Here is a 72,089-nt window from a genome sequence, read left to right as displayed (position 1 = left end):
TCTGCCTTTGAGTGCTTGAAATTCCAATCCAGAAGGGTGTTCTTGAGTTGGTCGAACCATGCTCTAGGAGCTTGCTTTAGACCATAGAGTGACTTATTTAACTTACACACATAATCTTCTTTTCCTTTCTCTTCAAATCCCTGAGGTTGCACCATATACACATCTTCCTCAAGCACACCATTTAGAAAAGCATTGTTTATGTCTAACTGCCTGATTTCCCAACTTCTAGACGCTGTAATAGTTAGAATGATTCTCACTGTTGAGGGTTTGATTACAGGACTAAAAGTTTCACCAAAGTCAATGCCAGGTCTTTGGTGGAACCCCTTGCAACTAGCCTTGCTTTTAGTCTTTGAACAGAGCCATCAGCATTATATTTAACTCTATACACCCACTTGTTGCCTATGAGATTATAGAGATGAGATCTAGGAACTAACACCCAAGTTTTGTTTGCTTTTAGAGCAGTGATCTTAGATTGCATAGCTGCATTCCAGCCTTTATGATTCAGAGCAGCTTCAAGATTAATAGGTTCAGCAAGATTCAAGGCAGTGGCATGAGATAGAAAGGTTTTGGGTTTGAAAATACCTGCTTTGGCCCTGGTTACCATGGGGTGTATGGGTTGGTGAGGAGTTGGTTCATGCGGTAAAGGTGCAGGGTCAATATCTGGTTCAGGAGCTAAGGGTGGTGCATGGTTAGTTTCTGGGTCAGGATCAAGCTGAAACGATGGGAAGGATGGTGGTGTGCCCCCTACTGAAACAGAAACTGAACTGTGAGAGTGAGGAGAACCAGGAGGAGTTACCTGAGAGGGAGATGAACCAGGAGATGATGGTGCTACTGCAAGAGGTGCTTGAGGAGAAGAGCCTGCAGAAGTTGAGAAACTTGGAGTAGGTAATGCTGTCCAGGAAGAGCTATGTATGATAACAGGCTGCTCTTGTTGATAATTATTGAGAAAACCAGTGGAAAAGGGAAATTCAAGCTCATTGAAGACAACATTCCAAGAGAGATAAATTCTACCAGTAGGACTTAGACATTTATAGCCTTTATAGGAATCACTATAGCCAAGATTGACACATTTGACAGAGTGAAATTGGAATTTGTGAGTGTGGTAAGGTCTGAGACAAGGGAAACATTCTGAACCAAAAGTTTTAAGGAAGGTGTAATCTGGTTTTTGTGAGAATAAGACTTCAAAGGGAGATTTGTTGGATAGGACAGGTGTGGGCAACCTGTTGATCAAGTAAACAGAGGTAGAAAAAGCATCACTCCAATATTTCAATGGCATGTGTGCAAGGAGTGTAAGACCTATTTCTACAATATGGCGATGTTTTCTTTCAGCTCGACCATTTTGAGCTGAAGTGTGTGGACAAGGATGCTGAAATTCAATACCATGTGTGTGAACAAGGTCAGTGAAAGCACGAAATTCCCCTCCCCAATCAGTTCTGAGGCACTTAATTTTCTTTTCAAATTTTGTTTCAGCTAGAGCCTTGAACTTTAGAAAAGCATCTCAAGCATCAGATTTAAATTTGAGTGGATAAAACCAGGTGTACCTGCTGTAGTCGTCCACAAAGTGTATGTAAAATCTATGATTAATATTGGAAGTAATGGGAGCAGGTCCCCACACATCAGTATGAATTAAATCTAAAACACCTTTTGCACGATTTTGAGAATGTTTAAAGGGTAGAGCATGAGCTTTTCCATATTGACAGGTATCACAAAAAGATTTCATTTCATGTTTGGTAAAGTTTACATCAGTTGACTCAAGAACTCGACTCAGAACTTTAGAAGAGGGGTGACCCAACCTCCTATGCTAGACATCCAATTTAGAGCTTAGACATTGGTCAGCTCCAGATTGGGTTACATTGACACTCTTAGCTACTTTAAGACCAGAAAACAACGCAACTGGCTTGGTATTATTGAAATTAAAAAGAGAGAGAGACTTGTGACTTGGTAGAAGTTGGTAGAGTCCATCTTTAAGCACCAATTTGAGCAGCACCCTCCTTGTTGTTTTGTCCTTAATCAAACAAAAAGATGGATAAAATTCGATTAGTATGGGGTTGTCAGCTGTGAGTTTAGACACACTGATCAGGTTTTTAGCTATATTAGGCACATGTAAAACTTCATTTAGCACTAATGGTTTATCACAGTAAGTATTCAAGTAACTGCTACCTATATGAGCAATAGGGAGTTTCTCACCATTACCAACCGTGACAGTTTCTTTACCTCCATATTCTTGCTTCTGATTCAGTGTTGATGCTTCAGCAGTGATGTGGTTGCTTGCACCACTATCAGCAAACCAAGCATCACTGTCAACAATCTCAGGGGTTGCAACAAAAGCATTTGGGTTATTTTTAAACTGACCTTGGTTAGCTCCTTGCTCAGACCCCATATAAGTTTCATCGTACCTGTTGTAACACACTGCTACAGAGTGGCCATATTTGTTACAAACTTGGCATGTGGGTCTAGCACCACCACTTGTCCTTCCTCTGCCTCTGGTTCTACCATAACCACCACGATTTGAGCTGAATCTTCCACCACCATTACTAGAAGGATAATTGTTGTTGAAGGAGCCTCTTCCTCGACCACCTGATGTGGGAGTTTTTCCTGCCATGTTGGCTTGTGGAGCAGCAGTAGTAGCACTAAGGGCCTTGCTGGTGTTAGTTAAGGTTTGAAGCCTTTCGATTTTGCTGTCAAAGCTTAACAAAGTGTCTTGCACTTCTTGCCATGTCGTCTTGGTTCTAGCTTCAATCTGAACAATGATTGAGAGATACTCAGTATCAAGTCCTGACAGCACATTTGCCACAAGATGTGCTTTAGGATAGGGGTCTCTAGCAAGGGCCAGAATATCTGCCCAATTCTTTTTCTACCTTAGGTATTCAGCCATGGTTGCTGATCCTTTTCTTGTGGTTTGAATCAATGTCCTGTACTCGTCCATCTTGGCACGAGAATAAGCACCATATAGACCTTCCAAAGCTTGCCATAAACCAGCAGCTGTTGTTGCACCCATAACCTCAGTGGCTATTGATTCAGACATAGAGCTGTATAGCCAACCCATTAACAACTGATCATTGATAATCCATTGCTCAAACTCAGGATTAGTTTGAGTCCCAGTTTCAGGACCTGTTTCACCAGTAGCATCACCTACAGCGATGAACTCATTTGGACACACTCTTGTGCCATTGAGAAAACCATCTAATCTATGGCCTCTCACAATGGTAGAAACCATTGTCTTCCACAGGGTGTAATTATTTCGATCTAATTTTAGAGAAAATGGGTGATTTAGGGTGCTAAAGTGTTGTGGGTAAGAACTTGGGAGCTGAAAAGAAAAGCCATCATTTCTGCTTGCAGCATGTCCCATAACAGCAGAGCTATTTGCTGGTGAGCTAGCTGTTTGGGAAGTAGCATTGTCATTTCCTGATTGTTGAGTAGCCATGGCGAAGGCCAAAGGTTTGCTCTGATACCAAGTAAAAATAGAGAAGATAATAGTGATAATAATTCTCAACTCAAAAAATAAAAGGAGCTGGAGAGATTTCATTTATAGGCAGAGGAATACAGAGGAAAAATATGACCGTTTGGTCATTGTACAACTAGCAAATCTTACACAAAAAAGTTAGGGAATATTCTCCCAAATAATTGCCAATCATTACAGTATATTCGTGGGACCACATTACAAAATATTTGTAAAAGACTCTACACCAGAAATGCAATTCTTTCTGTGCCAATCTTCTAGGAGGACAACAGAGCAATCCTTTGGTGAGCTGACTTGGATTGCTGGTGTGGATCAGTGACTAGGCAGATTTGGCTGATTCTCAACAGACATTAATGGTAGTTACGAGAGGATGTGGATGTTCCGTTTGTACATTAGATAAAGAGGTTGTTAGAAGATTATAATCACCCTTGGAAACAGATGGTGCGCCGCCTAGCACTAACATTACTACCTTGATCGTGGTTGTACATACATGGACTTGGAAGTCTTTAAGGAGCTACTTGCAAGGTGGTTTTTACTTGGTGGACAAGTCTGGACCTCCTCATAGGCCACCTTAGATACACTTTGCACCATTTTTCTACTGTAATTCAGGATTAACCCAGTAACTATATTTCCCATGTACCCAATTAAAGGCTCCTCAAGCTGCCTATTAATAGAGTTGGAGCTCATTATAAAAGCAAACCAACTTGTGCATGTAAAAATGCTGCCAAATTGCGAATCGAAAAAGAAATTCAATCTTTGTAAGTTTTTAAGTCAATACAACTAACTTGTGGACTAGGCTTAATTAACAAGTTGAACCATATAAAACCTAGTCGTTTATTTCTAGTTCTTTAGTTTCTTCTCGTTGATGCAAACCCACGTCAATAGTGTCAAATAGCAATATTCATGTGGTAAGTGTATTTCTATTGTAAGCTTTTCTTTCCTTATTAGTGGAGAGGGGAAATGAAAAGTTACTCCTGTATTCGACAAAAGGTAATTGTTGGGTGTGCAATCAAAGTCTCACCTTGACTGGAAATGAGGAGGATCATGGGTATATAAGGATGGAAAAATATCTTTATTGGTATAAGGTCTTTTAGGTATAACTCAAGAACAAATCCACAAGGGCTTAGACTTAAAGTGGACAACACTACACCAATGTGGAGATATGTGGTGTCCAAGGTCACTTACATTGACCTCCCTTTCCATTCTTATCTCTTTTTTGTGTTAAATCCTTTGCTCGTCTTATTTAGAGGACGAAGGAAGTTAGGAAAGTTCATGGTTTGAACTTTATGGGAAATGAGGTTAGTTAAAGCTATCATTCAAGCCATTTTGATGTATTATATGAGTTGTTTTAGATTGTCTACAAAATTAATTCAAAATCTATGTAGTATCTATGTCTGCCCAATTTTCGCATGGGTCGTCAAAAAAGAAAGAAAACAAATGCATTGGTGCAAATGAATTGTGTTGCTAATTAGTACCAAAAAAATACACATTTATTGATTTTAATAGTCAAAATAAATAAGTTTTAATTAATATTTTTATGGAATTAATATAATTTATGATGCAGTAAATTTGGATTGTTGAGCAAAGCTCATGCCAAATCCATGGCAAACATGGAGAATACCCCTAATATGAGAGACTCTCAAAATTCTATTTCAAAATATTAATTCCAAAAGTTCCTATTACACTAAATGAATAAGAGTATTTATAGAACTTCACAAAGATGACAACATAAAGTAAATAAACAAAATGACAAATTAATAAATCCAATACATCATAGAATAAGAACACCTCATAATATTCTAGATTATTCTTACTACACCAATTTAATTTATAAATGAAAATATTTAATTTTAATTTAATTTGCTTTGTAGGATTTAATTGACATTTTTGGCACTTGGAAACAAAGAAAAAAAAAGAAGAAAGAAGAAAAAATGTGGCATTTTTGAAATAAGAAAGCCCAACCAAAAGCCCAGGCCCGTGCCTCCTCCTCATCCTCCTCTTTCCAGTCCACTTTGTGTGCACTTTGGGTCTTGGACCCTTCCATTTTGAGCTTTAAAGCACACATTTTGTGTTGAATTAGAAAAATGGCATAGTGATCATTCACTAAAATAACTAGGTTAATATTAATAATAATAGTTGATTTTTCAAAACCATATTTTATTATTAATGTTTCAAATTTATTGTAACGCCCTGGTTACCCCAGAACAGTTACGGTGAACCGGAAATTTGACCCGCTACCCGAGTCCTTTAGTTAAAAACGTGATCTAAGTGTTAATATCAGGTTAAGGTGAAAAACCAGCAAAAAGGAAAGGGTGCATTTTATTAAGTAAACAAACTGCTCATGAGCCTTTCAAAATGTGTACAAGTAGTTCGTAATACAAAAGAGTCGCTACAGTTCCAAATTTACAATCCCCGCCGGCCTAAGCGGCAAAAATAGGGTAAACCCCTAGTCCCTCTGAGAACTTCTCGATCGTGGCGGTCAAGCGGCCCTGTATGTACATCACATCGCCCAAGCTCTCCGCTCAAGGCTGGCCAAGCTTTTCCTTTCCTTTACCTGCACCACATAGCACCCATGAGCCAAGGCCCAGCAAGAAAACATAATAAAACATGATATAATATCAACAACGATCATAATAACCATTCAGGACTATCAGTCCAACAAATAGGTGACATTAGCCAAAAGTCACATTAATGAGCATCGCTCCCTCTAGCCATGTGATGATAGGGTCACCAGGGCTTAACTGATAGGTGATTTCTTTCATAATCATGTTCAGGACAGGTGCATGGTGATTGGTCACCAACATAACCTTCCTCACGACTCTAGGGTCGAAACTATGGACAACGTCCCTTAGCCACGTGACAAACGGTCACCGGGGTCATATACCTTGGCTATAGTCATCTGGTCGTAGACCAGGCAAGCGCTTATAAGTTCATCGACCTTAGGGCCGGTCCCGCATTAATGCCATAGAGCCATTCAATGCGTGATCATCGACTTTAGAGTCGGTCCCTGACTAGTCAGTGTCTCAAACAGGTAATCAGTATTCATTAGCATTTAATATGCAATCCACGTTCACATATATCAACCAACATGCCTCAATATCAAACCATGCATGTCATATACCGGTACAGGGTGCAACTGTATTCATACACTGCTTTCTTACCTCAAGTTCGAGCGAGAAATACGATAAAGACGACCCCTGAGAACGATCGACCTTTTAGTTCCTTAGCAGTTACCTAATCACAACCAATTATAACCTCCATTAATGAGAATCCACAATAATAGGGTCTTAACCTAAGCACCACCCTCGGGACCCCGAAACATGCCCACACGGTGAGTAGATTCGATCCCGGGCCTTAAGGATTGAAACCCCAAGTCAAAAACCCTTAAAAACACTCAAAACGGGACTTAGAAGGAACAGGGTAGCGCTACAGCGCTCAACCCCTAGCGCCACAGCGCTATACTCAGAACCGCCCAAGCACCAGAAAGCCTCCTGAGTAGCGCTATAGCGCCCTAGGGTGGGCGCTGTAGCGCTACCTCCAGACCCAAACACCCCTGAACCGACCTTCTTCATCTCCTTCGATTCTAACTCGATTTCCAAGCTTCCAAAGCCTATTCTTGATGCCAAATAAACCCAAAAACCATCCTAACACACCCCAAACATCATAAGCATGGGAACCCTAGCCAAAACTCCCAACAAAAACCATGAATTCATCCTAGAAAACTCAGCTGCAAAACAAAACCAAAACAGAGCAAACCAGAGAAACCATGGTTAGAAACTTACCCAAAGCTTGGCTTATGATGGCCTTCAATGGTGGAACACACCCCCAAACTCCCAAGGCTTGCTTCCTAAGCTTGAATCCTCAAAATTGGTTCAAAAACCACAAAGAACAGTGAGGAGAAGAAGGTACGGGAGAACTCTAAAGTGTACTTTGTTTTTCCATCACTTTTCTCAGTCATCAAGGGTTATATCTATCCTAGGGGTGAAATGTCCATTTTACCCCTAGGTCATTTAATACTTTCTAAAGGCTCCTAAGGGCATTTTTGGTACTTTCCTCCTAACTCGTTAATCATAATTAACGCTCTCCAATTCCCGCTATTCTCAATAATCTCAAACACCAATAATTCACACCCCGTTACCCTTTATCTCTCGGTAACGCTCTAATCATCAAAACCACCCCGAGACTCAACCCAAGTCCCGACGCTTAATCCCGTTGTGACTAAACCGCTAATCAATAATCTACGATCGTCTCATGTCGAATAGCTCGAGCAAACCCACATCATAATGTGGTCTCAACACATAACATCGATATGCATACAAGTAACATTATATTATAATATAATTCTCATAAACATGCATAAACACATTTAATGGCGTAATTAAGCAATTATGGCCCTCCCGGCCTACAAATCCAGCCGCTAAACCACATTAGGGAATCCGGGGCATTACATTTATTTTGTAAACCCCATTTGTACGTAGTATAATTTATTTTTAGTCATTTTCTTTTTCTATAAATAGAGACTCTTCTTTCACATTTTTTGGATGCAATTTTGAAAGTAAAGAAACTAATGCAAAATTTATACTCACTTTCTTCTCATGCTTTCTTCTTAGAATTTTGTGAGAATGATGAGCATAATGACATAATCTTCCTAAGAAGGTTAGAGATGATTCTATATGTTAGTGATGCTATTTTGCTACTTTGATTTACTATGTTCTTAATATAATGCATTTGAGTTGTTTATGTTCTTTCAACATAATCTTTATTTTGTCATCTTTATTTACTTGTGCTAATAATATATAGGATTAGTCATACTCTTTCTATGTGATTCTAATTAGTAAAAGTATTATTGATACATAATTTTATGTCTAATCTTCCATTGCATTATTGCCCTTGTGTATTTTGTCATTTTTAGATTTTTCGTAAGATTAATATTGTGCTCCTAAAGGAAAGAACTTTATAACTTAAATAGACTTTTGTTAGAAAAAAATATAGACTTTAATGTTAGATTTTCCAAGTAAATGTTGGAATGTGAACTATTTACTTGTGTAATTTTGTAAATCAAGTAACAAAGTAACTAAACAAGTATATGGATGATTATTGAAACCTTTCTAATTTCCAACTCTCGATTACATCTTATTTTTATTTCACTTGTTTCATTTTATCATTTAATAAAAAAGACAACAAAAAAATTTCAAATTTATTTTCATTTCCATTTCTATTTATTTCATGTTACTAACTTTTTTGTGTTATTTTTCTACTAATTTTTTGGTTTTAGGTTACTTCCCTGTGGATCGACCACCCGAATTTTACTACAACTACCACTTAGTGGTTTTCACAATTTGCACTTTTAGGTTTTAAAAACTCTAAAAGCATAAATGAAGTTAGTTTTAGTGGTTTCTTAAGGAAGATCTTTTTAAGAAGCCAAAAGCTAAAGTGGAAGCCTAACCAAACAACCTTGTTATTCCTTATCTGTCAAGAATGGCTTAAGACTTTAATACTAAGAAGTTTGAGTTGTTTTTGTTAGACTTTTATTTGAGCTTACATTATTTATTTTCATATTTTATAAAATATGAGTTGATAAATAGTTCTTTGTTGATCTAGCCCATTTAATTTTAGTGGTCTCTTGTTTATGGGCTTAGTATCTATAGTAGTTTAGTTGAGGCAGAAGTGTGAGCTTTCTAGTTAACCGAAGCCTTTGATGAGGAGGCCTAGTCCAACTAGTTTAATATAAACTAAGTCGCCTTCCTAACTCTATATATATAAATAGTCTCGTCGCTATTCTTTAAACTGATAATCTGCTTCAGAAATGGAGATCATAGGGAGGAAGACTTAGTTGGTTAGTATTGCATTAACAATTCACGTTTTCTTCACGACTGAATCATATATATTTACTATTATTTAATTGTTTATCGTGTTCTAAGTTGTATGCAAAATTATTGATAAGATATTATATGGATATCTAACAGTTTTTTGTTATCACACGGCAAACCTAGTTCATTAGAAATAGGTATTTTGAAGATCAATGTTGATGCTGGTCTTGGAGAGAATGATGGCACTTGTGGTTTGGGTGCAGTTGTGTGTGTGAATGTAATGGCAGGTCAAGGCTGCTTGTTCTGAATTTGTTGAAAGCTCATTTGAGCATCAAAGATGGGTTGCAACTTGCGAAGAAGAAAATGAATTATTATAGGTTTTGACTGTCTAATGGTTGTGAGCATGTCGAACGAACATAATAAGTTAACTCATGGTCTCTTCTTGTCCAAGATGTAGTCTTGCATTTCCTATCAAAATAATGGTGAACAAATGAATCATTCAAGCCTAAAAATAATAAATCAAAATTACATTAAAAATCGATCACAGTCTCTTTAATTTGGCACTTATCAACAATTGAAAGAAGATATATATATATATTTATATATATATATATGAATATTATGTGTACTAGAAGATTCCTATCAATGAAAAAGGGTGGTCTTTCCGATTAAAAAATATATATGTTTTAGTTTCTCAAATAACAATAATGAAAAATTGTATCAAGAACATGCCATGCCATTCAAAAAAAAAAAACATGCCATGTAACTAGCCTTGTGCCTAATTTTCAATCATATCCGAAGATTCCAAACACATATATAAACAAAGGAGATCAATACAAGAAAATGAAAACCATAAATAAGGAATCCTATATTGATATTATAATTATTTTGTTTTATTTAGGTATATTTGTGGTGAAAATACTCGAATTATTATGTTTGTAATACTTAAGTACTCAAGTTATTTTTTTGTCAGTGAAAGTACCTTCCGTCCATATTTTGTTGCAGCTGTTTATTTTACTGCTAAGTTCGACATGTGATGTCAAATTTGTTTATAATCTGGGTACTTTTGCCACAAATATCTCATAACTTGGATATTTTTGCCATACATATTTATTAAATTAGGTACTTTCACCACAAATATTCATTTAATTTGATACTTTCACCAACATATTACAAACATATTTAATGGTTGAAACTGACGACTGCAACAAAATATATACAGAATATATTTTCACTGGCAAAAGAATAACTTAAATACTTAAGTACTGTAAATATAATAATTTATGTACTTTTACTATCCTTTTATTTATATTTATCAAATTTTGTTTTTAACAATCTAATTGAGTACGGTATATTAAAAAAATAAAACATGTCATAATTAGGTTTGCATAATTTTCAAAGAAATAACAAGTAATTTTTTTATTTGCATTTTTTTTCTTCTTGAAATTAGTAATAAACGGAAATTGTGTTATTATACAAATTAAAATTTCAACATTAGTTTTTACTAATTTTTTTTATAAAATATATTTATACATTATTACATAAGTTCATCTCTTATTTGTCTTATCAATCTCACTATGTTAAAAAAAAAAAAAACGCAGCACACTATTTAATTGTTGAATAGGATGACTATTTTAAACCGATTTTAATACTTAATGAGTCAATTATAAATCACTAACCCACTTAATTAATTTAATCAAAAGCTACAAAAAGTAAAAGTAATTCCATATTAGTCAACCACTAAGCGCTGAAAAGCAAAAAAATGTGATTTTTAAATTTAAAATTATAAAGATAGATAATTTGTATTTATTTATTTACTTTTCTTTTCCAATAAAAGATTTGTCAATACAACATTATTTTTATTTTTAAAAGCAGAAATACAATAATATACAATTCTGTGTTTTAATTGATTATTGGTTAATCTAGTATCTATTGACATAGATTTCAAAATAAAATAGTATGATAACCTGTGGATGTTTTTTTTTGAGTGGATCAACAACTTGTTTGGTTAGTAGAATTCTCTCATTTTTATTTATTACAATTATTTTTTAATGAATTTATTTAATAGCTGCAAAATAAAATTGTATGTAAGATTTTTAATCACTTTAGATATAAATTAATGAACAAAATTAGACTAAAACCTCATATGATTACAAAATCGTATTAAGAGAGGGGTATTTTCGTAATTTAAGAATGAGGAGTTCCCACTTTGACTCTCCGTTAGCACCTTCCGAGATCACTCGTGCACCCAGACAGACAGACTGGAATGAAAGAACCAAACACGACTTAACAGACCAAAATCATTAAAAAAAAAAAAGAAGACGAAGAAGAAGAAAGAAGGGAAGAAAAGGAAAGTTTTGGTTTCAGTTTTGTAATTCGATTTTTCGGAAACGAATCCAGATCTAAAATATTCTGTTTGGGAAAATTAAGACAGGGATTGATTTCTAATTTTGGCAAGAAAATAAGAACAAAGAAAAAAAAAGTGTTTTCGAAAATTCTAAAACCCTAGATAGAGATGTTTCGTCTCGAGCAAGAAAAGATCCGAAAACGGCTTTGATTTTTCCTGGTCATTCTCAATCTAAATCTCAATCTCTTTCTCTTTGCCTCCCTTCTACTTGGAGAAAATTCAGTTCTGACTGAGTCCTCCTAGGGTTTCACATGGCTGACGCTCTATCTGTGGTTCCCGCCTTCGTTCTTCGAAATCTCGCGGATAAGCTCTACGAGAAACGCAAGAATGCCGCTCTTGAGGTTTGATTTTTGTTTACTAGGTTTTTCAGTTGGTTTTTTTGTGGATCTTCTGATTGGATTCTGTACGTGGTATTTATTTTATGTATGTTCTGTTTGTATAGGTTGAGGGGATTGTGAAGAACTTAGCTTCGAGTGGGGATCACGATAAGATTGCAGCGGTTATCAATCTTCTGACTAATGAATTTACTTATTCGCCTCAAGCGAATCACAGGAAGGTATGTGAATGAGAGGTGATTTGGAATTGGGCATGGTTTTGATGAATTCCTGGTGCATTTGGATCTTCTCGTGGTGTGGTTTTGGTCTCACATGGCTTTTAAGCGTGTGCTGTTTGGGTATTAAGTGATTCGTTTTTCCAATTTGTGCAGGGAGGATTGATAGGATTGGCTGCTGCGACAGTTGGGTTGAGTACTGACGCGGCACAACATCTAGAGGTAAGGATTGAATGCAATTTTGTTTTTCATTCCATCTTTTCTTTGTTAATAGTCGGATCTTAATTTTGTTTTCGGATGTTTGCTTATAATGATTTCGAGTTTGGGTAGAAACAAAAATGACTAAGTTTACTATGCCAGTGAGTTTTAGAGGCTATAACAACCAAGCTAGGCTGCAAGGTAATTTATATTATTGTGTATATTCAACATCATCAGTACGATGAAGTATGATTCACATCAAATTCAAGTTTACAGACGATTGATTTTATGTTTCCCAACAGTCAGATACAAGGAAACTTTCTTTTTGCCGTGATTAATTTGAAGGGATATAGTGTCTAGATGTATAAGGAGCTTGTAGGAGTAAGTGCTGTTATTTGGTCAAACTGTTTGCACCTGGTCAGGTTGTTAAGTATGAGATAGACGAAGGAGAATTATTGATTTGTAAAATGAGTGATTAGGGAATTGGAAAATGCCCCCCTTTTTTTTTTTAAATATTTATGATCAAGAAATTGGTACAGATTGTTAGCTTGGATTTCTATACTATTTGTAATGGTAATTGTGCTCTGTAATGTCTCTTCAAAAAAAGAAAATTGTGCTCTGTAGTGGATTGTTTTTCAGTTTTTTGTGATTGCACTATTGCAATCTCAAAATTGATGTAGATATATGGTCTTTACCACGTGGATGTACTGCAAAAAATTCTATCTCAATGTTAGTAGCATTTTATAATCTTTTAGGTGCTGTTTCGTTGAAAATCAGTTGTTAGCATTTTTAGTCGATATAATTAATTATAAATTTCACATCCATTTGACATTTATATTTACTGAAGTTTGGACCTTCTTGGACTGGATTTTCTTTTCTTCTTTCCCGAGTTTAGTGATGAAGAAAACATCGATTGGTCTCTCAAAACATCAAGCGTTTTATAATTGGATATAAAGACTATTAGGTTTTGAACTAAAGAATTTCTTTATGTCCTAAATCGAATAGATCTACACGCTGCTTATTTAAAATTTAGAATTTAAGGTGATCTCTTAGGTTCTCGTGTCTTCTGAAATATACGTGTAGCACTTGTCTGTCTGAAATTATGTATCTTTATGTTAATGCGTTATGCTAAATGTAAAACTATTCAGCCGGTCATGTAATTGATCCAACTACTCAAGGGAATGCAGCTTTATTTGCTTCTGTTCAGTTAGTGGACTCACATTTTACTTGGAATCTAATCATGTACATAAAGCCTCCTCGTGAGGCTGTTGAATCTGATGATCTGGATTTCTGAGCGTTTTATATTTATTAGGTACTATCAATTTATGCAGGATTTTAGCTTCCACCACAACCTTTTTATTTTTTTTCTTTTACTTTTGGTTTATTTGTCAGCAAATTGTGCCTCCCGTGCTTAATTCTTTTTCTGACCAAGACAGCAGAGTTCGATATTATGCTTGTGAAGCTCTATACAATATTGCGAAGGTGAGTGATTAGCTTACATTATTATGATAGGCTTATCATGTTAACTCCCCATGCTGATCCTGTGCGTGATATGTATTCTTGCTTTTTGAACAGGTTGTAAGAGGGGATTTTATCATATTCTTTAATCAGATTTTTGATGCTTTATGTAAGCTTTCAGCCGACTCAGATGCTAACGTACAAAGTGCCGCTCATCTTCTAGATCGGCTTGTGAAGGTGGGATAATTATCTGAATCCTTCTCACCTATTGCATTTTCAATTTCAAATTTTAGCTTGTTTCCTCTAGTTGTCTTCCTGCTTGGTATTTCTTTCTTATGCCAATCCTTTCTTATTGTGGCGCAGGATATTGTTACTGAAAGTGATCAATTCAGGTGTGTTATCTTTTTTGTCATACTTTTCCAAATTTCACATCAAGAGTTGAAGATCATTTCTTTAAACAATTTTTGTAATTAAGTTTCCTTTTGTGGTGTCATACTTTTCCAAATTTCACATCAAGAGTTGAAGATCATTTCTTTAAACAATTTTTGTAATTAAGTTTCCTTTTGTGGTGTTATTCTTCTTCAGTATTGAAGAATTTATACCATTGCTGAGGGAGCGCATGAATGTCCTAAATCCCTATGTTCGTCAGTTTTTGGTAGGATGGATAACTGTATTAGACAGTGTCCCCGACATTGATATGCTGGGATTTCTACCTGATTTTCTAGACGGTAATACATCTCAGTAATAATTATCTTTTAATTATTTTTCTTCTATGTGCATTTGGGTGCTCAGTTTTCCGTTGTTTTCAGGTTTGTTTAATATGTTAAGTGATTCTAGCCATGAAATACGCCAACAAGCTGATTCGGCTCTCACAGAATTTCTTCAAGAGATCAAGAGCTCCCCAGTAAGAACTAATTCTATATCGAGTTACTTGGCTATGTTGCGTGTGCTGTCGCCCTTTCATTTTTCCCAAAACATGTTGCTGGCAATATGCTTCCTCCCATCTGCAAGTGGCTCTCTATACGTGCATACTACGTATCATTTTTAATCAAAAAAGGATTAATGCCTTCAAGAAAATTATCTGCTAAAATTTAAATATATGGCTGTGATGGCTTTGTTAACTCCCTTCACTTTTCTAAAACTTTATGCCTTGCATTTCCTCTCTCACCCTTTGCTTGCTCTTTCTATTTATGTCTGCTTTTGCTTAGTGATCAGGTTTCTTTCTTTCTTAATATTGATCAAATTCATGTCTGCTTTTGCATGGTGACCAGGTTTCTTACTTTCTTAATATTTAAGCAAATCCATCTTATGCCAGCAAGATAAATAATCTAACTAAGAGTAGCTTTCCAGTGTGCATGTTGTCAAGTACTTTTTACTGGAAACAAATTATCTTTTTCATTTGTGATTTCTGACTCGAGCAGTGCTACTCTTGAAGTCTGTAGATTATGGTCGCATGGCTGAGATTCTGGTGCAGAGGGCTGCTTCTCCAGATGAATTTACTCGGTTAACAGCTGTCACATGGGTAGGTTGCTTTATGTTATTTCTCATATAATTTATTAATCAGTGCTTCATCAAATAAAATCTTTGTTTTTAAGATCATCAAATTTATATGCTGCTTGACTGTGCAGATAAATGAATTTGTAAAACTTGGTGGGGAACAGCTTGTCCCTTACTATGCTGATATTCTGGGTGCGATATTGCCTTGCATATCTGATAAAGAAGAGAAAATTAGAGTGGTAAGTTTGTTAATGGTTTTTCCTTATTTTATTGGGTCAGTGAGTTATTCTCCCTCTTACACTGTTTTTTAGAAAAAATTTCATTGATTTTATTTACCTTTTTTTTTAAAGAAAACTCAACAAATTATTTATTTGTAAAGGTTGCTCGTGAAACCAATGAAGAACTTCGTGCAATCAAAGCTCATCCATCTGACGATTTTAATGTGGGATCCATACTCTCTATTGCAAAGAGGTATAATTTTTTTAATGGGAAACAACACTTTTGTTTGTTACTAGAAAGCTGCACTTTTATGGGAATAGAGTACTTGTGCTCCATTAAGATCTTTGGGAAATGTTAACGATACATTTATTTACTTTCAAGTTGCCAAGCTTCCTTTTTAAAGCTAGTTAAAGTGAGTGGTAACTTATCTCAAAACAATTGCTGCGCTACCATAGGTGGTAATTCATGGATATTTTGACTGTTCAGGCAATTATCTAGTGAATGGGAGGCTACTAAAATTGAAGCATTGCACTGGATATCGACACTTTTAAACAGATATCGTGCTGAGGTTAGCAGGAACTTGCATGCTCTATGACTTCTTTCTTACTTTCTTAGCCTATATAAAACAGAAGTGTCAGTACCTGTCCCAAAATTGTGATATATCTCTTTCTTGCCTGTATTGTGTACATGTTGTGTACCCTGCATTTTTTTACTCGGTAGATTTTTCTAGTGGACCTTTCTTAAATTTTGCTTATGGTCTATTCAACATATCAGAGGGTCTGATTGGACTTAAGTAATATCAGCTTTTAAGATTTATGCTATCATGCTTGTCTTTCTCTGAACTTCCTTTTTGCGAAAAATCTTCTAATGCATTTGATCCATTATTATTGAATGATTGTAGTTCTTCTTACCAGAAAATCAGGGGAATTTCTCTTGCAGACGAACTGTCTGGGTTCTAGTTTGGTTAATTTACCTTGAGACATTTTATTGACAGATGAATGCTTAGTTTTATAATAGAATGAAAATAGAAAGGAGTTTGTGCTTTTATAACAATTCTGTGGGTACCATTGTGAAATGATTCAAATGAAATAGGAAAATTTTTGATTCCATGATGCATAGTAATAATAGTTTACAGTTCCTTGTGTGCATTTATTTTCTGATTGTTTGGTCCTTATAGTGGCTCAACAAGTTAAAGTGGAAATTTTCATACTGAACAGGTCTTGACTTCTTTGAGAGACATATTTGATACGCTTTTGAATCCACTTTCAGATCCTTCTGATGAGGTAACCTTATCTTATACATTTATACTTTTTCATGGGTAATTTCTTGCCATCTCCATCTTGCTTAATGAGTACCATTTACACTTAGGTTTCATCACTCATTAATGTGTACAACATGGTTTCATCACTCCTTAGTGTGAATATATTTGAGGCAGTATTTGGTGTCTTCACTGATATTTGTTTACATTAAGTGGTAAGGTGGTGAGTCCATCATCAATATAATTTTAAACCTGAAATTTTGCTTTTAATTATTGGATTATGAACTTATAAAAATAAAGGTATGATTTTTAAATTTTCATGTATATTTTTCTGAGGAGATACAGTGGTTTTATTGTATATTAATCTCTGTGATGCTCTTTCTTTTTGGCTTTTGACATTGAGTTTCCTTAATCTGTTCTAGCTCTGGAAGTTTAGAAGGGGATATAGTTTTTTTTCTTGTCTAAATATGTTATGACTTTTTTTTCAGGTCGTACTTCTGGTTCTTGAGGTTCATGCATGCATAGCTAAAGATCCCCAACACTTCCGTCAGCTTGTTGTTTTCCTAGTACATCATTTTAGGAATGACAATTCTCTTTTGGAGAAGTGAGCTTTTTTCTTTCTCTGCTCTCTCTTACTCACAGTTTGGTTGTCATGTTTTTTTTAACCACTAGTGGTTGATATGTGTTGTTTCTTATAATCTCAGGCGTGGTGCTTTGATAATCCGTCGACTTTGTGTACTTTTAGATGCTGAAAGGGTTTACCGGGAGTTCTCTACAATATTAGAAGGAGAATCTGATCTGAACTTTGCATCTGTTATGGTTCAGGTTGTCATTTTTCTGAGAGCTTAAACCAGTAAATGCATGAGTAACCATATGATTGATGATGAGGTTGGGTTGGAATTTTTGTATTTTCTGAAACTGAAATGAAGCAAGCCCATATCTACTTATAACAAAAGATTATGATGTAACCGAAAAATGTGGAATTTTAGCTCCATGTTATATGTTCTGATCATTATCTTTTTATTTATCATCATCTTTGATTATTTTTATTAATTTCATGGTTTCGTATGTTTCAGGCTTTGAATTTGATTTTACTTACATCCTCTGAACTATATGAACTTCGAGATCTTTTGAAAAAATCACTGGTTAACCCTGCCGGGAAGGATTTATTTGTTTCATTGTATGCTTCATGGTGCCACTCGCCCATGGCGATCATAAGTCTGTGCTTGTTAGCTCAGGCAAGTTTTCATAATTTCCTGGCCACTCCATAGCCTTTTTATTCATCTTTTACAGCATTGTCTTATCATTTCTTATTTAACGTTACAGACATATCAACATGCAAGTGCTGTAATCCAGTCTCTGGTGGAGGAGGATATTAATGTAAAGTTTTTGGTCCAGTTGGATAAATTGATTCGCTTGCTGGAGACTCCAATTTTTGCATATCTTAGATTACAGGTCACTGTCGTAACCTCTTAAACTGCCTTTGTATTTGTATTAGAATATGGTGTGGGGCATACGATGGGGGGGTTTGGCTCTCATTTGATTTGGGAGATACAGATTTCATGTCTTTGTGGCATTTTTTTGTTTATGTTTTATTCATTAGTTTTTTAGAGATGCTTTTTTCATTTTCTTTCATGACATTCGTCATTTATGATTTATTTATTCTTTTCGAGAGATGCTTTTTCACATGCTATTATGATATCATTATTTTTCTATAAACTTACTAGCATCCTGTGTTCCTTGCAGCTTCTTGAACCTGGCAGATACATATGGTTGTTAAAAGCCTTGTATGGTCTTTTGATGTTGCTTCCTCAGGTAGATCTTTAGAACTTTTACTCTTTCATTCAAGCACTTCAATTCACTGCTTGTTTGATATTTTTGTTTTTTTGGGTTTGGGAGAGGGAAAAGGGAATGCATAACTTCTCTCATTATTGTGACGTGGACCAAAACATATTTTTTTTTGCTTCCTGATTGACAAGTCAAAATTAAAATTCATTTGCGTTTGATTATGACTTGCAAATGAGCTCTGAAAGAAGTCTTTTCAAGAAATGAGACCAAGCAAGGGAGTAAAACCAATAAAAGAATTGACCAGCAATTTTGAATAAGATAATTAAAGCCAAAAAAGTTCACTAAGAGAAGGTAATGATTTTAAAAGCCTGGGCTCAATACAAGCATGTGCAACCGCAGGTTAGCAGTAGTAGCGAATTGTTGACCTTACACGGGCACACAGAATCCAGTTAAGCCAAAGGAGATTTTAATTAGATAGTTGTCAAAATCTTGTAAACTATTTAAAGCCACAGAATTCTTCAATTATTTTCTGGTCGTGATTATAAGAATAGAAATGCAAATTTGTGTGCCTGTGAAAAATAAGAATCGAAGAGAGGATTTCTGTTTTGAAGCTTGAAATTAGTAGCCTGACATTTGATGGGCACAATTGTTATTTTTGTTGCTTTATGACCCTAGTAATTACTAATAGTTAATTATAATACCATTGTTCGAGTATTAGTCACTATTTTGGCCTACAGACTTCAAGGAGCTTTTTTTATTATTACTCAATATTTAAGAGGGATTACTGTTTTGGGTTATTTTTGCTGCTCCCTGCTTTGCGTCTAATTTTTTATTTGTACTGTTATTCTTGTTTGCAGCAAAGTGCAGCCTTCAAGATACTACGAACACGTCTAAAAACTGTGCCCTCCTACTCTTTTAGCAGTGATCAACTCAAGCGAACTCCTTCTGGGAACCCCTATCAGATTTTTCAGCACATTTCAGGTGGATCACATATAACTGATGATGGAGATGCAAACGAGGATGATAGGAATTTGCATAATGGAATCAAATTTAATTTAAGACTACAACAGTTTGAGCAAATGCAGCATCAACATCGTCTGCATGCTAAAGAGCAGGCACAAATTCGAAGCACTTTTGCACCTTCAGCATCATCAAAGGTTTGTGAATACTTAATAGATGTATAGAAGTTAAAACTAGTAATATTATAGTTAGTAACAATATTCTTACTGATGTGTGAATATTCAAGGACCAATGATAATGTTTATAGGCGCCTTTTAAGTTGCTTCAAGATCCATTAGGTAGTTGCCTCAAATGATAATGTTGTGTTATTCAGTCTGTACATTTAGCTGACTGAGGCTTGGAAACTGGATAGGCACTTAGGCAGCCTACACTCGACTAGGAAAGTAGAAATTAACCTTGAAATATAGATGATTCCTCTAATTATTCTTGTAAAAAAAAATAATTTTCTTTAATTAGAGTCCAGGATCAAAAAAATATACATCATAATAATCAATTCCGGATAACAAAAATGTGTACTTGTAGATTTTAAGATCTTCATATGCATGCAGGAGGTGAGAAGACCTGAAGAACCCGCAAGCAATCCTCCATCCGAAATTAATCGGCCTCCTTCAAGAACGTCAAGGAGAGGTCCGGGACAGTTGCAACTATGACAATAATACACTGCTTCTGGAGTTCTTGTTGAAATTATAATTATGGATGATCTCAGCATATGGAAGCCATGAATTGGGATCTCTAGTATAATCTGTAAAATTGTATATCATAGTAGTTTGTTCTATGGAACTTGTGGAGGTTGGGATGTTGAAAATTGGGTTGTTTTTGGAAATTGAGATGGAAGTTCAGTTTATGGCTGAGCTTATATTCTTTTGACTTTGTAAACGAGATACAAAACCCCATGTGGTTCTGTTATTTTTTATTGAAAAACCATGTGGGTTAGAGGGATATATATATAATATTTAATTTAGAAGATGCAATTTGTTCTTTCTATGTCTTATCTGGTATAGCCGTTGTTATAAATTATAACAATAAACAAATCAGTTAATTTATGTTTACATTATCTTGGGAAAGAAGAAACCAAAATAGCTTGTTTGTTTGTAATTTAAAAGGAGTTATATATTAGGAGTTTACTAATATGATCATGCATAAGCAAACTGACTTATATTAGGCCGTTCTAACTTCTAATCAGAGCTTCAATTTCGGGGATTTCATCTAAGTTTGACCTCTATTATTGGTGCTGAAAATGATTAGATATATATTGGCTAGGTAGAAAGTTGCAAAGTTTAAACAATTTTTTATTTTGGGAGAGAGAGAGAGATTGGATGTGGAGATGTGATATCCCAAAGTTGAAGTTGGATTGGTTTTTCACATTTTGGATGGTTATGCAATAGCAGCCCGACAAACAATTTTTTTTTTAAAAGTGTCGAAATAAAAGTAGGTGATATTTTAGAGGAGAAGTAATAGTTGTGGTCCTACAATATTAGCTCACAATAATGACAACGGTGAACAAAGAGAAAAATGTAAAAATACTTTATTTTTTAATTTATTTACACGGTACGATTCCAAGTAATAGAAATGCTAGTGGTAGTATTGTTGCATTGAACAAGTACTAAATTACTTACCAAAATTTATTAAATATACATTAATCTACATTCCCTTACTTTTACTTGGTATAATCTCAACATTTTGATGGCTGCAACGCAACACCTACATCTGAACTCTAGTTTCCAATTACTATTTTACAGATCAACATTCAATATGAATGAAAAACATCTAGTAAAGTTTACAAAGCATAGATTTTCTCAAGGTCAGAGTTATAGTCCTCAGGATCTGATACATTTGCAGAGTAGACCGACCATGAGAAGGACTTGCTTCCACTCGCCCTTTTGATGCGCCTCTGAGAGTCACGGTGGAAGCCAAAATGTTGCCGGAGAACAAAGTAACACATGAATGCAAGAGTACCAATGAGAATTGGTGTTCCCACAACGGTTATGACAATCGCCATCCATGAATCTCCTTTCCCGACCACCTTGTAAGCTATGGAGAGAAAAGCCCCACAAGTGCAAGCACAGGCTGCCCACATCAGTTTGTTAACCACTGATACAACCTGCTTCTGAGCCCTCGTATCCCAAGCCACCAAAGTAATCTGAACCACAACAACTGATAAAGAAATGAAGAGAGATATGGCATTCAAAAGGTAGAATACATGGAAACCAACATGTTCAGCAATGTTGGCCTTTCCTACATCCTTTCCTTTCATTAGATATTGACCAGGCAAGTTAAATATTGCCAAGAAGGCTATCGACGCAAAAAGAACAGCAACAACAGTCACGGAATTGGTAGTGTTTTGAACAGCTTCTCTGTGCAGCTTTTTCAGTTCTTTTGCAATACCAGAAACCCGTCGTCGTGTTGTTTCATTTTGTATGAGTTGTGATTGAACCTCATGCTTAATGTCACTTACAGTTCTCTTGAGTTCCATAGCTTCGTCCATTTGGCCAACAAATCTGGCATGCTTGGCACCAGCTTCTGCTAGAGCTTCCTTAATTTCCAGCGCAGATTCTCCATATGGTAAGTTATCAGCCAAATCCATAGCAGTCTCTTGATGATTATTTATGGCGTTGACATCAACAGATGGATAGCTAAGCAAAACGCTGACTATCTGAACCTGAGGACAAGCAAGAAAATATCAGTGAAAAGCAGATAATATACTTAAATTCAGGAGATCAACACAAGGAATCCAAAAAAAATTCAGTTTTATTCTAATGACCTCTCCCAATAAAAGGTTTTATAAGTAAATAATCAAAAAGTGATTGCAAGTGTATTCATTCTGAAGCACAGTGTTAAGACATTCAAAAACAACAAGGAAAACTTGCCATCCATCTTAACCAAAGACCAATTAAGTAGTGAGAAAAAAGAAGAAGAATAGGCACGACAGTCACAGAATTTTTTATCATGTGATGATCTCGTACAAAATGTCTTTTTTCCAATGTTATAAACAGTTCCTAATTTCCAGTTTATAAGTTAGATATTTTTAATGCATATCATACTAATACAATCAAAAGAAAGCTCTGGAAGCACAAGGAAAATTAGATAGACTAGTTAAGCGAGGATTTTGAGCTCACATATGCATGTTTGAATTTCATCTTATATATAATTTAAATGGAAATATACCTGTGAACGACATTTCCTTGTAGCTAAATGCAAAGCAGTGTTACCCTTCTTGTCACGCTCGTTAAGTATAGAGTGGTCAGCGAGCAGTATCTCCTCCACTACCAAAGGACAGTCACCTTTCACTGCCATATGAAGAGCAGTTTGACCCTTCTTATCTTTGATACGTACTATTTCTGGATCACGGTCTATAAGGGCCTTTACAATACGGAGTTGGCCATACCTAGCAGTGTTATGTAATGCGGTTTTTCCATTTTTTCTCACTATCATCATTGAGGTAACATCAGCATCCAGGATTGCATTGACTACCTCCAAATGGTCCTGAGAGGCAGCTGAATAAAGGGGGCTGGTGTTACTGGCGTTACAACATTTACAAAGCTCTGGCCAAAGTCCCACAAGCTTCTTCACGATACCTAGAGAAATATAATAATAATCAATTACAATATGCCACTAGAGAAAGCCTTTTTTGCAGGCCATAAAGTTTTAAACTTCTATAAGGTAACTTAAGAATTAGACTGTTATAAATAATCACTGCCCTTTTATACCAGAATTTCATCAGTGCCCATGATTTCCTCAAGAAATATCACCTATGACTTGGGGTGATTCGAATAAACCATTATGGATTGTAGATGAAAAACATTCAAATTACTGGGGAAACCTTTATGAGATGAGATAGATTACTGGCATTCTTATGCAAAGTAATCATTTGTTTTCACTAATCTTAATTTAAGAATATGTGCTATTTTTATAGTTCTAAATGGTTATTCAATAATAAGAGAATCAATTAATCGACAAACTACTACTAGATGATGATCTCTTCCAACAGAGTTTTCAAACTACACAAGAAAATGAGTTTTGTTTATGACAGGTAAGTTATCTCGAATAATAAATATGAGAAAACCAAGTTCTCAAGAATGACCAAAACCCATTTTAGAAATAAGAAAACTCGAGCAAAAAATCAAAGACTCAATATTGACGAAAACCCATGTCAGAAATCAGAAAACTCGGGCAGAAGTCGAATTTTAGAAAATAATGATAAAAAAGAAGAGCAGGTTTAGAGATAAAGAGGCATACCCAAGTGGCCACGCTTAGCAGCGATATGGAAGGCGTTCATATCGGACTTGGACCTGATCTTCACCGTCTGAACATCACAGTGCTTAAGCAAGAACTCAAACAAGTCCTCGATGTTCTTATCTGCAGCGACGTATAGGGCAGTCTCCCCGGCGTCGTTCTGGAGGGCCATCAGATCAGACATGGACGAGTGATCGGACGGTTCCTCATGAGTCAGCTTATCCAGTAACTGTTTAAAGTTTTCGATGTCACCCGATTGGACGGCGGAGAAGAACAGTTGGTGGTTGATGAAGCGCATAGACTTAGACTCCATCATCTCTGGAATTGTTCCCAAAAAAAGAAAAAGAATAAAAACAAAACTCCAAATTCAATCAATATCTGTAATTTCTCTGTGTTTTCTCCTTCATCAATGCTAATGAACAAAACCCTTTTCTCCAATTATAATCTTCTTCTTCCCAAAATCCAAGATGGGAAGGAATCGAAAACGCGTAAGCGTAAGCTAAGGGAAAGAAGGTGTGAGAATCTTTATCGAAGACCGACTGTAATAACAAGTACTACTGGTTATGAAAAAAATAGTGATCTTTTCTGTTGGCAACAGCCAAATGGTCGATTAATATTAATTTTTTCTTTTGAAAGAAAAAAAAAAAAAACTTAAACCAAAAGAAAAGAAAAAGAGAAAAATTGAAGTTTTTGGCTTGTTGTTTCATGGAGGATGAGAGAGAAAGTGGGGTCCTCGTGAATGGAGACCATGTGAAGATGATGAAGGAGTTGACCCTTTTCTCCAATCTCTTTTTTCTTCTTAATTTAACTCTAAAAGCCAAAGCTTTAAGTCAGATTAGATGAATTAATGAATTATCTTCAGTTTTTTTCACACCCAATTCCTATTCCTTTCTTTTTCTTCTGTTCTTTCCTTGGTTGAAAATTTCAGTTGGATGAACAGTGCGGCTGCTCTACAAAACCTCAAAAATGGATAATTTATATTTAGTTAAATAAAACGTTTCTCATTCGTTATTCTTAATAAATTCTAAACCTAATTTTTGTAATTATCACAACTAAACATACATAATTATTACTATAAATAATTATCATATTGTATTTCTTCTTTCCCGCCCTTATTTCTCTTTCCTCCTTTTTTTTTTTTCTTCGACTCTTATGACATCCATAACCAAATTTAGATCTAGAAACTTTAACAATATTGGCAAATTCTTTGTGCACTCCATTAAAAGGGTATACTGGTACACTCTCTTGTAATTTTAGTTTGTTAAGTAATTTGGACAATTTTTTTTTTTTTTTTTCTGTGATTATGTATATTGGAGTTATTTAGATTACTACGCAACAAATTATTTTCAACAATAATTAGGTTGAAAATAAAAGTACAATTAACTAGGTGCTCATAATTTTTTTTTAGCATTGTGAAGAGATTGTATATGATGAATTAAAAAAAGTATATTAAAATTAGCTGGAAAACTTAGATTTGGTGTTGTTAAGAATATGGTTGTATGATTAACATTAAAATAAATAATCTAAAATATTATATTATTTGACCAAATAAGTTTCTTTTTACAGTCATTTTGCATATTTTTTTTTTTAAAGAATGATAAACATTCTTGACAATCCCGTAAAAAAATATTGACGCATTGTGTGGAATTTAAAATATTATTTTGTAAAAAGAAAATATCATTTTGTTATAAGTTTATATTTTTTTTTGGATTATCTGCTTTGTCTTATTATTTGTTTTGACAAATTATTTTTTGGACCCTATATTTTGTAAAATAGTTAAAATTGAACTCTAAACCCGATTTTAGTCAATGTTTTCTCAACTAAAATCACAAATAATTTACCAAACTAACAATTCAGAACAAAAATAAAATTATTCTGCTTAAAAACTGTATTATTATATTCAATTTTTTTTTCATCAAAATTGAGTTTAGGATTCTATTTTAACTATTTTACAAAATATAGGGTCCAAAAAATAATTTGTCAAAACACAGAGTCCAAACAAGTAATGAGACAAAACACAGGATCCAATTATATACTCTTTTGTTATCTACTTTTATAAATTCAATTACTCATTGATAATACCTTAATTGTTACTTATTATATATAAAAATTAATTTTTAACAAGATCAATGATATGTGTACACATAAAGATAAGTTATTTTAAGGGCGTTTTTTCCCATTACCTGTTTGGACCCTGTGTTTTGATAAATTACTTTTTGGACTCTATATTTTGTAAAATTGTTAAAATAGAACCCTAAACTCAATTTTGATGAAGAAAAAATTGAATATAACAATACAGTTTTTAAGCAGAATGATTTTATTTTTGTTCTGAATTGTTAGTTTGGTAAATTATTTGTGATTTTAGTTAAGAAAATATTGACCAAAATCGGGTTTAGGGTTCTATTTTAACTATTTTACAAAACACAGGGTCCAAAAAATAATTTATCAAAACACAAAGTTCAAACAGATAATGAAAAAAAACACAAATTCCAAACAGATAATAAGAAAAAACACAAAGTCCAAATATATATAAACCCTTGTTTTAACTTAAACCCTTCTCAAATAAATGTGAATGGAGGATATTTATCACATAAATATGTAATATTTTTGTATGAATTATGTTCACAAAGTCTTAGTTGGAGGGTAATTGTATTATTATTATTATTATTATTATTTTCTTTCTTATTTTTGGAAGATTTTATTTTAGTGGACTACAAAAGAGACCTCATTATTCCACTTCCCACCTCACTTAATGCCAAATGAGAATTTTTTTTCTCTTCCCATCCCACTCAGCTCTCTCCACTCCACACTCTAATCCTCTCTATTCATTTTCGAAAGCAATCTGAGATTACAGAAAACGACATGACATGTAAATAATATGAGAATAGTCTAAATTTTCAAAAATTCATTAAAAGTTGTCAAAATACTATTTCTCTCTAATAGTTAAACAAGATCTTATGAAACTAATGAATAGTATTACAAAATTTTAATTGAAATAACAAAGTAGTACTAGTATAATATGACACCTAAATAGAATAATGATATGTGCACCAAAATTATGCATCAAAACATTATATCAACTGACGTAATAATTTCACTTAATTAATTAAATTTATTTCTGATGGAACTTACTTTTTTAAAAAATAGTATCATATCAGTTATTATAATGTTTTAGTACACATATCATTATTCTATCTACATATACCAAAATACCCCCATTCTAACCATTTTTGGTCAACAATCCATTATGTAACCAATTTTTTTAGTGGGATGATTTGATTGAATGGGTTTTGAATACCACATATGTAATTATGTAATTGTAGACCAATTCTAACGCATTCCTATTTTATATTTAGTATATTCAAGCACTCTTCACTTATATAGTTTAAAAACAAAACGTAAACACTCCATGTAACCTTGAGTTGACAACTTCTTATCGAATAATTTAACAATTAGACGTTTTACTTGTTCACTTGTCCTAGTCCAATCTAAATATGAGTTCTACTCTAATTTTGGAATTTAAGGACCTTAAGTATTGTAAATGAATTTTAAGGTACAAACAAACACCAAACTAATTAGAATTAGTCAACTATAAAAGTGAAAAGTGATATTCCCAGTGTGAAAGTGTTGGTTTGGTTGAAAATTAACCTTGGATCACTAGTCTTTTTTTTTATCAATGAAAGTAAGCAATGATATATACTTGATAGTTTTTTCAATCAATCATAATTATTTAAGATAAATGATTTTATATTAAAAACACCTACTACATCACTATATTATGTTTAGGTACATTTTATGTGCATGTATTATTATTTGTATCTTTCACACCTCATCTCAGCCTAATTCTCGTTTTTTCCAATCATAATCATAAGTTATAATTTAGATTTTTTTTAGATATCTATACTTTTATGTTTATTTTAATTGTGTATTTATTTGACTTATTTATTAGACAAAATTGTATTTAGTTACCTTTTAAGTTTTATTAGTGTTATTTAATTTAAGATTTATATAATTTTATATTTTTATCGGTAAACTAATATAAATGTGACACTTATTATCTAATTTAATACCCAGATACTAATAATCACACTAATGAATGCGAAAAAAGACCTGTTGTCGCAAAATACTTGTCTCCTCAATGTCGTACTAATTAAATACAGACATCTATTTATTTCTTTTATTGCATGTTAGCTTCAAATCTCCGGTAATTTAGTTGGTGTAAAATATATATTGTCTGGAATAGAAATATTTTATATTATTTTAAAAAAAAGTTAAGCCATATTTATTTTAAAAAAATTATTCACGTTTTTATATATTTATTTAAATAGTATTCTATTGCTTCAGTACAAAAACCATTAATTTTATTTATATATGTTGCAACGTATAATATTTTTATTTTTATTTTTTTGGCTTTACTTCAAGCTTTACCGGTAGGGCTCTTTAGTATTCTCGACTCATAAACAGTTTTCGACGCGATTTTTTTATGATCATGTATATTGTAGTTATTTAGAGTATCATGCAAATTTTCAGAAAATTTCAAATAGTTTATAGTATCGAAAATTAAGTTCAAACATGTTTTCCACGTGCATAAAAAAAATTAGTCACGCATACAATAACATGTTTAAACCTAGTTTTCGGTACTGTAAACTATTCGGAATTTTCTGAAAATCGCACTAATGTTCTAAATAACTATAATATATACGGTCATAAAAAAATTATTTAAATATATTGTTTTATTAAAATTATATTACTATAACTTTTGTTTGTTTTTTTATTTGCAAAGAGTACAAAATAATATTAACTTTGTTTCATAATTTTATAAAAGCTTTTATTTAATTTTATATTTCTTCCAATAATTTGTATGCTCTATTGTAGTATTTTAGTTTTATTTTTTAAAGTATTTTTTTATTAAAATTAAAGAAAATTTAAACACGTGCTTTCTTTTAATTATTGGTATAATAAATGGAAGAAAAAAATCTTGGATAACAAATTATATGGCATAAAATTAACATCTTTTATTAAAAAAAGGCAAATTATTCAAAAGATATGAGTATTTTATCGTAGGAGCTTCAAAAAGAGCCACATTGATAGGGCTCTTCTGTATTTCTGACTTGTGAACAATTTTTGGTGATATTTTTTTATGATTGTGTATATTGTAATTATTTAGAGCATCCTGCAAATTTTCAAAAAATTCCGGATAATTTACAGTGCTGAAAACTAGGTTCAAACATGTTATTTTCCACCCGCATAAAAAAATTAGTCACGCGTGAAACAATCTGTTTTTAAAAGTGATTAGAAGTGATATGGGCGTTGAATACTTTTCTAATGAATTCAATGTGTTTTGTGAGATGCATGGTATAATACATGAATGTACAACCCCTTATACACCCCAACAAAATGCTATAGCGGAAAGAAAGAATAGAACATATGTTTAAATGATAAATGTTATGCTATTACATGCAAAATTGAGTTTTGCATTATAAGGAGAAGCCTTGCTTACCGCTTGTTATATTCTAAACCAGATTCCTCTAAAGAAGAATCAAATTTCACCATATGAGATATTGAAAGGAAAGAGGCCCAACCTAGGGTATCTCAAAGTGTGGGGTGTCTTGCTTATTACAAGAGCACGAAGCCTAAAAGGACCAAGTTGGGTTCAAGGGCCATCAAATGTGTATTTGTAGGCTATTCCTCAAATAACAAGGACTATAGGCTATTAGACTTGGAGTCTAATGTGATAATTGAATCAAGAGAAGTTGAGTTCTTTGAGAATTTGTTGTATAGGTTGTCAGAATGTTCTCAGGGTGGTGTTTTTCATCTAATAATGCATGGCATAAGGGTGGTAGAATAATAATCAGTTGGAATCCGTCTATGTTTCAGGTTGATATCAGATTTTGTACGAGTCAATTGATGCATTTGGAAGTTGGATCGAATAATGGGCAGGAAAAGTTCTTAGTTACTTTTGTCTATGCATTCAATGATGTAAATGGTCGTGAGATTTTATGGAGAGACTTGAAATGTATGGCAGGTGAACATAAGCAACCATGGGTGGTCTTAGGTGATTTTAATGACATTTTGAATGCAGATGAGAGGGTTGGCAAGAGAGTGCAGGGAGGTATCTCTACAGCCTTTAAAGATTGTGTAGAAGAATGTCACTTAGAAGATGTGAAATATTTGGGATGCTTTTTCACATGGAATAATAAACAAGATAAAGAAAGCAGGATTTATTCGAAGATTGATCGGGTTATGGAAAATCAAGAGTGGATTTCTCAATATGAATTCGCAGAAGTTGTATTTTTATCTGAAGGTACTTTTGACCACTCTCCAGCCATCCTTTCAGTATATCCAAAACTTAGTGGGGGGGAAATTCCTTTCAAATACTTTAGAATGTGGAAACAGGCGCTAGAATTTAAGACAAAAGTACAAGCAACTTGGGAACTACCTTGTCGTGGTACGCAAATGTATATACTAGTACAGAAACTGAAACGTCTTAAAGGAGTTCTAAAGGATATTAACAAGCAAGGCTTCAACAACATACAAGCTGCTGATAATAATGCTTATTAGGATATGAAAAGCAAACAGGATTGTCTGAATAAGAATCCTTTGAATGAACAATTGATAGAACAAGAAATAGCAGCAAGGAAGAAATACATTGCAGTTCACAAGAGTTTTATCTCCTTTTTGTTTCAAAAATCAAAACTGGATTGGATTAAAGAATGAGATGAGAATACACAGTTATTTCACTCAAGCATTCGAGCAAGGAGAATAAGAAATATAATTTATTCTATTCAAGATATGGCTGGTAATTGGATGGATAATCCTGAAGCAGTAACTGTAGCCTTTCTAAATTACTATCAGGAGTTGTTGGGAACTCAGATGGAAAACAGAAGGAAGGTTCAGCTCAATATTGTAGAAGTTGGAACTGTTTTATCTGAAGAGAAGGCTAGATTTTTATTGTCAGCTCATACAAATGATGCAGTCAAAAAAGCTATCTTTATCATTCCGAGTGTTAAAGCCCCTGGATCGGATGGATATCCAAGTTACTTTTTTCAAGATAATTGGGAGCTGGTTGGAAAGGATGTTTGTTCAGCTGTTCTGGACTTTCTTCACACTGGGAATCTTTTAAAGGAGCTGAATACAACAATCTTGATCTTGATTCCGAAAATCAAATGCCCAATTGGGGTAGGTGACTTTCGTCCTATTGCTTGTTGTAATGTTGTTTACAAAGTGGCCACTAAGCTGATTTGTTCCCGTTTGAGGAGTATTTTGCCTTGTCTGATAGCGGAAAATCATGGTGGTTTCATAAAAGGGAGGTACATTGGCCATAAGACAATGTTATGCCAAGATTTGGTAAGACATTATGGTAGGAAGAGTTCAAAGCCTAGTTGTATGATAAAATTAGATCTGAGGAAAGCTTATGATACGGTAGAATGAGATTTCATTAAGGAGATGTTGAGAGCGTTTAGATTTCCGGAAAAGTTTATTCAACTTATTATGATTTGTTTACGCACTCCTAGGTACTCTATTATGCTGAATGGTGCAATGCATGGATATTTTACAGCTAAAAGGGGCCTTAGGCAAGGAGATCCCATGTCCCCCCTGTTATTTTTTTTGGGCATGGAATATCTTACTCATATTCTGAGGAAAATAGGGCAGAAACCAGATTTTCGTTATCATGACAGATGTGCATTGTTTGAATTAAACCATCTTTGTTTTGTTGATGATGTACTGTTATTTTTTCATGGAGATTTCAAATCAATTTATTTGTTATTGCAAGGCCTCAAACTGTTTTCTCAATCTTCAGGATTGCATCCAAATGAAGCAAAATCGGCTATATACTGTAATGGCATGGATTCCAAGGAAGTTCAAAGGGTCTTGGCTGTTTCAGGATTTGTCCATAGTAAGCTGCCTTTCAGGTATCTTGGTATCCCTATAAATTCTAAGAAACTCTCAGCTGCTGAGTGTGAGATATTATTGGATAAAATGGTGCTTAGAATCAAAATTTGGAGTTCTAGGAACTTATCCTTTGCAGGTAGAGTTACCTTGATTAACTCAGTTTTGATAACAATCTATTCCTATTGGTCTCAGTTTATGATTTTGCCTAAGAGAATACTTTAGAAGGTAACCTCCATCTGTAGGGCACTCTTGTGGAAAGGTGCATCTGAGTATATGGGTCCAGGTTATGTGGCTTGGAATTCACTTTGTAAACCAAAAAAAGGGGGTGGTTTGGGTTTTTGAAATGTGATAGAATGGAATCAAGCAGCTATAGGGAAATATGTTTGGGTTGTTGCAGCAAAACAGGATAACCTCTGGATTAAATGGGTTCATCATGTGTATTTGGGAGGAGTTGATTGGTGGAGTTATGAAGCCCCACCATCGAGCAGTTGGTACTGGAAGCAAATCGTGGCAGTGAAAAACAAGTTTAAACAATGCTTTGATTTTCAAATGTTCTCCACTGGGACATATCAGATCATGAAAGGATATCAGAAGCTTTGTCCTGTATTTGAAATAATGAATTGGCAGCAGGTGGTATGGGACAGAATTAGTGTGCCAAAGCATAAATTTCTTTTCTGGTTGATTATGATGGGAAGACTGCCTGTTCGAGAGAGTCTAAGTAGGTTCCATATTTGTCAAGAAACTGAATGTGTAGTCTATGGAGCTGGTTTGGACAGCATACAACATTTATATTTTGAGTGTGTGTATAACTGTAGGGTGTTAAATGACTTAAAGGCATGGCTACACTGGAAGACTAAAGCTGTCTCTTTGCAAAATCTAATCAGTAACATTAGGCACAGCAGACACAGTCGATTTAAGAAAGGAGTTTTTACTGCTACAGTTGTTGCTATGGTTTATCTGATATGGTTAAATAGGAATGAAACTCTGTGGCAGTTCAGATGTAGACAAATAGATTCATTTGTACAGAATATAAAGTCAATGGTTAAACATAGAATTACAGGGGTTTGGTCTAGGAAATTAACTCATAGTGAAAAGCAATGGTTTGATCAATTGTAATGTAATTAATTGTATAGAATTTTAGGCCTATTGGTGCTGTAGGTTGTAGCAACTGTTGGTGTTAATATACTTTTCTGATTTACCAAAAAAAATGAGTCTCAAGAACCGATCTCATTAGAATGAGTTACCTTCAAAGGTTGTAGAGCAATCGATATTGCCTAAAAGAAGCCAAAGGATTAAAAAGATTGGATCACAAAATAAAACCTCTTAAGTGGAGACTCTTTACCTAGTAGAGGGAAACCACAAGGGAGACACTTGGAAGTATCCCATGGTACTTCAAGTGGAGAATGATCCTAAAACTTTCCAAGAAGTTATGTCTTCAAGGGACTCTAACTTTTGGAAAGAGACAATAAATGATGAGATGGATTCAATTATGTCTAACCACACTTGGGATATTGTTGATCTACCATAAGGATCAAATCTAATAGGTTGCGAGTGTGTATTTTGAAGAAAATACAACACTAATGGGACCATTTAAGCTTGTAAGGCAAGATTGGTGGCCAAATGGTTTAGCCAAAAGGAGGGCATAAATTATTTTGATACCTAAGCACCGGTAGCAATGACAACATCTATACGATTTTTGTTTGTCTTATCATCAATACACAACCTATATGTTCTTCAAATGGATGTCAAAATGACATTCCTAAATGGTAACCTCGATGAGGAGTTGTGCATGGAATAACCAGAAGAGTTTGTTCTAAGGGAAAATGAACATAAGGTGTATAAGCTTATTAAATCATTATATGGTTTAAAACAAGCACCAAAACAATGGCATGAGAACTTTGATGAGGCCATTGTTTTGGATGGATTTAGACACAATAGTGCAGACAAGTACTTATACTCTAAGACTTGTGATGACTATGTCATCTTAGTGTGTCTATATGTTGATACTAAGTAATGACATGAAATGCATTATAGAAATGAAGATGTTTCTATCTTTTAACTTCAAAATGAAGGACCTTGGAGAGGTTGATACCATATTAGGTATCAAAGTTAGAGGAAATGTGGATGGTTATGCCTTAGGTCAAGCTCATTATGTTGAGAAAATGCTTGACAAGTTTGGTCATCTTAATATCAAAGAGGCAAGTACACCCTTCAATTCAAGTCTAAAGCTTGAAAAGAATGAAGGGAGTGTGGTGGCTCAACTAGAGTATGCAAGTGCAATTGGGAGTTTGATGTATGCTGCTCATTAGACTAGACCGAACATTGCATTTGCCATTAGTAAACTAAGTAGGTTTATTAGCAATCTAAGTATCTTACATTGGAAGTTCATGGAAATAGTATTTGGATATCTTAAAAGGATCAAAGAGTTATGTCTCCAATATACTAAGCTTCCTAAGATACTTAAGGGATATTTCGATGCAAGTTGGATATCCAGTGTAGGAGATAATCTCTCCACAACTGGTTGGGTGATCACCCTTGGTGAGGGTCAGTTTCTTGGGGATCTAAGAAATAACATGTATATGTCACTCAACTATGGAGTCAGTGTTTGTAGCAAGACATAATTATGTGAGGGAATTGTTGATAAGAGTATCATATCAATTTCATATGTGAAATCTTGTGAGAACTTAGCAGATCCGTTTACCAAACCTATTGGGAGAGATTTGGTTAGTTCCACAAATATAGGGATGGGACTAAAACTCATTGATAAATAGATTCCCCAAAGATGGCAACCCAACTCAAAAGTTGTATACATCAAGTGCAGAGTTCAATGGGTAAGAATAAGTCATTGATAAGGGAATAGTTTCAACATTAACAACTTAGAAATCCTGTCAAGAGTAAGTTAATGTTAGTTGCTACCGAGCATGAGGGTTAAGCCATAGGATTTTAATGAAATTCAGTTGAAGAGCAACAAACATCTCTAAAGGTAGCAAATATTTTGTAAGAATTTCACATATGTGAACCTAGAGGTGGTGCCGCCTCTCAAGAGAGTATAAGTTTTCTCTCCAGATGGTTCATGAATGGGTCAAGCAAAAGGCCATTAAAAGTGATAAACACGAACAGTAGGAAATACATGAGTAATCAAATAGAGATGTGTGGGACATTACTGGTTTTTATCACTAGGAATGTTGGGTTCAATCTTTTAAAATACCTTAGCATTTCAGTAGAAGTTTTGTAGTGTTTTCACTAAGGTAAAGTTCAAACCCAAAATGTACTTTACTTTGTGAACTATTATCATTTGGCTAGAGAATTGAGGATGTATTTAAACAAGTGGTGGAATGTTGCGATTGGTTAAATACATGGTGAAATTGGTTAGGCACGAAGAGGTGCAAAAACTATAACGATTTCACAAAAGTCAACATGTGAGAGTTGAATTTCAGTATAGGCATTTATAAATCATTCTTTTGAGTCCAAAGTATTTCTTTGGAGTATATGAAGGTACCCAAAAATTTTGGGAGCATTTGGTGATGTTTTGAGACAAATTTTGTAGCGTCAAACAGAGGCATCGGCGAGAGGCGACACGTCGCACGGTAAAAAAAATAGACTAGGCGACACGTCGCATGGTGACATATTTTTTGCTCCAAAATTCAAATTAAAATGCTCCAATCTCATTGGTTGAGTTTAATGAGGTTCCTTACTATTTAAAGAATTCATTTGAGTTAATTGGTGACTTGATCACTCACCTCTCTCTAAAAGAACTCTCTCTTTCTTTCTTGCTTTCAAGATCATTAGTTTTCTCCAAGATTTCATCAAGAAAGCTTGACTTGTATGAAGGATCAAGGCTTGTGAATCCCGATCTCATTCCATTGTAGTAGCTTCAAGCAATTATGAGGAAAATGCTAGGAATAGAGATTTTTGGACAACAAATCTACATTTGTGTCAAGCCTTGTCACTTTTTTGTTTCACATAATATCACAACTTTGTGATTTTGTGTTTGAAGGTTGTTCTTCAAGAAATGTCCACTCTACACTTTGATTCTTTTGAGTTTATGTAATTTGTGATTATCTACCTATAGAGTTAGATTACACGTTGTTTTATGCTTTGAGTTGTAATACAAAACAAGGCTGATTAAGCCTAATCTCCAACAACTCCCACCTTCTTCCCAAAACAAAGCTCTGATTTAGAGAAGTTAATTTTTTTGTCCTGAAACTTGCCCATACAATGTAAGATGTTTTTTAATCATGTACATTCATCTTTAATAGCACTACAAAACAAAAAGCTATTATTTGCAAAAAATAGATGAGGTGAGAGTGGATCCCCTTGTCTCAAACCATACTACCTCAAATATTTCCATTTAGAATCAGATAAAAGGAAACTGAAGTCACACGTAATTCCAGCTTTTTAATCCAAGCATCAACATAACCTAATGTCCTCATTACCTAAAAAAAAAAAGTCCATTCAACCGTATCATCGGCTTTGGACATATCCAACTTTAATGCTACTGAGTTGCTATTACTAAAGTGTTCTTTTTTCATTGTAAAAAGTCCTTCAAAACCAATTATTGCATTATCATGAATTTTACGACCACCAATGAAAGCACCTTGAGTACTAGAGATTGTCACTGCCATTGTACTCTTCAATCTGTTAGCCAAACTCTTTGCAAGGATTTTATAAATGAAATTACAGACTGTGAAACACCCTACTAATCCAAGACCGTTACACTGTGTGTTTAAAATAATGATTAACTCATTAAGTGAATCATTTAGACTCAAAAGTTTAATTAAAGTCAAATAAAGGTTTGGGTATTAAAAAATTTGGTCAAAAGGTATAAACATTTCCATTAAAACTTTAAATGTATACAAGGGATTCCAAAAAGAGTTTTAAACAAAATATAATTACAACCAAAATTACATAATAGCCGGCCTAAGCAGAAAAACTAGACTTATACCCTAAGTCCCTCAAAAGTATCTTGGTCGTGGCGGCCGAGCGGGCCGAACGTGTACACGTCGCTCTAAAGTTCTCTAACTCATGGCTGGTCAAATTTTCCCTTGCCCTTACCTGCAACGTAGAGCACCCGTGAGCCAAGGATCAACAAGAAAACCCACATGGCATAATAAATATTCAATAAGGCATAAACAACAAACAACATGCTTCACTAATAATAAACAATTCATTTCAACATATAACTCAATTATACGACTTGTGCCAAATGAGTGGGTTCAACACCCTTTTGGTGGCCCCGCCATCACCACCTATATTTCGTATGTTAATTTTCGAATATGGCCTAGTCGATCAACCACAGAAAATATAATGCAAAAAAATGTAACAACACAGATATAAGACAGGGTACATAACCCTAACCAACATTCAAGTAAACGGTTATAACCGTTGCATATCAACATTGGGGACAGTGCCTTACTCTATGTGCATGTTCAAGTTTTCTTACCTCAAGTCTCATGCTGAGGACGGAACAACCTTGATTGTGATCATTTTCCCGAGCCTCGCAGAAATCCTAGTCACAACATAAATGGCACGCTTATTAGGGACTAAGTTCAATCACGAGTTCCAAAACTAAACCCTAGCTCTCGGGACCTTCAATTCCATTCAATCGGGTAATGGAACCGCCCCCAAGCCCCCAAGTGGATCCCCAAATTAGATCCCTGAAGCCCCAAGCTTAGTTAAAAAAATTGCATTTTCGGGGCACATGGCTCGGTCCCGTTATCAGAAATATTTGAGTTTCTGGGGCACTAGTGCGGTCGCGCCGAACCCTGGCGCGGTCGCATAGGTGGCTTGGAAACCCAAATTGTGCCCCAAAATTCCCTAGGTTTTGGGACACTAGCGCGGTCGCGCTAGGTCTCTGGAAACCTAAATTTAGCCCAGAATTTCTCATGTTCTTCCCATAACTCGGCCCACAACTTCCAAACCTAAATTCTCGACCCCAGACCAGTTTTCTAGCAATTTTACACAAAATCAAACATCCATACAACTAAAATAACCCACACACAACATCAATATTGTTAGGAAAATATGTATTTTGCCTCAATGGAAATAATAATAAATTACAACTCTATGCAATATATTACAAATAAATAATGATTGATTAAAAAGAGTTACAACTCTATAACTGAAAATTACAAATAAACAAAGAAAATGAAGAAGATGATGAAGAAGAAGAGAATAGTAAAATACAACTCTAAGCAAAATGTTACAAATAAAGTAAAGTGTTTGAAACAAAAGAAAAGAAAAGATTACAACTCTTGAACAAGAAATACAAGTAAATAGAGAAGAACAATATAAAGATGAAAAGCAATAGAATGAAAGAAAGGAACAAGAAACAAAAGATAAACAACTCTCACTCACACTACCAAAGTGAATAGTGTTGGGGATCACCAACTTGAACAAGGTTTGAAACCTTTGTCCAAAATCTTATTTCCCCCTAACTCATGCACTAAGGGATCTCTCACAGATTATAGGAAATGCTTTCTGGAATTATCAAGCCTCAAGGTGTTTCTAGCCAAGTGCTCTAATGGATAGAAATGTTGTGTCTTACAAGTGAGCTATGGGCTCCTATTTATAGAGTTTAGAGACACCCTTTGAATTTCAAATTCCACCAACCCCCATGGCTATTACCAATGTTTAAATAGATTAATATGGAATTAAAAATGAGATTTGGGAGTTATTTGAGTTTTTTGAGCCCTTCAACAAAGATTGAAAAAAACTGAAAAAATGGTCAGTTTTTAGCCTGTGGCCACGGCCAAAGACATTAGTGGCCGCGGCCACTAGCCTCTGTCCCACAGGCCGCGGCCACCGACCATTTTCAGCACTAAAAAATGTGTTGTTTTTCGAAACGGTTCCAAACCCTCCCAAATGATTTTGTAACTCCCAAAACACATTATTGGGGTTAAAATCATATCTCTAACAGCCATATCACATATGGCTTTATGAAATTCATCTCAATATTGTGTAACAATAAATTTACACAATAAAGGGTAATATTTGGAAGTAACAAATTTGTAACACCAAATATGTTACATTATTTGGATATATCTCATATATCTAAATATTGTAACTCTCTATTATATGTTACAATATGTGACACTCTTTTTCACATTTATTTAATCTAAAACATTATATTATAATATAATATAAAATTACATTATATTATAAAATAATATAACAAATATACCATCAAACACCAAATACACAAGAAAATCACCAATTGACAACTTTGAGTTCTAAACTCAAACTCTTGCTCTAAAATCCAAGAATCAACCACAAAATCTCACTCAATCTATGGAATCAGTTCAAAAATCAATTTAAAGTTCCTATCTAATGCCCAAATGCCCACCAAACAACCTCAAAACCCCTTTGAATTCAAAAAGCATAAAGGCACTCATTTTATCAAGAACACATATAGAACATAAAGAGCAATCCAAAGGAAGCTTATCTCTTAATTGTAATCCGAGTTTCTTGTGCCAAAATCAATTTCAGAAACGGATTTCTCACAATCCACAAGAAAACGAACTCGGGTGGGCGTAGCGCGGTTGGCGTTTTCTTGTGTTGAGAGCTTCTCATTCTCTTATAGAAGCCCGCGTCCTAATAGATTCCAAGAGTATTACCCTCCAGTCTTCGAGGGAGGCCTAGATCCATTCAGAGCTGAGCAATGGATGGGCATGATCAGTTCCATTCTTGACAGTATGGGGCTGGTAGGTCACGATAGGGTGATCTGTGCTATATGTGTACTGCGGGATAATGCCCGAACGTGGTGGGAAGTAGTATCCTAGACACGAGATACAACTGTGATGGATTGGAAAGAATTTAGGCAGCTGTTCAATGAGAAGTATTATTGTGATGTAGCCAAGACTGCTAAGATGAATGAGTTTATGAATCTTGTTCAGGGAAATGCAATAGTAACCGAGTATGTTAACAGATTTGATGGGTTGGCCAAGTTTGCTTTTGACATGGTACCCACAGATGTAGCTCGGAAGGAAAATTTTGTTCAAGGATTGAATCGTGGAATAGCTCAGGGCATTAGAGTAGCCCCAGTGCATGAAATCTCTACCTATGCTCAGGTGGTAGAAAAGGCTCTTGCTGTTGAGAGCATAAGATGTGAGAAGATGAGTGATAGGGAGCACGGAGCTCAGATAGTGGTACCTCCATTTATTGGAGCAAGCAAGAAGAAAAGCTGGAAGACTTAGCCAATATGCACTCGGTGCAAGAGGCGTCATCTGGGAGAATGCCGAGCAAAGGCGTGTTTCTCATGTAAAATGTTTGGACATCGTAAGAAGGATTGCCCAATGCTGAGGAAGGATGAGAAAAAGGGGATGGACAGCTCGACTCCTGCAACGACCCAAATTTCCTAATAAGGTTTAGGACCTTGATTAGGAGGCCGGGAGGGCCATAATTGATTTACTGTACTATTATGTGATTATATGCATGATTGTGTGGGTCATATTATTATATGATGATAGAGGCATGCATGGGGCTATATACTCTGCTGTGAGGGTATTTTGGTAATTTGGCTCATTGAGAGCTTAATTGCGTACTTGTGTATATATTGGTAAGCTAATGTTGAGACCGCATTATTATGTGGATATATCTGTGATTTGTGACTCGAGACGATCCCAGTGAGCAGATTGGCGAAAAAGTCATGGCGGGGATTTATACCCGGCTGGGGGTGAGCCTAGGGGTATAAATGGGAGTTTAGTGAGCATATTGGAGTCTATTTTTAACATTGAGACAAATAATTGGAGATTAGTTAGGTATCGGGAATTAAGCGGGAAATGTTAGAGACACTCGAGGAGTTAGCGGGAATTGAGTAAAATGACTAAAATGCCCCTAAGTGGATTAAAGGGTTTGGATTTAATGGGGAGGGCATATTAGTAATTTGGCTTACAGAAGTAAAGTAATACCAGGGCTTTATGTTAGTGGGATTTGTAGAATATTGGAGAAGTCTGAAAAAGAAAGAAAAGGAAGGGAAAAGAAAGAAGGGAAAACAGAGAGAGTTCTCTAAGTCGGTTTATGTTTTCTTCACCAATTTCTTGAGGGTTTCTGGAGTAAAACTCAGAGGAAAGTTAGTCCAATTAAGCCACAAGGTTACTGAGCAAAGATTGAGGATTTGGCAAGGGTTTAGCAAGATTAGGCCATCACTTAAGGTAAGGTTCTGTAATCTCTTCAGTTGCTGGTTTGGTTTTTGTTTCTAGTTTTTGAGCTATGGTGCTAAGTTGAATTGGATGGAACTTTAGGGAATTCAGGATTAAGACTGAGGAGAGGCAAGCCAAGAAGGTTTAGAGACAGTTTGTGGTCGAAATTCTATCAAAGGTATAAAGCCTAAACTCTAACTTTGTTGTTCAGCTGGTTTTGATTGAGTTTTGGAGCTTAGGAGTGGCTATGGTGAATTCTGAGTTTGTGGATGCATGTGCTTGAGTTCTAGATGTTTGGGGTGTTTGGGATGAGTGGAATATGGTCATGAGGTTGTTTTTGAGATTAGGAAGGAGTTGGAAGAGTTTTGGTTCGAGAAAATCGCAAAGGAGGAAAATTGGTGTAAGTCTGTCTGTGACTAGCGCTAGCCTTTGGGCGCTGTAGCGCTAGGCCATAGTGCTGAGGGGATTTTGGTTTCTGTTTGTAGCGCTGTAGCGCCCTCCCATGAGTGCTGTAGCGCTACCCTGTTTCCTGAAGTGGATTTTAGGGTTGTTTGCAAGGGTTTTTGACCTAGGGTTTGGGGTTTGGTTCCACCACCTTGTTTGGTGGAACTAGGACTTCCCGGGGGCTCGGGATTGGCCCCGGGGCTAGGTTTTGAACTTGGGGATTTATAATGACTTTGGCCATGATTGTGATTAGGTAAGCGCTAGGGCTCGAGGGGGATCGTGCTCAAGGAGTCAAGTGATCAAAGCTAGTGAATTGAAAGGTAAGAAAGTTGCACCTGATTATGTGGTTAGGTTGGGACTAAGTGTTCCCTATGCTTGTATGCGCTGTTATGTGAATGTGATTAACTATGTGAACACGATGGGACTAAGAGCTCCCGACATTTGTATATCATGTCATGGGATGGTATTATTATACCATGGGACATGCGATAACTGACCTAAGAGTGTCGGAATCAATATTTGTGCACAGGGCGCGGCTCAACCACTGGTAGCTGAGGCAGCTTATTTGTCACTGAGCTCGGTTTAGCTGGCCGGAGTCAGTGAGTATTACACTGGGGGCGGCCCAAGAGAGCCAAAGACAGTGTGTTAAATAGAGGGTGCGACTAAGGGCGCTGACCCTGAATATTACTTTATGGATTATGATTGTGAATATTGTGTTATGAACATGGTTTGTTGGTTGTTTGGATGACAAACTGTTAATCTGTTGTGTGTTATCACTGATTGGATAAATGTTATGAAATGCTGAATTCCTGGTTGTGCATTGTGAAATATTTGATAAATGATGTTGATCTTGCTATGTTATCATGCTTTCTTGCTGGGCCTCGGCTCACGGGTGCTACGTGGTGCAGGTAAAGACAAGAGTAGGCTGAGTCAACCATGAGTTGGAGAGCTCTGGGGGCGAGGTGTACACTGTCAGCTGCTCGACCGCCACGGTCGAGGAATTGTACAGGAACGGAAACCTAAAATGTATATTTTGCCATTAGAGTGGCTTGAATTATTTGTAACTCTTGGCATTTGTTGTAACTAAGATGTCTAAACCCAGTTTTGAGTTTCCATGTATTAAATTTTCATTTTTAATGAAAATAGCCTGTTTATGACCAAAATCTTTTATTCCTAATCTGTTGATGACACTGGATCCACTTTGTTTAAATGACTTGATTAGCAAGTCTTGCACTATTTCAAACACACAGTGTAACGGTCTTGGTTATCCAGGGCGTTACAACTCCAGTTCGAGTGTTTATTCCGAGGAAGTCAGAGTCTGAGACTGAGACTAGTTCCTCAGGGGTGGCAGGTTAGTTTTCTAGTTCTGATTTTTGAGTTATGCTGATTGGTTTTAGTGCCATACTGTTCCTTTGTTTGTTGCATATAGAGAAGCATAAAGATGATATGCAGATCACATGGTCATGTTGTGATGGGAATGCAATACTGTATTGGTAACTTAAGAGATGAGTTAGGTTATGATAAAAGGACTCATCAGTTGATATGATAAAGTTGGTTATGACTGGCTTTGGTATGATTTAGGATATGGATTGGTTAAGTAAGTGTGGGGCAATTTTAAATGGCAAGGAAAGAATAGTATCTCTTGGGCTTGAGAGCAAAACGCCTTGTGGCAGTTGGCACTGTGCATAGCTCTGGTATGTTGATGACATCTGTATTGAGAGCTAGAGTTTTATTGCAGAGGGATGCATAAGACTCTTAGCTAGTGTGGTGGATACCACTTAGATTGTGCCAGTGGGATCAGGACAGACTGGATTAGTCTGTGAGTTTTGGATGTGCTTCCAGGGGATTAGTCGGGGTTATGGTGAATTGATTGGTGCTAGGAATGGATTCAGGTATAGGGCACTGTTTTGAATGGCTCAGTAGAGTTGTAAGATTTAAAGGATTTAGTTATGGGATAAGATGGTATTCTCTAAGGTGGATCTTGGATCTGGTTAGTACCAGCTAGAGATCAGGGAGAAGGATATGCAAAAGATTGTTTGTAGCAGATAGGAGCACTGAGAGTGCTAAGCAGGTTTTGAGAATTTTTTTAATGCCAAGTGTTTGTGAATCAGATGAACAGAGCATTCAAAAGATTATTTGAATGGTCAAGGAATGCCTTAGGTGCAGGAGTTTCCTTGGGTAGTAAGGATATTACATGTGCCTTGGGAAAGATTTCTGAGTCTTCTTGCAGATCAGAATCAGTTAGTAGGTAGTTATGACACCTCAGTGACAGGAGAAGTTATTGCTTATGCATCATGTTGGTAAAAGGATCTGACCAGAACTAGAGTAGAGTTTCTGGTGGGCCGGGTGTCCAGTTTTATGCTTGAGATTACTATCTCAGAGAATATCAAAAGGAAAGATGACTAAGTGAACCATAGATAAGAAAGATTCAGTGGAAAGTCTTAGCTGGATTAGCTAAGGGATTTACAGCGTCATGTATGAATTTATTATGGTATAAGGACCGAACTTGGGATCTGATGGACACTGGATTAATTGGGAGATTCTGGATGATTCTCATGCTTCTCTTTTATTCTCTTCATTCAGGCATCATGGAAATGTAACAGGATATGAAAGTTTTATAGTGATGGCCTGAGATGGAGAGGGATGTAATGGAATGCGTGGTAAAGTTCTTAACCTGTTAGCAGGTCAAGACAGAGTATCGGAAGTCAGTAGGGCCATTGCAGCCTTTGAGTATTTTGTAATGGAAACAAGAAAGCATCGTGATGGGTTTCGCGGTGGGATTGCCCAAGTTAGTGGGACATCGTGAATTGGTTTGGGTCATTATGGACCAGTGTTTTAAGTGAGTTTATTTTTGTCAGCAAGGACGAATAATACAGCTGATCAATACTCAGATCTCTTTGTGAGAGAGATAGTATGCCTTCTTGAGAATTCAAGGTCTATTTTATCAGATGGAGACCTTATTATTACTTCTAGGTCTTGGAAGGGTTAAGGAAGGCGATGAGTATATAGATGGGATTCAGTACAGTTTAGTATTCTCAGATTGATGGTAAGTCAGAAAGAGAAAGAGAGAGAGTCATCCAGTATCAGGAAGGTACCTTATGAGATGAGGTATGTACGAGAATGCGTATTAGCAGTTCATTGGAATGAGATGGGTGAAATGTGATATCTGGATTTTGAGGTGGTTCAGGGGACCATTGAGATTATTAGAAGTTAGAGCTTGGATGCTCACTTCTCAGAGTAAATGGAAAAGTATTACTGAATTGAAAAGCAGGAACATAGAGTTCCAAGTAGAGAATTGTATCTTCCTTAAAAGTATCACCATGGAAAAGGGGTGAGGAGTTAAGGGCAAGTTGAGCTCTAGAATAGTGTAACAGCTTGAGTCCTGGATAGGACTGGTCAGGCTGACTTTGGATCGACCTTATCTTTGGCACTGTCGGTCGTATACAGTGTATTATGTATTTCCATGCTGAGGACATGGGTTGAAAGAAACTCATGAGTTGAGTTATGAGAATCTGGAGATTGAGGCTAAGATATCTTGTAAAGAATAGCCAATCCAGATATGAGACAGGAAGAATAAAGTTCTGAGGAGCAAAATTACACCTTGAGTTAAGGTATGTTATAGAAACAGTGAGGTCAAGGGAATGACCTGGGAAACTGGGATCAATTGTGCGGAATTGATATTCCGACAGTTCAGGTAAATTTCGATGACAAAATTTCCGTAAGGAGGGGATAGTTGTAATGCCCCAAATTTCCTAATAAGGTTTAGGACCTTGATTAGGAAGCCGGGAGGGCCATAATTGATTTAATATGCTATTAAATGATAATATGCATGTTTAGGTGTATTAAATATGCATGTGAACTCATTTCTGATTAATTGGGTGATTTCATATTTTGGCCATTTCGGGCATATTTGGCATATATGTGATATGTGTGTGGTGCCTTATTATTATTTGGTTATGCTAGAGTTACTTAGCGCGAGACGATCCTAGGAGGTAAGCTAGTGGGAAAGTCACAACGGGATTTATTCTTGACTCGGAGTGAGTCAAGGGGTATTTAGAGCATTATCGGGTTATTGGGTAATGTGAATAAATATTTGGTGATAAATTGGGAATTAGTAAGATCAGGGGGAAATTATGGAGGTTTCGACTATTTTGTCCCCGGGGAGTGTTTTCGGGACCCCGAGCGTTAGGATTTGGTTAAGGCTACTTAAGCTTGAAGTAACATTTTAAGAAATAAAAAGAACGTTCAGAACGTTCTCTCTCCCTCAAAGTTCCATTTTCGTCTCCCGATTGCATTTTTGAAGGTAACTTGAGTTCTAGGACTCGGATTCAAGCGAGGATCGAGGCATAGCGATCCTAGGGAAGATTAGAAGCTAATTAGCCGGAGGATTTAGTTGGAAACAACTTAATCGAAGGTAATTCAGGTTTTAAGTTCTAATTTTTTTAAAGTTTTTAAGCTTGAATTGGACTTTGTGTTTTGTTGAGTTTTTGATTGGTTTGAGACTTGGGTTTTGTTGATTTTGGATCATGGGAATGTTTGGGAACTTTGATTTTTGAGTTTGGAGATGTTCGGATATGTTTTTGGGAGGTTTTAAAAGGTTGAAAATGGGGAAAAATGGTTGGTCCGAGGTTGGGCCGCGACCCTATTCTTGGGCGCCGCGGCCCAGGCTCGAAGAAGTAGGTGGGAGGCTGTGTGTGTGCTGGGGGTCGCGAAACTAGGTATGGGGTGCCACGACGCTTGCCCCTGATGCCTCTATTTTGGCTGGGGGCCGCGGCTCAGTGAGTTGGGGCCGCGACGCTTGAGGGTATTTATGGCCGAAATGATGCTTTAAGCTTGGGAACTCAAACCTTAGGCCTCGAGATTATTCCTACTACCCAGTTTAGTGGATTGGATGTCTCAGAGGCTAGGTTTTGGTTCCAGGATTGGTTTTAGAACTTGAACTTATTGGATCACCGTTTGTGGTTGTGACTAGGTTATCACTAGAGGCTTGGAATAAGGATCATGCTTGTGGCTCGTTTATTGGTAACCTGTGCTTGGACCAAAGGTAAGAAAACTGCACCCCATATGTGACATGCACGGTTATTCTTGATGCATGTTGGATGTTTAAATGTGAACATTGATATCATATTGAATGCTTAGCAATCTTGCGCACTTGTATATGGTTATTATTGAGGCATGTTGGATGTTTAGGTGTGATGCATGTGATGCACGAGAAACATGTGATTAGAGCGTGCCATGAATATTGAATATGAGGTTGTTCAGAGCTTGAGTCTCTGTGTTTATGCATGATTCTAATTATGCTAGCAATTGTTAAGTAAGCGTGCTGAATGCCCTGTATTGGATATTTGACATATGGTACATGTTTGATAGCATTGCTTACTTGTGTATGGCACTGACTGAATAGTCAGAATTGGCAAAGGTGTCAGTATCAACTGTGAAGCTGTGACTCATTAGTCAAGTTCGGCAGTGGTACTGGGCACTGGCCACACAATGCTGACTCATAAGTTAGGAACGACCTTAGCGTGTTCAACGCAAGGCAACAAAGATTAGATCTAATTGATATCTACATTAGATGACTCAACAAGAGCATTAATGCTGGATCGACCTCAAGTTCGATGAAAACTAAAAGTGCTTGTGTGACTTACCCATCAGTCACTCATCTGTTTAAGCTAGTGACTACCCTTCAGTCACTCATCTGTTTAAGCTAGTGACTACCCTTCAGTCACTCATCTGATTAGAGCCATTGCAGGAAAGCCCAGGTAACGGTTTCGTCACACGGATATGGGCGCTGAGCCCCATAGTGATCCCCATAGTGACTTGCTTGTCAGTCACTCATTATGGTTTAACAAAACCTCAAAGTGATATCCACTCATCTGCTCAGGGCTATAAGCTCTGTATGATCATGATGACCATCATTTGCATGGCTTTGGGTGTTGAGCCCCGTAGTGACTTGCTTGTCAGTCACTCAGTATGGTTTACCAGAACCTCAAGTGTCAAATCACTGATCTAATTAGGATTGACTTGATAGTCATCCAATCAGGAGGGTAGGATTTCTTATCCTAGATTTCCCAGCATTATCTGAGTTTATTTGCATGCCTGAATAGAACTATATTTTCTAGGCATGCCAGATATGATTTGATATCATGATATGATAGCTCATGAGCATATTGAGTTTTCTTGCTGGGCTTTGGCTCACGGGCGCTATGTGGTACAGGTAAAGGCAAAAGAAAGCTGGACCATCCTTGAGTTGGAGAGCTTAGGCAACGATGTGTACATATGTGGCTGCTTGGCCGGCCGAGGGTTTAAAGAGGAACTAGGGTTAAACCTTGTTTTGCCGCTTAAATCGGCTGGTTGTAAATATTTTCTTATACTAGACCTTTAAATTATATTTTTTTTGGGATCCCAATGTATACAGTAAACGTTCTAGTGAAACGTTATATCTTAACCGAAATTTTTAATCCGTAAACCGCTAATCATACTTAGTTACACGATTATGGCCAAATAACTCGGTTAGCGAGTTTAGCACTGTTTAAAATGTGCACTGTAACGGTCCCTGGAGTTTATGACGTTACACGGTTGACACGTGGCAGAGTTGAAATGAAGAGGTGCTATTTGCTTAATGACCAGCTCCCTATTGCTTCGTCAAACCTCACGATTAGATGCGACCAGACTGGTCGTATGTTTCGGTTTATTTTCTTAAAAGATTGTAATCTTATAATAACCACGCTGATTATTTTCTCTTTATTGCCTTGATGCACGGATATTAAGGATAATTAAGGCCCATTGGCCTATGTAACCCCCCTTGAGCCTATAAATATGCATGAGAGAGCTCAAGGAAGGGATTTTTGACTTTGGACTTTTGAACCCTTTTTGGGAATACTGAGAGAAAGAGCGATAGGGCAATTATCCTTCAAACAATTGTAATTCTCCTAAGGCTTGTGAAACTCAAGAACCCTAGTTCTTTGATCACGGCTTTGGGATTCAATATCAATAATAGCACTAAGTGGACGTAGGTCATTACCATTCATTGGGGCCAAACCACTATAAATCATCTGTGTCATTTCTTTACCATTGGATTCCATTCTTGATTCTCATCTCATTTCTTGTTGTATTTCTGACTCCGTGTTGTTGGCCAAATCGAGGGTCAATGGTGTTATCGTGTCATATTCGTGTCAACACGATTATGACACGACACGATTATGGTAAATACGAACACGACATGATTATTATTCGTGTCAAAATCCAAACACGTACACGACACGATTATCTTACCAGGTCACATGACATGACACAATAACACGTTTAATAAATATGTTGTTTGACACAAATCTGAAACTGACACGTTTAATACACAATTAAACGTGTAATGACAACACGAAATTGACATGATTAACATAATAATGAAAATTATAAAACCTGCCACTCAAACACATAGTGATACAACAATTGCAAACACCATACATAAGATTCATAGTTTTAATCTACTCAAACATAATATAAAGATGATAAATTCAAAATTCCAATCTTGATCTCAAACATAATATAAATGATAAATTCAAAGTTCTAGTCTCTAAGTTAAACTAATAACAAGTTGGCTCATCAATCCCCATTTCTAGGCAGTTTCAAACTTTGAAGTTCAACCTACAGAGAGTATTAAAGGAAAATCAAGATTTACATAGTGAGAATGGTGCACATAAAAAATTATAAATATAATAACAAATGAAAAATAAATAAAATAACAAATGAAAAATTCAAAATACCTTCCATTAGGACATTACTGTCTTGTTGAACACTGTCATGAGAGCTTTGAGTTTGAGAAGATGTTGAATATGTATAGTCATTGATTTCCAAGTTAAGCACATCATCTATAATTGTATCCACAGCCACACGAATAGATTTTCTGTTCTCTATATACATTTATAAAACAAAAATTAACATATGATATATATATATTTAATAAAATAGATGATAAAAAATCAATTAAATAACCCATATCTTCAAATAGCCAATCTATTGTGAAAATCAATGACTCAACTATGTTTGGCTTAAGTGAACTCCTATATTGATCAAGTACCCAACCACCCACACTAAATGCAGCTTCTGAGGCAATAGTAGATATAAGAATTCTCAAAACATCACGAGCCATAGCAGCAAGCTCAGGATATCGAAACTGATTTCCTTTCCAATAGTCAAGAATATCACAATCTACATTGATACTTAATCTTGGTTCATCTAAATAAAGTTCCAATTCAGATTTTTGTGTAGCTGCTTGTTCTTGATTTTCAAAAGAATGAAAGTCCTGCAATCATTTAAAAATTAAACTCAAACCAATATGAAAGTAATATAATAGAATCAAAATTCAAAAGATTAAACAAGTTATATTTACCTTCACGAGAGTCTTATTTTTTTAAGTATTGAGTTCCTGGAAGTGCTTGGAGCATCACTTTTAGAAGATAATGACATGGAAGACTTCTCTGTAGAGTACTCAGAAAATAATTTGTGTAAATTCTCTTTTACCTCAAGAAATTGTGGTGATCCCTTTACACCATAAACTTTGGTATATGCATAATCCACAAAAATCAACTTGTAACGAGGGTCAAGAACCACTGCAATGGCCAATATTATACTGAAGTCTTTCCAGTACTTCTCAAATTTCTCAATCATTAAATTTCCCATACTTGATAGATATGAATCATCACTCTCCTTTGCTGTTTTCAATGAAAAATAACAAGAATACACTGATGGAAAATACAAATTAGATGTGGGATACTTAGTTCCAGAGAAACTATAAGTGACATTGGAAAATTGTTCTAAGAATTCATTAATCTTCTTTGCTTTTTCCCATTCGTATGGTAAAGGAAAACACTTGTAGCTTCTGTCAATTAATTCCAAATGGCAAAATGCACGACGATAATATATAGCACTATCAAGCATAAGAAAAGTTGAATTCCATCTAGTTGGCACATCTTGCTTTAAACCCATCTTAGAGTCAAGGCCTACAAGATTGACACATTCTAGAAACTTTTTCTTTCTAACTTGTGAACCTCTAACATATTTTGCACTTTCACAAATTTTTAGAATCACACCATCAATGTCTTTCAACCCCTCTTGCACTACCAAATTGAGAATATGAGCACAACGACGAATATGAAAAAAATTACCATTGCAAGGAAGTGAATTTGTAGCTATCAAATCTTTTTGCAATAAATCAACAGTCACATTATTGGAAGAAGCATTATCCAAAGTAAGAGTAAACAACTTCTTTTCAATTCCCCATTCATTTAGTAACTCATACATTGTTGAAAATATTGCAACACCAAAATGTGGTGGATGAATGAAACAAAAATTTAAAATTCTTTTTTGTAGAACCCAATCTTTATCAATGAAATGAGTAGTAATGGTTATGTAACCATCAGTCACTATAGAAGTCCACAAATCAGATGTCAAACAAATTCTACTAGAATTATTATTCAATATTGACTTAATCCTTGCCTTTTTAGTGCATACATCTTAACAACATCAGCCTTTGCAGTATTCCTAGTTACTAAAGTGATTCCAGGATAAAAATATTCATATGTAGCTCTCACACCTTCATATTCAACAAATGAAAAAGGTAAATCATGTAAAATTATTGCATGAGTCATCAACTCACGAAAGTGATTCGGTTGAAACCTGTTTTTAGCCTAAGGCCACAATTCCTTTGTCTTGAGAAACCACTAGCTGCCCAATATCACGAGTGTCTCTTCTTTCGCAATTTTTCATGTGACGGCTTAAGTTTCCAGTCCCATACTTGGGGTCAACATTATATATTTGATCACAATGCTTGCATTTAGCTCTTTGTGTTTAATGATCTTGATCAAAAGGAAGCATAATAAAATAAGTCCAAACATTTGAAGTCAATTTTCTTCTACGTTTTCCTGTTGCATTTTTAGAATCTACCTCATTTTTAGTTGACTCTACGTCATTTTTAGTTGACTCTTCCGTGTTTTCAGTAGTCATATTAGTGTTATGTGACTCCACCAAACTCTCTTTAACACCCTATTTACCCAAAAAAGATTTACCTGATGACGTGGCAGAATTAACAAGCATATAGGATACATGTGACCGTTTAAGTGAGTACGATCTGTTTGACCATCAACCAGAAGAGAGTTCACTCAGCAAAATATTTCATGGGCGACCAGTCTGGTCGCAGTATTTCAGATTTGTAATTTCGCATTTATGTAATAATTGTGATTTCCATTATTATTTAGAAACACCTGTATTAAATGTAATTAAGGCCCATCGGCCCATGTAGAACTCCTTGAGCCTATAAATAAGAATCAAAGGGCTCAAGAAATGAGACTTTTGAACTTTGGAATACTGAGAGAGAATTATAGTGTTTTTATCCACCAAAATTGTATTCAACCCGAGGCTTGTGAAACTCGTGAACCCTAGTTCATTGATCACAGTGTTTGGGATTCTACATCAATAAGAACACTAAGTGGACGTAGGTTATTACCATTTTCTGGGGCCAAACCACTATAAATATTTGGTGTCATTTATCTTTTTGTCTTGATTTCATATCGTTTTTATCGTTTTACTTGACTCCGTGTCGTTGACTAAATAAATGGTCAACACACCATGTGGTTGATCTTCCATCTGGCATAAATTTTGAATATAGAAATTAATAACAATTAATATCATAGAGAAACAATTAATGAGAAAGAAACTACAAAAGAAAATCTGAAAAAAAAAATTACTTTAATCATCATCTAGCATAGAAAATATATAGGAAAAAAATAACAGAGTAAAATTACCTTGGGCCTAGACTTAGCAAAGCAAAGACCTGTGCTGCAAAGACAAGGAGAGTAAACAATACAAACTAATTGCTGCAAAAACAAAGATGATTGCATATATAAAATGACTAGAAATAAATATAAAAGACTCAAAAATATCAGTATAGACATCAAAATATATAAAAAGTTAACAACATATATAAATGAAAAAAGAAAAGATAGATAGTGGAAGCAACTCATAGATATCAACATATGGCAATAAAAAATTGGCAGGCATATATGATATAACAACATAAACTAATTGATTCTCTATTGAAGTTGATTGTCTACATTATAACTAGAAACAAATCTAAACAAATATAACAGTACCGTTTTTGTGGGTGGTAGAATGATGAGAGAACGACCAAAGAAAGAGAGAGAGTGGTGGAGAGAGGAAGCTAGCGTAGAGAGGGTGCAGTAGGAGAGAGGGAGATGATGCAGAAGAGGAGAGTGAGAATGGAAGGGAGAGAGTCGAGAGGCTGTGATCTAAAAGTGAGTTAGGGTTAGGGAAATATTATGAAACCCTAGTTTAAGTTATGGGCTTCGAATTAGGCTCCTTAAAAACTCTAAGGCTTTATTTTCATTTTTTTTAATTTTAAATTTTAAGTTGCCGCCACATAATATAAACAAAATAAAATTTTTATAGCATCTTAAACGTGTCTTAAGCGTGACATTTTCGGGTTAAGCGTGTTGACCCGAAAACGACACGTTTAATAAATGTGTTAAACGTGTCGACACGATTATAACACGAAAATTAAATGTGTCACCCAAACCCATTTATTTCGTGTCGTTTTCGAGTCGTGTCATCGTGTCATATCAAAAATTGCCAGCCCTACCACTACACCTCAAATTACACCACAAATTCCCAATTTATCAACTAAATCATCAGGCATAATTATTCTACCATTTACTTCCACTTCACCAATTATCTCAAATTCTTGAAATCCCCAAAATATCCCTAGGCTCGGCCAGAGCTGGGTATTTATCCCTGTTGTGACTTTTTCGCTAACAACGCTCGAACGTATCCAATCGTGTCGAACATCACATATATCCACATAATAATGTGGTCTTAAGCACATAACACATAATAATTACAGATATACCCTCAATGGTCAATGTTATCCCCATTTCCTGCGTGGACCCGGGGCACTCGTCCAGGCCCATGGTCAGGGGTTGTTCAAAATGTGGGCCCGGCCTAGGACCTCTCTGATACGGGAATGTATAAGGGGGTACGGGCCTGGGTGCAATTCTGGGCCCACAAGGGGGTCCGGTATGGTCATCCAGGACCCATCATCCGGGAGACGTGCAGAAAGTTCGAACCCCCACGACATACGTGCCTGGTCCCGGAGCCTGGTAACGATCCGGGCCTGTGATAAATGAAGAGGGACAAAGGTAAACGAACCCGGATCATGTCGTCCCCGTTTGGTGGGAAAAGTGTCCAGGACCCTGAAGTCGCCCCACGCTGCGTGGATGTTGTCCCCACTTTTCACCTGCGGAAAAGGCCACCTCGGGATTGTACGCCGTTGTTTCAGATCTGCACTGCCAAGTACTCTGACTGATCTTGTCCCCTGAATCTGCCTCGTAACCCGAAGTGTCCAGACCAAAAGCACCGTTTTGTCGGGCGAAATATAGCTCTTGGGTCAACTTATTGGGCCTTAACTGGTCTGGAATTCATGTATGTTTTATCTTTTATATTGGGCTTCCACTAGAAAGGCCAAGAATATCCATATCTCTGATGGGCCCGGGTCATACCCGGCCCAGACCCAGTGTTCCCATAAGCCTATAAATACAGGCTATAGAACACTGGAAAAAGGATCTCTCTTCAGCTAAGATACAGTTACTCTGTCAAAATATAGAGAGAAACTCCATTGTAAAAGGCTTTCCAAGCTCTAATACCATTGACTCGTGGACTAAGGCTCATTAACGCCCCAACCACGTAAAAATCCTGTTTTTCATCTTCTAAATTTCATATCATTAGTCTTACCTAAAATACATTAATATAGTTTCCGAAAATCTCGGTAAACAGTTTGGTGCTTTCATTGAGAGCTGAAGGAAGCTGGTGCCAACATCAAGCCTTTACTACAATGGTGAACACACGACACACAACCTTCAACCCTAGCAATCCAGAGCAGGGCAATAGAGACCCGCTGCCTTCACAGCATCTCCCTCAGGATCTGCCCGAGAACACGCCTCCTCAAACATCTCACCATGACGAGTCACAAGACTACGAGGGTGGGACAGAATACAAAGAGGAAAATGAGGAGGAATATTATGAAGAGGAAAATGAGGGGGAATACCGCGACGAAGCTGCGGATCCCGAGATCCCCGAAGGAGAGCCTAACCAGCAGGACTTGCTGGTGACCAAACTGAGGCAGCAAGTCCTAGACCAGGAAGCCAGGATCGCTGAGCAAGCGGAGGCGCATCGACAAATGCAAGAGTCTCTCCAGGCCCTACAGGCATTCATAGCCGCGCAGGGTCCGACAGCCAACCCCGCAACTGGCCCACTTCCAGGAGCGCATCAACCTGCTCCACAAGCGTGAGCCGGGATCCCCGAAGGAGCAAGCTCGGTCCCTCCCCCGGAACCGTTTCCTGAGCCAGCTCCAGGAATGTAATGGCCCAGCTACTCTAGACTTTTGGACCATTAACGAAAACTAAACATACTAATCCTTAATAAAACTTACATTGTGAAAATACCATAACTTTATTAGGAAACTTGTAAAAATAAGAGTTACTTACATAAAATGTCAAGTAGGATATGGGATCCCATTGTTTTAAAAACAAAACATAATTTAAAATAAAAAGGAGTTACATAGCAAGTGCGGAAAAATACATGTAAAACCATAAAAACAAGACTACATCCTCGAAAATCGAACTCTCGACTCCTTGAATCCATTCATCACCGATACACAATCCCCAAGCATCCACGAACCTTACCGCCACTATAGCTATTTTCCTGCACATATAAACAAAAAGGAATGAGCCTAATGCCCAGCAAGGAAAATCTACCACATAGTTCATATACATAAATTTCATAAGAAACATAAAAACATAACATAACACTTATTTCATACACATACTATAATGGCCATTATTACTTGGGGTCCCATAGACCAAACAAGTCATATGCCCATAATCTATTTGGGGTCTTGTTAGTCATATGGGTCATATGCCCAAGCCTACATACATACATATCATAACATATTTTATAACATATTTCATAACATAAGACATAAGATAACATAAGCATATAACATATAGATTCTATCATATTTTCCTTACCAAAGTTACTGGGATAAGAGGACAGCGTTGGGACTTTTGGAACACTCCTAAAACCATATATAACAGGGTGAGTAGATTGAAGAAAAAGTAATGAAAAGAATGGAAGGAATGGAATGACTAAACCTTTGAGAAACATACTTACCAAAAACTTATGAGCAAGTTCTTAGATTTCCTAACCAAAATAAGAATTAAGGTTAGAGGCTGAGTAGAAGACTATGAGAACTTAAAAGAAAAGTACAGAATTGAACTAGAGTTTTGGGTTACCTTGAAGATTTGTAAGACCAATCTACACCTCAAACCGAAATACTATAAAACCTTACTTACCCAAGTGTTTGATAAGCTTATGATGATCAAGCTTATGATTTCCCAACCCAGGTGTTTACACTCTCACACTCACTTAGCACTTGCAGCCTCTGAACTTAGAGCAAAAGATGAAAAATGGCTGGGTACTAGGTCCTATTTATAGAGTTTAGGAATGAAAAGATCTAAATTTTACTTGAATAAAAATAATAGCTTTTTAGGTGAAAATCATTTGAATAATCATTCAGCAGAGGTTGAAGACTCGTTCAAAAAGATGCTGAACTTATCAAGAGGTTGAATGGATGAAAGGAAAAAGAATATAAAACTTTTGAAATATGCTGAAGGAGGCGATATATCGCCCCCTGTAGGCGATATATCTCCTAGGCCAGTATGCCCGAGGCTGTCGTGCATCGTCTCGTGTTTTCCGTATCTACGTGCTGCGATATATCGCCCCCTATAGCTGCGATATATCGGCACACGCTGATTAATTAAACACGAAATTACACATTTTTAGCTAAGTTTGAATGGAGTAAACAGCCTTGACTAAGCCCTCAACATATTCAAAGCTGCTGACTGACCTTATAGCATTCAAACTTTTACCCTTATTAAATTAAATCCTCAAAATACTTAATCCTTAATCATCCATACATAACATGTGCTTAAAATCCTATTGGTTGTTATCTAAACCTTATAGTATAATAAATATTATCCTTAATATCAGTCATATAATCAAACCTTAGGTTAACATCAATATTCTTAAACTATAGGTTAAACTTAGAAAATCTATAAGTACTACTATGAGTGTCCAACTAATTCCCGGTCTGAACCAAAAATCCACAGTTACAAAGATAATACTATTACTACTATAATACTACTATCTAACTTAGCTAAGTAAAGTTCTTGAACTCTACAAGGAAACTCGGACAGAGAGAAAAATAAGGCCGGTGGAAAGACCCGAGAAAAGACCACCCCCATCGCAAAGGCTGGGACACATTCCCAGCCGCTCCCTAGGAAAGAGAAGGTGCGCCCCGTCCCAAGACGAGGCCACCCGATCGATCCGCAGGGGACGCGGCCGCGGAACGCATAACCCCGGCACGCCCCAGGGCGAGACGGGCGGGAAAGATCTTTGCACCCGAGTGCCTCGGTTAACAAGAACCGTCGGGAACAGCGTCGCAACGAGGAACATCATGCCCTCATCTCAGGGGACGATACGTCCCGGATAGACTTACGCGACGGACTGAATGCTCGGAAAGAGCGAGCCCACAAGGAAAAGATCCTCCCCCGAGGTGGCGACCTCAGAAACAACATCAACGACAGGAGGAACGAAAGAATCCCCCTAGAAGATGGCACGGCCAGGCAGCTCATGGAGCAGATGGCCGCGTTGAAAAAGGTCACGGATCGTCTGGTCCGCAAACAAGAAGGCGCAGACATCGACTCCAATGAAGAGGATAAAGAGCCCTACGCAAGGCACATCCTGGACGCCATACTCCCCAAGGGGTTGAAGATGCCAAGCCTCACCGCCTATACTAGAAACACCAACCCTAGGGACCATCTGTCCCGATACAACCGGCTCATGACAGTGGCCCATGTCAGTGACGACGACAAGTGCCTTTGCTTCTCAATCACTTTGGGCGGTCCCGCCGAAGAGTGGTGGAAGAGACTTAAGCCAGGATCCATCCAATCCTGGTCCGGGCTGCAGTCAGTGTTTCGCAAGCAGTTCATGGCCACCATGAGGATGGATAAGCAGATAAGCGCTCTCGCAAATATCAAGCAACTCCCCACGGAGACACTGAGGGCCTACATCCAGCGCTTTACTGAAGAAGCCTCCAAGACAAAAGTGGACGACGGACAGCGCCTGGTGGCACTGCAGTCCAGAATCCGGGTCGGGTCCCCCCTTTGGGATGACATGCAGCGTAGCAAGGCCGCTACCCTGGAAGAGTTCATCAGGAGGGCCCAAGGATTCATCAACTGGGAGGAAGCCCAGATCCAGGCTTTTGGGTGGCCTCCTGCTCCGCAGCCCGTCCCCCAGGCGTTCCCGGGATATGGGGGACAGTTCCCAGCGTCGTCCTATACCGCGCCCCTCATGGCCCTGGGACCGGCCGTCGCGCCCGGGGTCAGCGACACCCCTACGGTGTACGGCCCTGCCATTTCAGGATATGCCCCGACCCAATCCACCCACTTCTCCGGTTATGGCATCGCGTCGGCAGGACTCAGTATGGCCCTTATCGGGGCCCAGCAGTCACAAACAGGAGTGACTGAGGCAAGCGTGAACCCCTCCCGGGGGAAGCGATCGGGCAAAGGCCAGAACTGGCCCAAGCCGGTCAAGAAGGGAAAGAGGGGCTACGAGCCCCAATATTCAGAATACACCAATGTGGTGGACACCAGGGAGAACATCTACCTGGCCACAGAAAGGGCGGTTTACTACTGGAAGCCTAGTCCCATGTTCAAAGGAGGAAGGAATCCGAGAGACACCAGCAAAAGGTGCGCCTATCACAAGGATGTGGGCCACACCACCGATGAATGCCGGCAGCTCAAGGATGAGATTGAAAATCTCATCAAGCTGGGGCACCTCCACTAGTGGGTAAGGATGCCCGTGGGAGTTCCGGGCCTGTCAACAAGCCCCGGACAACCCACGGTCCCGGGAACGCCCCGGGCATACCCCCCCCAGGGAGGATATGCACAGGGACCCCCGACGCAGGCCCCTTAGGGGGCCCCCGTCGCGCAGGTTCCCGGCCCCGGAATGCCTTACCCCTCCGGGGCGGCACCCCCTCGAGTTGACGGGCATGTGGCCACCATCTCGGGCCGACCTCACCTGGGAGGACCATCCAGGAATGACCAAAAGCACTACCTAAGCGAGCTAGACCATGATCAGGAGGTGTGCGCCCTTGTCCAGGCCCTGGCTCAGCGCCCTAAGTTGATAAACCTCCCCATCACCTTCACGGAGGACGACGCCCGCAATGTCCACTTTCCGCACCACGACCCACTGGTCATAGATGCTCAAATCGCCAACAAGTTGGTGTCCCGCGTGTTGGTAGACGATGAGAGATACGTCAACCTGTTGTTCAAGCCCGCTTTCACCGCCATTGGCTTGACTGAAGCGGATCTGGCATCGTGCCCGACCCAGATTTACGGCTTCAACGGAGATGCACTTCTCCCCATGGGAAAGATCCAGCTGCCGGTTACGCTGGGGAGTGAATTGCAGCACTCATTCAAGTTCTTCGCCTTTGTAGTGGTGGACTGCCCCACCGTTTACAACGTCATTTTTGGCCGGCCCGCATTGGTCGAGTTCGGAGCCATCACCTCCATCCACCATCTTTGCATGAAGTTCCCATGCGATAGCGGAAGTGTAGGAACTGTCCGGGGAGACCAGAAGAGCACCCGGAAGTTCTACCATGTGTCAGCCCGGCCCATATACATGATCCGGGAAGAACCCATTGAGGACTTCGTCGAACCGATTCCTCTCCCGCCTGCTGAGAGGGTGGTCTAGGAAGAAGATGACCTGGACCCGCGGATAGGGGACGACCGCATCCTGGAACCAATGGACGAGATAGAAGAGGTGTGCATCAGTGACACCGATCCGACCCGGATCATCCAAGTCAGAAAAAGACTGCCGGCAGACGTTCGGGCCACCATCATCGCCCAAGTTAAGGGAAACTAGGATATCCTGGCCTGGTCTCACTCAGACATGACTGGGATCGACCACAATATCATTTGCCACGCGTTAAGTATTGACCCAAACGCGACCCTGGTCCGCCAGAAACGCAGGCCTTTGGGGACGGAGAGGGCCGGGGCCCTTAAGCTGGAGGTTGAGAAGCTGTCTTCCATCAATTTCATATGCGAGGCTGTGTACCCCGTGTGGCTGGCCAATCCCGTCTTGGTGCCGAAACCGAACGGGACGTGGAGAACATGCATCGACTTCACGGACCTCAACAAAGCCTGTCCGAAGGACTGTTTCCCGTTGCCCCTGATCGACCAAATGGTGGATGCTACGTCCGGATACGAGATCCCGAGCTTCATGGATGCTTACTCCGGCTACAATCAGATCTCTATGCACGTGGCAGATTAGGAGCACACCAGCTTTCAAACCGACAAGGGAATTTACTGCTACATAGTCATGCCTTTCGGACTGAAGAATGCCGGATCAACTTACCAAAGGCTCGTCAATCGAATGTTCCGGGCCCAGTTAGGGCGAAACATGGAGGTATACATCGATGATATGCTGTTCAAGTCCAAGACGTCCCAGAACCATTCGGATGACCTGGCGGAGGCCTTCGTAGTCATCCGGAAGTACGGGATGAAGTTGAATCCCAAAAAGTGCACTTTTGGCGTGGCCTCCGGGAAGTTCCTGGGCTTCATAGTGAGTTTACGGGGGATAGAAGCCAATCCAGATAAGATCAAGGCACTGATTGATATGGCCTATCCCCGAAAGCATAAGGACGTACAAAGCCTGACAGGGCTAATAGCCGCCTTGAGCCGCTTCGTTTCCAAAGCCACGGACAAGTGCATCCCGTTCTTCAACGTCCTTCGGGGAAGCCAGCGTTTCGAATGGTCACCCGAATGCGAAGAGTCTTTTCATAAGCTGAAAGAACACTTGGCCCAAGCCCCAATCCTGGCAAAACCGGTAGAAGGGGAGCCTCTGTATCTATACCTGGCCGTGACTGAGCACGCGATCAATGCCGCGTTGGTACGAGAGGAAGAAAGGGCACAGCTCCCGGTATACTATGTAAGCAAGCGATTGCTGGACGCTGAGTCTCAGTACCCATTGATCGAAAAGCTGACTTTCTGCCTGCTGATGGCATCCCGAAAGCTTCGACCTTACTTTCAGGCCCACGCCATAAAGGTCCTGACCAACCATCCCCTACGACAAGTGTTACAGAAGCCCGAGTCATCGGGAAGACTCCTGAAGTGGGCCATGGAGCTAAGCCAGTTTGATATATCCTACATCCCTAGGGTGTCTATCAAGGGACAGGCCCTGGCCGATTTCATCGTTGAATGTTCCGGGGTGCCTCCGAAAGACAATATTCCCGAAGCCCCCGCAGCGCCCGTATGGAAAGTCTTCGTGGACGAAGCCTCGAATGAGAACGGGGCCGAGATCATCTTGGTATCACCGCAGGGGCACCAGTTACAAAATGTCCTCCATTTCCAGTTCAAGGCATCGAATAACGAAGTGGAGCATGAAGCTGTCCTAGCTGGGCTGCGTTTGGCCCGGGAGGTAGGAGCAGCGAACCTGGAAATCTACAGCGATTCCCAGCTAGTTGTCAGACAAATCTCGGGGGAATATCAGACTAAAGGAGAGAGAATGGCGGCCTACGTGACTCAAACGAGGGAAATGCTACAGACATTCACAAAGCATTCCATCCGCCAGATCCCCCGGGAGCAAAATGTCTTCGCGGATACACTAGCAAAACTGGCCACCGACGCCGAGGCAGAGCTGGCCGGACTGGTCCCCGTCAACCATCTCCCCGTCCCAAGCATCAGGGCCCCCGCGGTCCACACCGTCGATTACTCCACTTCTTGGATGGGACTGCTCATCCGCTACCTGTCTACCGGGGAAGTTCCAACCGACCGGGCCGCAGCCAGGAAACTCCAGTACCAAGTCCACCGATATGTCATGATGGACGGAAAACTCTATCGCCGGGGTTTATCCATGCCTTACCTCAGGTGTGTGTTCGGGACTGAGCTGAGCGCCATCATGGACGAAGTGCACGAAGGTTTTTGCGGAGATCACACTAGCCTAGGCCTAGCGACCCTTGAGAGGGCTAAGCGACCCTTCAAGACCTGTGCAGCAATCGCCTGGTGGCACGTGTACCCTTGCCATGAAGCGGGACAGAGGTAAACGTCCCTGGACATTGGTAAACGGTCTGGGCCAAGCATACGGCCAATACCATTGCCCGCTGTCACGGACCCACGATCCCAAGCAGGAACTGGGGAATAGACCGTGCGAGCGTCCTGGGGGCAATGCAAGCCTCCTCCTGGCGAGCCTAGGAGAAGGCTTGGGGGGTAAATGTTATCCCCATTTCCTGCGTGGACCCGGGGCACTCGTCCAGGCCCATGGTCAGGGGCTGTTACTCTGTCAAAATATAGAGAGAAACTCCATTATAAAAGGCTTTCCAAGCTCTAATACCATTGACTCGTGGACTAAGGCTCATTAACGCCCCAACCACATAAAAATCATGTTTTTCATCTTCTAAATTTCATATCATTAGTCTTACCTAAAATACATTAATATAGTTTCCGAAAATCTCGGTAAACAGTCAAAATTATGAAAATATCCCTTTTAACTAAAGCGGGTCTTTAAACACATTTAATACACATAATTATGCATACTCAACCATATAATCATATAATTCCCATAATTACCCCACGTGTCATTCCGACACGCTAATCAAAACACTTAATTCTATTAGAAGTATCAGGATGCTACAAACTGATAGGACGATACTCAACAACCATCTTAGGGTTTTTCATCTTAGGAATAAGAGCTAGAAGAGTGGAATTCATCTCCAAAAAAAAGGCATCATTATTAAGGACATTTAAGCAAACATCCAAAAGTTATTTGCCAACCATTGACCAATATTTTCGAAATAAAGAACCTGGAAAGTCGTCACGACCTAGAGCTTTGGAAGGATAAAGGTCCATAAAAGCATGAAATACCTCTTCCTCAATAAATACCCATTATCCTCCTCTATAATTTTTCGAGTATGTAGTTGAAGAAAAACTTAGATAGATTAGAGAGAAAGAGCAGAAGTAGCAAAGATATCGTGAAAGTAATAAGAAAAAATACCTTCTACAATATGAATTTCTCGCTGCCAACAACCAGTAGCATCTTCAACACCACGAATTTCATTTTTGGTCTTTCTTTTAGAAGCTTTATGATGAAAGAACTTAGTGTTCTTGTCTCATTCAACCAACTAACAAACCCAATTTTTTTGTTTCAAATAGTGTTCTTCTCAAAGAAGTAAGTGATTGTAAAGACCCGACTAACTTAAAGATCTCAGACCTTTAAAACTACTAAGACAATAACTATCATCTTTTGGATACATACATAAAATAATAAAACTTTATTATAGAAAATCCAAAAAATACGGGATCCCATTGTTTATACATAAAATCTTAAAGATAAATTGAACCTTTATTTTAAATGTTCAAAAACTATATGTGGAAATCATAAATACATAATAAAAAGACTCAATGTCAACGTCACCCTCGATCGATTCCATCGATCCATTCCTTTAGTCCTTACCCAATACACATGCCAAAGCCACCAAGGATCTGTCCCGCCTTCCATGTTTATTTACCTGCACAATCTAAATAAAAAAAAATGAACCTAATTCCCAATAAGGAAAAACTACTAAATCATAACATAAAACATAAGACATAAAACATAAAAATGGACTACAATATTAATGACCGTTAACTCATTACCGTAGTATATAATAGAAATATCTATAGTCCTCTTGCTACTATTTAGAGGTAGGTTTAGACACAACTATAGTCTACGATAATGATAAAAATCTCAGGATTTGTTGTCTAAGCAACCATATTTCCCAAGCAACTAAAAGACATAAAAACAACATACATACATAAAGCACATAGCACATAAATCTAACTTATTTTCCTTACCAAAAACTGGGGTATTGGGAGACAAGTGCGGGATTGGAAACTCCTTAACCATAAGTTTCCTAAAGAAAAGAAGATGAAAAGAACATATAAACCATCAAGGTAAGAACTTACCGAAAACCTTAAGTTTCAAAGAAATCAAGCACCTTAGATAGCTTAGAGCTTCGATCTATACTTAAATACCGAAATCACTCTCTAGCTTACTTCCTAAGTGTTTAAAAAAGCTTAGATTTGAAAGCTTTTAACCCCAAAACCTTAATGTTTCCCTCTAGAAAGAAATTGGAAACTTGGAGGCTCTGAGAAGTGTTTGAAATATGACGCAAATGGCTGAGTGAAGGGTCCTATTTATAGAGTTCAAGGAGTGAAACTAACTCCCTTTAAAATGAATAAAAAATGGAATTTTCTGCTCAATAGATGCCTATAACTCGGTCAAGATCGTTCAAAAGCAAGTCCAAGTTGTTGATGGCTATTTCTAGTTTCGGATTCCACGAATTTTCAAAATGGCTTGATCGAGCCGATATATTGCCTGCCACATTTTCCCGAAGCTCCGTGGTTTTGTTCGTGCGAAGTCGACGTATTTTCTGTATCAACATAGGCGATATATCAGCCCCTATAGCTGCGATATATCGGCTTACGCTGATATATTAAATCACGTTTTTGCACATTTTAAGCACACTTAAAGTTGTTTAAACCACTTTGACTGAGTAATACGAGATCCTAACATCTGAGGGAAGGTTCTAGACTTCCTAGGTTTATCCTTGATTATTTTATTCATCTAAAATCCTTAAATCCTTAATAAACATACATGTGACAAATGTCACATTCTTAATTATTCTATCTAAACCTTCGGTTATAAATAATATTTCTAAGACCAGCTTCAATAATTAAACTTTATTATAAAATTAATATTTATAAACTATAGGCTAAACTTATAAAATCCATAACTATCTCTATGGGATTGATTGGTATCCAACCCATATACAATTTGATGATTTTGGATACTTGAAATTGGTGGGACTCATCATAATCTTTGATTGGTAAACTGTTTTTAAAAATTAAATTCAAATATGTATCCAAAATTTGTTAAGGAAAATTGAAAACGAGAAAAACTCGTTTTCTCAGTTTTTTGAAATTATTTTCCAAAATCCCTCAAACTAAATTCTCTTTTTTTTCTCTTTCTCTATGCTTTCCTCCTCTCCACCTTTCAACTATAAGTTGTAGCAGACCATTTTTTCTATCAACGGTGGACTTCCACTCGTCTTTCATCTTGGTTGCATGCTCTAACTTCTCCTATGCCTATAACAATGAAGCTCAATCTCCTTCTCCTCTAAGCTTTAGTGATTCTCCTCTACTCAGCCTCAAATTCTCTACTCTTCAATATGCACTATAATTAATCAGGTATTTTTAACTCTTCTTCATGTTATCTCATTCTCTTTTGTGCTCTAATTTTTTTTTCCTGATTTGATTCTTACTCATTGCATTGGTAGTTGTTCATCTAGTTTATCTCCCTCTCTTTTAGAACATTTCAAATCTGATTATTTTGTATTGAATCTGAAATTTTTGAGCTTCTTCTCTGTTTTGGGTCTTGTTTGGTATCTTATTATCTGTTGATTTGATTTTTATGAGTTTATACCTTTTTGGACTCTGTGTTTTGTCTCATTACCTGTTTGGACCCTGTGTTTTGACAAATGTAATGACCCACTAATCTAGACTCTTGGACCATTATCGAACTATACATACAAATTCTTACTAAAACATACATTTGCGAAAATACCATAATTTATTATAAACTTGTAGAAACAAAGGTTACTTTCATAAAAAAATAAGTAGGATATGGGTACCCATTGTCTTTAATACAAAAATAACTTAAAGTGAAAAGAGTTACATATAAAATGCGGAAAATACATGTAAAACCATAAAAAGTAAAAACAAGACTACATCCTCGAATCGAATAACGCTCGGCCCCTTGACTCCATTCACCATCGATACACATCCTCTAAGCGTCACGAATCTTACCGCCTCTAAAGCTATTTTCCTGCACATAAAACAGAAATGAATGAGCCTAATGCCCAGCAAGGAAAATCTAACACATAGTCATAAACATAAACTTCATAATAAACGTAAAGACATATCATAACACATAATACATACACTTATTATAATGGCCATTATTACTTGGGGTCCCATAGACTAAACAAGCTTATGCCCATGAGATTAGTGGGGTCCCACTAGCTAAGTGGGCATATGCCCATAACCTTTTTGGGGTCTTGTTAGTCAAATAGGGCATAAGCCCAAGCCTACAAACATACACATTCATAACATATTCATAGCATGTTTCATAACATAACACATAAAATAACATAAACATAAACATATAGATTCTAGCCTATTTTCCTTACCAAAGTTACCGGGATGTGTGGACTGAGTTGGGACTTTTTGGAACACTCCTAAAACCATAAGAAAGAGTGAGTCTAAAGAAGAAAGGAGATGAAATGAAAGGGATGGAAAGACTAAACCATTTGAGAAACATGCTTACCGAAACTTATGTGCTCAAGAACTTAGATTCCCTAACCAAAATGAAGATTAAGGTTAGAGATTGAGTAGAAGACTATGAGAAAGAAAATAACATAATACAGAAATGAACTAGAGTTTTGGTTACCTCAAAGACTTGAAAGACCAATCTACTCCTCAACCGAAATACTATAGAACCTCACTTCCCAAAGTGTTTGATAAGCTTATGATGTTTAAGCTTATGATTTTCCCAAACCAGGTGTTTACACTCTCACACTCACTTAACACTAGCAGCTTCTGAACTTAGAGCAAAAGGTGAATAATGGCTGGGTACTAGGTCCTATTTATAGAGTTTGGGAATGAAAGTATCTTGATTTTACTTGAATAAAAATAATGGCTTTTTAGGTGAAAATCATTTGAATAATCGTTCAGCAGAGGCTGAAGACTCGTTCAAAAGATGCTGGACTTATGGAGGAGTTTGAATGGCTGAAAGGAAAAGAATTCAAAAGTGTTTGAATTTATGCTGGAGGAGGCGATATATCGCCCCCTGTAGGCGATATATCGCTTGGGCCAGTATGCCCGAGGCGACCGTGCATCATCTCGTGTTTTCCGTATCTACGTGCTGCGATATATCGCCCCCTATAGCTGCGATATATCGGCACACGCTGAATAATTAAACACGAAATTACACATTTTTAGCTAAGTTTGAATGGAGTAAACAGCCTTGACTAAGCCTTCAACGTATTCAAAGCTGCTGACTGACCCTATAACATTCAAACTTTACCCTTATTTAATTTAATCCTAAAAAATACTTAATCCTTAATTACCCATTCATAACATATGCTTAAAATCCTATTGGTTGATATCTAAACCTTATAGTATAATAAATATAATCCTTAATTATCAGTCATATAATCAAACCTTAGGTTATACTTAATATTCTTAAACTATAGGTTAAACATAGAAAATCTATAAGTACTACTATGAGTGTCCAAATAATTCCCGGTCTGAACCAAAAATCCACAGTAACGAAGATAATACTAAACATACTATAATACTACTAAACAATTAGCTAAGTAAAGTTCTTGGACTCTACAACAAATTACTTTTTGGACCCTATGTTTTGTAAAATGGTTAAAATAGAACCCTAAATTCAATTTTCATGAAGATAAAATTGAATATAACAACACAGTTTTTAAATAGAATGATTTTATTCTTGTTATGAATTGTTAGTTTGGTAAATTATTTGTGATTTTAGTTGAAAAAATATTGACCAAAATCAGTTTTAGGGTTCTATTTTAACCATTTTACAAAACATAGGGTCCAAAAAGTAATTTGTCAAAACACAGGGTCCAAACAGGTAATGAGACAAAACACATGGTCCAAAAAGGTATAAACCCGATTTTTATTTAGTTTAGGTACGTTTTTGCCCACCATCTGTTTGTAATAATGTTTTAATGACAGTGTAAGTATGACCTTGTAGTTTGTTTCTAAGCACAAGATTGTTCTATTCAAACTAGGATTAATGTTAGGTGAATCAAAAGATTATATGGTTGGTTGTTATTTGATCGAGACCACTTTAAAGTATTTTGTGTGTATAGTTTTATTTATTGATGCTATCTTTCGAATTTGAAGATTCTTTTTTTATAAAAATATTATGGTTGATTGCATGAATTTATATTCAAACAGAGTTTGATCATGGAACAAGAGTGCATTGTCACATTGTAGGATTTTAATTTGCCCTGTTAATTCATACATGTTGATGATCATAGGTTTTTAACCTTTTGTCTCATATGTATTATATTAATGTTGTATTTCACTATTTTGAGTTGTGTGACCATTACTTCATCACTACAAATTTGTGAAACCAAAATATCATATTGTGAAAATGGTATCTATATATTCTTATTAGGTGTAATATGATGATCACCTATTACAAATATGGATAGGGCTGTGCAGAAACGATCCGATCCAATAACAAATCGACCGATCCAATGTCAACCGACCGCTAAAAATTGGATATCCAATCATGATTGGATTGGATCGGATGACATTTTAAAAAATCCAATATTGGATCGGTCGGTTCTTGGATGGCATGTAAATCCAATGGATCCAACCGACCGATCAAATCCAATAATGATCCAATACCATCCAATTAATATTCAGATAAAAAATATATTATATATTTTTTTTAAAATTAAAATATATTATATTTTATTACATTTACTGTTTACATATATTAAAAAGCATTTATATTCTAAAAGAAAAAAAAAAGCAAATCCCTAAACCCTAATAACCTAATAAATATTGGATCAAAAATATTGGATGGATCCTATCCAATACAGGGATTCATATCCATTGGATGGAACCGATCCAATCCAATGACTTATTGGATCGGTTTGGTTCGGTTGAGCATACAGTATTGGATTGGATCGGTTGGAGAAATCCAACATCCAATGTATAATTGGATTGGATCTGGATGGGTCCAAAAACATTGGATATGGTCCAATGAACAGCCCTAAATATGCATATTTGTTCGTGTTGTGTAAGTTTTGGGATTCTATATATAATTATAGGGGAATTCTTTTATAGGGGCTTCATTTTAAGCCCTATCGGTGGGGCTCTCAGTGTTTCTTGACTCGTGAATAGTTTTCGGCGTGATTTTTTTTTATGACCGTGTATATTGTAGCTATTTAGAGCATCTTACAAATTTTCAGAAAATTCCGAATAGTTTACAGTACCGAAAACTAGGTTCAAACATGTTGCTTTCCATTCGCACAAAAAAAATTAGTCCCGAGTGCAACAATATGTTTGAACTTAGTTTTTGGTACTGTAAACTATTCAGAATTTTCTGAAAATTTGCAGGATGCTCTAAATAGCTACAATATACACGGTCATAAAAAAATCGCGCCGAAAACTATTCACGTGTTGAGAATATTGAGAGCCCCATCGATAAGGCTTAAAGTGAAGCTCCTATAGGAAAATTCCCCTATAATTATATATGATTCTAGTTGGATTAAACGATATGCTTTTTTTGTGCTTTTCATTTTGTTAAAATAATCTAGTAGAGATTTTGGCAGTAAAGCAACCTCAGTGAATCATGTTTACATATTTAAATTTAGATTTGCACTAGAAGATATTGAAAAAACTCAAAACCAAAATTTGTTAAAGCAACCTCACTACCATTTCACTTGTCAAAGATGATGTTATTCGTATACTGTTTTATTCATAGATGTCAATGCTATTTTTGATGATGGTGTAAGAATTGAACTACCATTTCCTGTTGTAACCACCAGGGCAGATATTATGCATTAGCAGTTGTAGTGCACAGCTGCAAGGATTACCTTCATGTTTGTGGTTCTTCTGTTGTAACAATGTTTACTTATAAATTGTATTTACCACTTGTGATGTGTATATTTTTTTTAATTCAATCTCTTGCACTTAAAAAAAGTGTTTGATATAATTATTCTATAATTTTTTAAAGTGTTATTACTTTAGTTAATTTTATAAATTGTAATATTAATTAAAAAAATGAAAATCTCATTGTAATGTACTATTATTATAAATTTAATCTACGTAATAATTTTAAAATTTACTTTTGATTAATTAAAATTTAATATCATACAATATTTTTTAAGAATTATTATATTAAAATAGTTTTCAGCTGAAATAATCACATACTCATATTGATATATTTTCAGATTTTTTACCAATAAATTATTCAGTTTTTTTTTTAAAAATTAAAAACTAATTTAAAGATAATGAACCAATCACATTTTCAATCACTAAGATTTTCATTTCAAAATCACAGTTTTTAAATCACGAACCAATCAGGTCCTATGAGTTTCTAAATAATTTCTGGCTTGAATCAATAACCACGACAACTTATATACTACAGCATAAGAAACTATTATCTAATTAAGTAAAATTCAGAGGAACTACAGTGATAGAGCTCAAGTTTAGCTTTCTTTAAGAGCCTCTAATCTCCAACCTAGGCCAAATTAGACAAATCGGCTACCTTTTTTTCCTTTTCTTTTAAGACAGCGAACTCAATCTGACGTTGGACTTTCCCCCACCGATATAACTCAGAACCAGGGCCGGCTATGTGGCTGTGCAACCTGGTCTATTGCCCAGGGCCCAATAAACTAAATGACCCAATTCATTTACTTACCTTTTCAGTTTTTTTTTTTTTTAAATAAATGAAATGAAACATTATTTCCATTTTTAAATGAACGATTATTAAGTTCTATTTCTAAAGGCTCTTTCTATTCCTAATCCCACTTTTAATGTTAAATTGTTAAAAAAAAAATTTGTTTAGGGGCCCAAAATTTTAGATTAGAACAGGGCCTCCAAAATATTTAAGACGGCCCTGCTCAGAACATCTCTTTAAGAGGAACTTGACCAACACTAGAAGCCTCGGGCCAACTTCGATCAACTATAGCAATACAATCCTCACCCGAAGCCCAAGCCCAAGCTTCTTCAAAATGAAACCAAGAGATCCTTTTGTGTTTTCCACAAATGTCACATGCTATCTTAGCCGGCAAATCCACCAAAATAGGGCAATTATATGATCCCCACCTACTGAAGTGGTGTTCAATAGCCTCAAGAAAAAAACATCAACAATCCTCATAACAAAACTATAATCTAACCGCTCAAAGACCAATATTTTTTTTACAGAAAAAGAAAACATTTTTATAGTTCTTCTTAAAAGAAAAATTATATTTTACGCTTTTTTATTACATTTTCATGTTGTTAGTATATGTGTCGTTGGTGTTTGGTATATATAAGGTAAGTGTTGAGTATGTGTAAGGTATATTTTAAAGAGATTTATTTATATAAAATAAAGTTTTAAGAACACTAAAATAAATTATAAAAACATAAAAAAATTGGCATTTAAAAAAAATAAAAATAAAACAACTTTAAATTAATAGTGACCTTACCCAATTTCTCTTTTTCTCAATTGTTCGAAATTTGTCTATCTTTTATCTTTTTTTTTTCACTTACGATCTTCTATTATTGTTGAGACGTGAATAATAATAAGATTGAGTAGGTCAAAATAATACTCTGAGCTCAATTTTGGTAAAAAAAAAAAATCAATGTGACCAAAATACCCCTATTTTTATTAAATTAGTTAATTTAGTCAATTAAAAATGAATATTAATATAAAATTTTAAAAATAATGAAAAATCACATTTTGACTAATTTAAACTTTAAAATAATTATAATAAATAAAAAAATCAAAATTAACACTAAACACTAATCTTAAAACCTAAACTTAAAACATAAACTTAAAAACATTAACAAACTTAATCCTAAAATCAAATAAATAAAACACAACAAAAATTAAAATTCGCTCACTCTCTCGACCCAGATTTCTTCTCAACCCAAATTTCTTCCTCAGTCAAACTTAATGCCCCGATAGTACCCATATTCGGCTCCGATTTTCGATCCAGCCACCCACAGGGACTATGGCTGCTCATCTTTCTTAGCTCCGACAACCCAAATCTAGACCACGACATCGACAGAATGGTCCTCGCCCATCCCTCGTCATCCTTGCCTCCTCGCCCAAATCCATCCCATGACGTCAATTGCGTGGTCCTTGCCCAACCCTTGTCGTCATCACCTCCTTGCCCAGATTCAATCCACGAGGTCAATTGCGTGGTTTTCGCCTAGCCATTGTCGTTGACTGACAAAGAGAGAGATGTGAATTTTGGAATAGAGACAAAGGGTTTCATCTAGGTAGAAAAGATAATGGTGAAGATGTTGGGTTTCGGGGTAATCGTTTCAGGAAGAAGGGAACGGAGGAGAGAGAGAATGAGAGGAAAACGAAGATAGAGGAGAGAGAGAGAGACGAGAGACGAGAGGAAAGATAAGATAGAAAAGAGAGAGAGAGAACGAGAGGAAAGAGAAGATAGAGGAGAGAGAGAGGGAGGAGAGAGAGTGTAACGCCCTAAACTCCAGGGACTGTTACGGTGTGCCTTTTAAACAGTGCTAAACTCACTAATCGAATCATTTGGCCATAATCGTGTAACTAAGTATGATTAGCGGTTTAGAGATTAAAATTTTTGGTTAAGATATAACGTTTCATTAGAACATTTACTGTATACATTGGGATCCCAAAAATATAATTTAAAGGTTAATCACAAGAAAATATTTACAACCAGCCTATCTAAGCGACAAAATAGGGTTT

At 36.9% G+C, this 72,089-nt stretch overlaps 2 protein-coding genes across 2 annotated transcripts; one reads left to right on the top strand and one right to left on the bottom strand.

Moving 5' to 3' along the window:
* Window positions 1–11,526: 11,526 nt before the first annotated feature.
* On the top strand, window positions 11,527–20,631 carry LOC133822018 (protein VAC14 homolog). The gene is made up of 20 exons (XM_062254213.1): window positions 11,527–12,018; window positions 12,120–12,233; window positions 12,384–12,449; window positions 13,818–13,907; window positions 14,001–14,120; window positions 14,247–14,275; window positions 14,469–14,611; window positions 14,693–14,787; window positions 15,319–15,405; window positions 15,512–15,619; window positions 15,760–15,851; window positions 16,086–16,167; window positions 16,817–16,882; window positions 17,346–17,461; window positions 17,562–17,682; window positions 17,934–18,095; window positions 18,184–18,312; window positions 18,604–18,672; window positions 19,503–19,802; window positions 20,214–20,631. The coding sequence occupies exons 1-20, from the start codon at window positions 11,929–11,931 to the stop codon at window positions 20,313–20,315; spliced, it is 2,181 nt and encodes a 726-aa protein (XP_062110197.1). The 5' UTR covers window positions 11,527–11,928; the 3' UTR covers window positions 20,316–20,631.
* Window positions 20,632–21,226: 595 nt separating this feature from the next.
* Window positions 21,227–24,766, bottom strand: LOC133822017 (ankyrin repeat-containing protein At2g01680). Its single transcript, XM_062254212.1, has 3 exons — window positions 23,902–24,766; window positions 22,831–23,240; window positions 21,227–22,324 (listed from the first exon to the last, which is right to left on the bottom strand). Exons 1-3 carry the CDS (start codon window positions 24,212–24,214, stop codon window positions 21,443–21,445), a joined length of 1,605 nt encoding a protein of 534 aa, XP_062110196.1. The 5' UTR covers window positions 24,215–24,766; the 3' UTR covers window positions 21,227–21,442.
* Window positions 24,767–72,089: the final 47,323 nt, after the last annotated feature.

The sequence above is a fragment of the Humulus lupulus genome, chromosome 3 (genome assembly GCF_963169125.1).
Source record: "Humulus lupulus chromosome 3, drHumLupu1.1, whole genome shotgun sequence".
Taxonomy (NCBI): domain Eukaryota; kingdom Viridiplantae; phylum Streptophyta; class Magnoliopsida; order Rosales; family Cannabaceae; genus Humulus; species Humulus lupulus.
Note: the sequence above shows the minus strand (reverse complement) of the source record. Positions and strands in the feature narration are given on the sequence as shown.

What these genes read in the sequence shown, in the direction of transcription:
- LOC133822017 (XM_062254212.1), bottom strand. Translation starts at nt 24,214, where the DNA reads ATGATGGAGTCTAAGTCTATGCGCTTCATCAACCACCAACTGTTCTTC. An exon ending in TGCTAAGCGTGGCCACTTGG is followed by an intron (nt 23,241 to 23,901) that starts GTATGCCTCTTT and finishes ATATTTCTCTAG; the next exon opens with GTATCGTGAAGAAGCTTGTG. An exon ending in CAAGGAAATGTCGTTCACAG is followed by an intron (nt 22,325 to 22,830) that starts GTATATTTCCAT and finishes GCTTGTCCTCAG; the next exon opens with GTTCAGATAGTCAGCGTTTT.
- LOC133822018 (XM_062254213.1), top strand. Translation starts at nt 11,929, where the DNA reads ATGGCTGACGCTCTATCTGTGGTTCCCGCCTTCGTTCTTCGAAATCTC. An exon ending in GGTTAACAGCTGTCACATGG is followed by an intron (nt 15,406 to 15,511) that starts GTAGGTTGCTTT and finishes TTGACTGTGCAG; the next exon opens with ATAAATGAATTTGTAAAACT. An exon ending in TTGCATCTGTTATGGTTCAG is followed by an intron (nt 17,683 to 17,933) that starts GTTGTCATTTTT and finishes CGTATGTTTCAG; the next exon opens with GCTTTGAATTTGATTTTACT.